This window comes from Lissotriton helveticus, chromosome 9, assembly GCF_964261635.1.
Source record: "Lissotriton helveticus chromosome 9, aLisHel1.1, whole genome shotgun sequence".
In the NCBI taxonomy this organism is placed as follows: Eukaryota; Metazoa; Chordata; class Amphibia; order Caudata; family Salamandridae; genus Lissotriton; species Lissotriton helveticus.
Window position 1 is genome coordinate 638,497,946 of NC_136070.1, and position 72,089 is coordinate 638,570,034.

The window sequence follows — 72,089 nt, forward strand, 5'->3', positions numbered from 1 at the left end:
CACTACTCTGCACTCACTACTCTGCACTCTGCACTCACTACTCTGCACTCACTACTCTGCACTCTGCACTCCTCACTACTCAGTACTCACTACTCACTACCCTGCACTCACTACTCTGCACTCACTACTCTGCACTCTGCACTCACTACTCTGCACTCACTACTCTGCACTCACTACTCTGCACTCTGCACTCACTACTCTGCACTCTGCACTCACTACTCTGCACTCACTACTCTGCACTCACTACTCTGCACTCACTACTCTGCACTCTGCACTCACTGCTCTGCACTCACTGCTCTGCACTCACTGCTCTGCACTCACTACTCTGCACTATGCACTCACTACTCTGCACTCTGCACTCACTAGTCTGCACTCTGCACTCACTACTCTGCACTCACTACTTTGCACTCTGCACTCCTCACTACTCACTACTCTGCACTCACTACTCTGCACTCTGCACTCACTACTCTGCACTCACTTCTCTGCACTCACTACTCTGCACTATGCACTCACTACTCTGCACTCTGCACTCACTACTCTGCACTCTGCACTCACTACTCTGCACTCACTACTCTGCACTCTGCACTCCTTACTACTCACTACTCTGCACTCACTACTCTGCACTCTGCACTCACTACTCTGCACTCACTACTCTGCACTCACTACTCTGCACTCTGCACTCACTACTCTGCACTCACTACTCACTACCCTGCACTCACTACTCTGCACTCACTACTCTACACTCACTACTCTGCACTCTGCACTCACTACTCTGCACTCACTACTCTGCACTCACTACTCTGCACTCTGCACTCACTACTCTGCACTCTGCACTCACTACTCTGCACTCACTACTCTGCACTCACTACTCTGCACTCACTACTCTGCACTCACTGCTCTGCACTCACTGCTCTGCACTCACTGCTCTGCACTCACTACTCTGCACTATGCACTCACTACTCTGCACTCTGCACTCACTACTCTGCACTCTGCACTCACTACTCTGCACTCACTACTCTGCACTCTGCAATCCTCACTACTCACTACTCTGCACTCACTACTCTGCACTCTGCACTCACTACTCTGGACTCACTACTCTGCACTCACTACTCTGCACTCTGCACTCACTACTCTGCACTCACTACTCTGCAGTCACTACTCTGCACTCTGCACTCACTACTCTGCACTCACTGCTCTGCACTCACTGCTCTGCACTCACTGCTCTGCACTCACTACTCTGCACTATGCACTCACTACTCTGCACTCTGCACTCACTAGTCTGCACTCTGCACTCACTACTCTGCACTCACTACTCTGCACTCTGCACTCCTCACTACTCACTACTCTGCACTCACTACTCTGCACTCTGCACTCACTACTCTGCACTCACTTCTCTGCACTCACTACTCTGCACTCTGCACTCACTACTCTGCACTCACTACTCTGCACTCACTACTCTGCACTCTGCACTCACTACTCTGCACTCTGCACTCACTACTCTGCACTCTGCACTCACTACTCTGTACTCTGCACTCACTACTCTGCACTCACTACTCTGCACTCACTACTCTGCACTCACTACTCTGCACTCTGCACTCACTACTCTGCACTCACTACTCTGCACTCTGCACTCCTCACTACTCACTACTCTGCACTCACTACTCTGAACTCACTACTCTGCACTCACTACTCTGCACTCACTACTCTGCACTCTGCACTCGCTACTCTGCACTCGCTACTCTGCACTCTGCACTCTGCACTCACTACTCTGCACTCACTACTCTGCACTCACTACTCTGCACTCACTACTCTGCACTCTGCACTCACTACTCTGCACTCTGCACTCACTACTCTGCACTCTGCACTCACTACTCTGCACTCTGCACTCACTACTCTGCACTCACTACTCTGCACTCACTACTCTGCACTCTGCACTCACTACTCTACACTCACTACTCTGCACTCACTACTCTGCACTCCCTACTCTACACTCTGCACTCACTACTCTACACTCACTACTCTGCACTCTGCACTCACTACTCTGTACTCACTACTCTGCACTCACTACTCTGCACTCTGCACTCACTACTCTGCACTCACTACTCTGCACTCACTACTCTGCACTCTGCACTCACTACTCTGCACTCTGCACTCACTACTCTGCACTCACTACTCTGCACTCACTACTCTGCACTCACTACTCTGCACTCTGCACTCACTGCTCTGCACTCACTGCTCTGCACTCACTGCTCTGCACTCACTACTCTGCACTATGCAATCACTACTCTGCACTCTGCACTCACTACTCTGCACTCTGCACTCACTACTCTGCACTCACTACTCTGCACTCTGCACTCCTCACTACTCTGCACTCACTACTCTGCACTCTGCACTCACTACTCTGCACTCACTACTCTGCACTCACTACTCTGCACTCTGCACTCACTACTCTGCACTCACTACTCACTACTCACTACCCTGCACTCACTACTCTGCACTCACTACTCTACACTCACTACTCTGCACTCTGCACTCACTACTCTGCACTCACTACTCTGCACTCACTACTTTGCACTCTGCACTCACTACTCTGCACTCTGCACTCACTACTCTACACTCACTACTCTGCACTCTGCACTCACTACTCTGCACTCACTACTCTGCACTCACTACTCTGCACTCTGCACTCACTACTCTGCACTCACTACTCTGCACTCTGCACTCACTACTCTGCACTCACTACTCTGCACTCACTACTCTGCACTCTGCACTCACTACTCTGCACTCACTGCTCTGCACTCACTGCTCTGCACTCACTGCTCTGCACTCACTGCTCTGCACTCACTACTCTGCACTATGCACTCACTACTCTGCACTCTGCACTCACTACTCTGCACTCACTACTCACTACTCTGCACTCACTACTCTGCACTCACTACTCTGCACTCACTACTCTGCACTCTGCACTCACTACTCTGCACTCACTACTCTGCACTCACTACTCTGCACTCACTACTCTGCACTCACTACTCTGCACTCACTACTCTGCACCCTGCACTCCTCACTACTCAGTACTCTGCACTCACTACTCTGCACTCACCACTCTGCACTCTGCACTCACTACTCTGCACTCACTACTCTGCACTCTGCACTCACTACTCTGCACTCACTACTCTGCACTCTGCACTCCTCACTACTCAGTACTCACTACTCACTACCCTGCACTCACTACTCTGCACTCACTATTCTGCACTCTGCACTCACTACTCTGCACTCACTACTCTGCACTCACTACTCTGCACTCTGCACTCACTACTCTGCACTCTGCACTCACTACTCTGCACTCACTACTCTGCACTCACTACTCTGCACTCACTACTCTGCACTCTGCACTCACTGCTCTGCACTCACTGCTCTGCACTCACTGCTCTGCACTCACTGCTCTGCACTCACTACTCTGCACTATGCACTCACTACTCTGCACTCTGCACTCACTACTCTGCACTCTGCACTCCTCACTACTCACTACTCTGCACTCACTACTCTGCACTCTGCACTCACTACTCTGCACTCACTACTCTGCACTCACTACTCTGCACTCTGCACTCACTACTCTGCACTCACTACTCACTACCCTGCACTCACTACTCTGCACTCACTACTCTACACTCACTACTCTGCACTCTGCACTCACTACTCTGCACTCACTACTCTGCACTCACTACTCTGCACTCTGCACTCACTACTCTGCACTCTGCACTCACTACTCTGCACTCACTACTCTGCACTCACTACTCTGCACTCACTACTCTGCACTCTGCACTCACTACTCTGCACTCACTGCTCTGCACTCACTGCTCTGCACTCACTGCTCTGCACTCACTGCTCTGCACTCACTACTCTGCACTATGCACTCACTACTCTGCACTCTGCACTCACTACTCTGCACTCTGCACTCACTACTCTGCACTCACTACTCTGCACTCTGCACTCCTCACTACTCACTACTCTGCACTCACTACTCTGCACTCTGCACTCACTACTCCGGACTCACTACTCTGCACTCACTACTCTGCACTCTGCACTCACTACTCTGCACTCACTACTCTGCACTCTGCACTCACTACTCTGCACTCACTGCTCTGCACTCACTGCTCTGCACTCACTGCTCTGCACTCACTGCTCTGCACTATGCACTCACTACTCTGCACTATGCACTCACTACTCTGCACTCTGCACTCACTACTCTGCACTCACTACTCTGCACTCTGCACTCCTCACTACTCACTACTCTGCACTCACTACTCTGCACTCTGCACTCACTACTCTGCACTCACTACTCTGCACTCACTACTCTGCACTCTGCACTCACTACTCTGCACTCACTACTCTGCACTCACTACTCTGCACTCTGCACTCACTACTCTGCACTCTGCACTCACTACTCTGCACTCTGCACTCACTACTCTGCACTCTGCACTCACTACTCTGCACTCACTACTCTGCACTCACTACTCTGCACTCTGCACTCACTACTCTGCACTCACTACTCTGCACTCTGCACTCCTCACTACTCACTACTCTGCACTCACTACTCTGCACTCACTACTCTGCACTCACTACTCTGCACTCACTACTCTGCACTCTGCACTCGCTACTCTGCACTCGCTACTCTGCACTCTGCACTCTGCACTCACTACTCTGCACTCACTACTCTGCACTCACTACTCTGCACTCACTACTCTGCACTCTGCACTCACTACTCTGCACTCTGCACTCACTACTCTGCACTCTGCACTCACTACTCTGCACTCTGCACTCACTACTCTGCACTCACTACTCTGCACTCACTACTCTGCACTCTGCACTCACTACTCTGCACTCTGCACTCACTACTCTGCACTCACTACTCTGCACTCACTACTCTGCACTTACTACTCTGCACTCACTACTCTGCACTCACTACTCTGCACTCTGCACTCACTACTCTACACTCACTACTCTGCACTCACTACTCTGCACTCACTACTCTACACTCTGCACTCACTACTCTACACTCACTACTCTGCACTCTGCACTCATTACTCTGTACTCACTACTCTGCACTCACTACTCTGCACTCTGCACTCACTACTCTGCACTCACTACTCTGCACTCTGCACTCACTACTCTGCACTCACTACTCTGCACTCACTACTCTGCACTCACTGCTCTGCACTCACTGCTCTGCACTCACTGCTCTGCACTCACTACTCTGCACTATGCACTCACTACTCTGCACTCTGCACTCACTACTCACTACTCTGCACTCACTACTCTGCACTCACTACTCTGCACTCACTACTCTGCACTCTGCACTCACTACTCTGCACTCTGCACTCACTACTCTGCACTCACTACTCTGCACTCACTACTCTGCACTCACTACTCTGCACTCTGCACTCACTACTCTGCACTCACTACTCTGCACTCACTACTCTGCACTCTGCACTCCTCACTACTCAGTACTCTGCACTCAGTACTCTGCACTCACTACTCTGCACTCACTACTCTGCACTCTGCACTCGCTACTCTGCACTCTGCACTCGCTACTCTGCACTCACTACTCTGCACTCACTACTCTGCACTCTGCACTCACTACTCTGCACTCTGCACTCACTACTCTGCACTCTGCACTCACTACTCTGCACTCACTACTCTGCACTCACTACTCTGCACTCACTACTCTGCACTCTGCACTCACTACTCTGCACTCACTACTCTGCACTCACTACTCTGCACCCTGCACTCCTCACTACTCAGTACTCTGCACTCAGTACTCTGCACTCACTACTCTGCACTCACCACTCTGCACTCTGCACTCACTACTCTGCACTCACTACTCTGCACTCTGCACTCACTACTCTGCACTCACTACTCTGCACTCTGCACTCCTCACTACTCAGTACTCACTACTCACTACCTTGCACTCACTACTCTGCACTCACTACTCTGCACTCTGCACTCACTACTCTGCACTCACTACTCTGCACTCACTACTCTGCACTCTGCACTCACTACTCTGCACTCTGCACTCACTACTCTGCACTCACTACTCTGCACTCACTACTCTGCACTCACTACTCTGCACTCTGCACTCACTGCTCTGCACTCACTGCTCTGCACTCACTGCTCTGCACTCACTGCTCTGCACTCACTACTCTGCACTATGCACTCACTACTCTGCACTCTGCACTCACTACTCTGCACTCTGCACTCACTACTCTGCACTCACTACTCTGCACTCTGCACTCCTTACTACTCACTACTCTGCACTCACTACTCTGCACTCTGCACTCACTACTCTGCACTCACTACTCTGCACTCACTACTCTGCACTCTGCACTCACTACTCTGCACTCACTACTCACTACCCTGCACTCACTACTCTGCACTCACTACTCTACACTCACTACTCTGCACTCTGCACTCACTACTCTGCACTCACTACTCTGCACTCACTACTCTGCACTCTGCACTCACTACTCTGCACTCTGCACTCACTACTCTGCACTCACTACTCTGCACTCACTACTCTGCACTCACTACTCTGCACTCACTGCTCTGCACTCACTGCTCTGCACTCACTGCTCTGCACTCACTACTCTGCACTATGCACTCACTACTCTGCACTCTGCACTCACTACTCTGCACTCTGCACTCACTACTCTGCACTCACTACTCTGCACTCTGCAATCCTCACTACTCACTACTCTGCACTCACTACTCTGCACTCTGCACTCACTACTCTGGACTCACTACTCTGCACTCACTACTCTGCACTCTGCACTCACTACTCTGCACTCACTACTCTGCAGTCACTACTCTGCACTCTGCACTCACTACTCTGCACTCACTGCTCTGCACTCACTGCTCTGCACTCACTGCTCTGCACTCACTACTCTGCACTATGCACTCACTACTCTGCACTCTGCACTCACTAGTCTGCACTCTGCACTCACTACTCTGCACTCACTACTCTGCACTCTGCACTCCTCACTACTCACTACTCTGCACTCACTACTCTGCACTCTGCACTCACTACTCTGCACTCACTTCTCTGCACTCACTACTCTGCACTCTGCACTCACTACTCTGCACTCACTACTCTGCACTCACTACTCTGCACTCTGCACTCACTACTCTGCACTCTGCACTCACTACTCTGCACTCTGCACTCACTACTCTGTACTCTGCACTCACTACTCTGCACTCACTACTCTGCACTCACTACTCTGCACTCACTACTCTGCACTCTGCACTCACTACTCTGCACTCACTACTCTGCACTCTGCACTCCTCACTACTCACTACTCTGCACTCACTACTCTGAACTCACTACTCTGCACTCACTACTCTGCACTCACTACTCTGCACTCTGCACTCGCTACTCTGCACTCGCTACTCTGCACTCTGCACTCTGCACTCACTACTCTGCACTCACTACTCTGCACTCACTACTCTGCACTCACTACTCTGCACTCTGCACTCACTACTCTGCACTCTGCACTCACTACTCTGCACTCTGCACTCACTACTCTGCACTCTGCACTCACTACTCTGCACTCACTACTCTGCACTCACTACTCTGCACTCTGCACTCACTACTCTACACTCACTACTCTGCACTCACTACTCTGCACTCCCTACTCTACACTCTGCACTCACTACTCTACACTCACTACTCTGCACTCTGCACTCACTACTCTGTACTCACTACTCTGCACTCACTACTCTGCACTCTGCACTCACTACTCTGCACTCACTACTCTGCACTCACTACTCTGCACTCTGCACTCACTACTCTGCACTCTGCACTCACTACTCTGCACTCACTACTCTGCACTCACTACTCTGCACTCACTACTCTGCACTCTGCACTCACTGCTCTGCACTCACTGCTCTGCACTCACTGCTCTGCACTCACTACTCTGCACTATGCAATCACTACTCTGCACTCTGCACTCACTACTCTGCACTCTGCACTCACTACTCTGCACTCACTACTCTGCACTCTGCACTCCTCACTACTCTGCACTCACTACTCTGCACTCTGCACTCACTACTCTGCACTCACTACTCTGCACTCACTACTCTGCACTCTGCACTCACTACTCTGCACTCACTACTCACTACTCACTACCCTGCACTCACTACTCTGCACTCACTACTCTACACTCACTACTCTGCACTCTGCACTCACTACTCTGCACTCACTACTCTGCACTCACTACTTTGCACTCTGCACTCACTACTCTGCACTCTGCACTCACTACTCTACACTCACTACTCTGCACTCTGCACTCACTACTCTGCACTCACTACTCTGCACTCACTACTCTGCACTCTGCACTCACTACTCTGCACTCACTACTCTGCACTCTGCACTCACTACTCTGCACTCACTACTCTGCACTCACTACTCTGCACTCTGCACTCACTACTCTGCACTCACTGCTCTGCACTCACTGCTCTGCACTCACTGCTCTGCACTCACTGCTCTGCACTCACTACTCTGCACTATGCACTCACTACTCTGCACTCTGCACTCACTACTCTGCACTCACTACTCACTACTCTGCACTCACTACTCTGCACTCACTACTCTGCACTCACTACTCTGCACTCTGCACTCACTACTCTGCACTCACTACTCTGCACTCACTACTCTGCACTCACTACTCTGCACTCACTACTCTGCACTCACTACTCTGCACCCTGCACTCCTCACTACTCAGTACTCTGCACTCACTACTCTGCACTCACCACTCTGCACTCTGCACTCACTACTCTGCACTCACTACTCTGCACTCTGCACTCACTACTCTGCACTCACTACTCTGCACTCTGCACTCCTCACTACTCAGTACTCACTACTCACTACCCTGCACTCACTACTCTGCACTCACTATTCTGCACTCTGCACTCACTACTCTGCACTCACTACTCTGCACTCACTACTCTGCACTCTGCACTCACTACTCTGCACTCTGCACTCACTACTCTGCACTCACTACTCTGCACTCACTACTCTGCACTCACTACTCTGCACTCTGCACTCACTGCTCTGCACTCACTGCTCTGCACTCACTGCTCTGCACTCACTGCTCTGCACTCACTACTCTGCACTATGCACTCACTACTCTGCACTCTGCACTCACTACTCTGCACTCTGCACTCCTCACTACTCACTACTCTGCACTCACTACTCTGCACTCTGCACTCACTACTCTGCACTCACTACTCTGCACTCACTACTCTGCACTCTGCACTCACTACTCTGCACTCACTACTCACTACCCTGCACTCACTACTCTGCACTCACTACTCTACACTCACTACTCTGCACTCTGCACTCACTACTCTGCACTCACTACTCTGCACTCACTACTCTGCACTCTGCACTCACTACTCTGCACTCTGCACTCACTACTCTGCACTCACTACTCTGCACTCACTACTCTGCACTCACTACTCTGCACTCTGCACTCACTACTCTGCACTCACTGCTCTGCACTCACTGCTCTGCACTCACTGCTCTGCACTCACTGCTCTGCACTCACTACTCTGCACTATGCACTCACTACTCTGCACTCTGCACTCACTACTCTGCACTCTGCACTCACTACTCTGCACTCACTACTCTGCACTCTGCACTCCTCACTACTCACTACTCTGCACTCACTACTCTGCACTCTGCACTCACTACTCTGGACTCACTACTCTGCACTCACTACTCTGCACTCTGCACTCACTACTCTGCACTCACTACTCTGCACTCTGCACTCACTACTCTGCACTCACTGCTCTGCACTCACTGCTCTGCACTCACTGCTCTGCACTCACTGCTCTGCACTATGCACTCACTACTCTGCACTATGCACTCACTACTCTGCACTCTGCACTCACTACTCTGCACTCACTACTCTGCACTCTGCACTCCTCACTACTCACTACTCTGCACTCACTACTCTGCACTCTGCACTCACTACTCTGCACTCACTACTCTGCACTCACTACTCTGCACTCTGCACTCACTACTCTGCACTCACTACTCTGCACTCACTACTCTGCACTCTGCACTCACTACTCTGCACTCTGCACTCACTACTCTGCACTCTGCACTCACTACTCTGCACTCTGCACTCACTACTCTGCACTCACTACTCTGCACTCACTACTCTGCACTCTGCACTCACTACTCTGCACTCACTACTCTGCACTCTGCACTCCTCACTACTCACTACTCTGCACTCACTACTCTGCACTCACTACTCTGCACTCACTACTCTGCACTCACTACTCTGCACTCTGCACTCGCTACTCTGCACTCGCTACTCTGCACTCTGCACTCTGCACTCACTACTCTGCACTCACTACTCTGCACTCACTACTCTGCACTCACTACTCTGCACTCTGCACTCACTACTCTGCACTCTGCACTCACTACTCTGCACTCTGCACTCACTACTCTGCACTCTGCACTCACTACTCTGCACTCACTACTCTGCACTCACTACTCTGCACTCTGCACTCACTACTCTGCACTCTGCACTCACTACTCTGCACTCACTACTCTGCACTCACTACTCTGCACTTACTACTCTGCACTCACTACTCTGCACTCACTACTCTGCACTCTGCACTCACTACTCTACACTCACTACTCTGCACTCACTACTCTGCACTCACTACTCTACACTCTGCACTCACTACTCTACACTCACTACTCTGCACTCTGCACTCATTACTCTGTACTCACTACTCTGCACTCACTACTCTGCACTCTGCACTCACTACTCTGCACTCACTACTCTGCACTCTGCACTCACTACTCTGCACTCACTACTCTGCACTCACTACTCTGCACTCACTGCTCTGCACTCACTGCTCTGCACTCACTGCTCTGCACTCACTACTCTGCACTATGCACTCACTACTCTGCACTCTGCACTCACTACTCACTACTCTGCACTCACTACTCTGCACTCACTACTCTGCACTCACTACTCTGCACTCTGCACTCACTACTCTGCACTCTGCACTCACTACTCTGCACTCACTACTCTGCACTCACTACTCTGCACTCACTACTCTGCACTCTGCACTCACTACTCTGCACTCACTACTCTGCACTCACTACTCTGCACTCTGCACTCCTCACTACTCAGTACTCTGCACTCAGTACTCTGCACTCACTACTCTGCACTCACTACTCTGCACTCTGCACTCGCTACTCTGCACTCTGCACTCGCTACTCTGCACTCACTACTCTGCACTCACTACTCTGCACTCTGCACTCACTACTCTGCACTCTGCACTCACTACTCTGCACTCTGCACTCACTACTCTGCACTCACTACTCTGCACTCACTACTCTGCACTCACTACTCTGACCTCTGCACTCACTACTCTGCACTCTGCACTCACTACTCTGCACTCTGCACTCACTACTCTGCACTCACTACTCTGCACTCACTACTCTGCACTCTGCACTCACTACTCTACAGTCACTACTCTGCACTCACTACTCTGCACTCACTACTCTGCACTCTGCACTCACTACTCTACACTCTGCACTCACTACTCTACACTCACTACTCTGCACTCTGCACTCACTACTCTGCACTCACTACTCTGCACTCTGGACTCACTACTCTGCACTCACTACTCTGCACTCTGCACTCACTACTCTGCACTTACTACTCTGCACTCACTACTCTGCACTCACTACTCTGCACTCTGCACTCACTACTCTGCACTCACTGCTCTGCACTCACTGCTCTGCACTCACTGCTCTGCACTCACTGCTCTGCACTCACTACTCTGCACTATGCACTCACTACTCTGCACTCACTACTCTGCACTCTGCACTCACTACTCTGCACTCACTACTCTGCACTCACTACTCACTACTCTGCAATCACTACTCTGCACTCACTACTCTGCACTGACTACTCTGCACTCTGCACTCACTACTCTGCACTCTGCACTCACTACTCACTACTCACTACTCTGCACTCACTACTCTGCACTCACTACTCTGCACTCACTACTCTGCACTCTGCACTCACTACTCTGCACTCTGCACTCACTACTCTGCACTCACTACTCTGCACTCACTACTCTGCACTCACTACTCTGCATTTACTACTCTGCACTCTGCACTCACTACTCTGCACTCACTACTCTGCACTCACTACTCTGCACTCTGCACTCCTCACTACTCAGTACTCTGCACTCACTACTCTGCACTCACTACTCTGCACTCACTACTCTGCACTCGCTACTCTGCACTCACTACTCTGCACTCTGCACTCACTACTCTGCACTCACTACTCTGCACTCACTACTCTGCACTCTGCACTCACTACTCTGCACTCTGCACTCACTACTCTGCACTCACTACTCTGCACTCTGCACTCACTACTCTACACTCACTACTCTGCACTCACTACTCTGCACTCACTACTCTGCACTCTGCACTCACTACTCTACACTCTGCACTCACTACTCTACACTCACTACTCTGCACTCTGCACTCACTACTCTGCACTCACTACTCTGCACTCTGCACTCACTACTCTGCACTCACTACTCTGCACTCTGCACTCACTACTCTGCACTTACTACTCTGCACTCACTACTCTGCACTCACTACTCGGCACTCTGCACTAACTGCTCTGCACTCACTGCTCTGCACTCACTGCTCTGCACTCACTACTCTGCACTATGCACTCACTACTCTGCACTCACTACTCTGCACTCTGCACTCACTACTCTGCACTCACTACTCTGCACTCACTACTCACTACTCTGCACTCACTACTCTGCACTCACTACTCTGCACTCACTACTCTGCACTCACTACTCTGCACTCTGCACTCACTACTCTGCACTCACTACTCTGCACTCACTACTCTGCACTCACTACTCTGCACTCTGCACTCACTACTCTGCACTCTGCACTCACTACTCTGCACTCACTACTCTGCACTCTGCACTCACTACTCTGCACTCACTGCTCTGCACTCACTGCTCTGCACTCACTGCTCTGCACTCACTGCTCTGCACTATGCACTCACTACTCTGCACTATGCACTCACTACTCTGCACTCTGCACTCACTACTCTGCACTCACTACTCTGCACTCTGCACTCCTCACTACTCACTACTCTGCACTCACTACTCTGCACTCTGCACTCACTACTCTGCACTCACTACTCTGCACTCACTACTCTGCACTCTGCACTCACTACTCTGCACTCACTACTCTGCACTCACTACTCTGCACTCTGCACTCACTACTCTGCACTCTGCACTCACTACTCTGCACTCTGCACTCACTACTCTGCACTCACTACTCTGCACTCACTACTCTGCACTCACTACTCTGCACTCTGCACTCACTACTCTGCACTCACTACTCTGCACTCTGCACTCCTCACTACTCACTACTCTGCACTCACTACTCTGCACTCACTACTCTGCACTCACTACTCTGCACTCACTACTCTGCACTCTGCACTCGCTACTCTGCACTCGCTACTCTGCACTCTGCACTCTGCACTCACTACTCTGCACTCACTACTCTGCACTCACTACTCTGCACTCACTACTCTGCACTCTGCACTCACTACTCTGCACTCTGCACTCACTACTCTGCACTCTGCACTCACTACTCTGCACTCTGCACTCACTACTCTGCACTCACTACTCTGCACTCACTACTCTGCACTCTGCACTCACTACTCTGCACTCTGCACTCACTACTCTGCACTCACTACTCTGCACTCACTACTCTGCACTTACTACTCTGCACTCACTACTCTGCACTCACTACTCTGCACTCTGCACTCACTACTCTACACTCACTACTCTGCACTCACTACTCTGCACTCACTACTCTACACTCTGCACTCACTACTCTACACTCACTACTCTGCACTCTGCACTCACTACTCTGTACTCACTACTCTGCACTCACTACTCTGCACTCTGCACTCACTACTCTGCACTCACTACTCTGCACTCTGCACTCACTACTCTGCACTCACTACTCTGCACTCACTACTCTGCACTCACTGCTCTGCACTCACTGCTCTGCACTCACTGCTCTGCACTCACTACTCTGCACTATGCACTCACTACTCTGCACTCTGCACTCACTACTCACTACTCTGCACTCACTACTCTGCACTCACTACTCTGCACTCTGCACTCACTACTCTGCACTCTGCACTCACTACTCTGCACTCACTACTCTGCACTCACTACTCTGCACTCTGCACTCACTACTCTGCACTCACTACTCTGCACTCACTACTCTGCACTCTGCACTCCTCACTACTCAGTACTCTGCACTCACTACTCTGCACTCACTACTCTGCACTCACTACTCTGCACTCTGCACTCGCTACTCTGCACTCTGCACTCGCTACTCTGCACTCACTACTCTGCACTCACTACTCTGCACTCTGCACTCACTACTCTGCACTCTGCACTCACTACTCTGCACTCTGCACTCTGCACTCACTACTCTGCACTCACTACTCTGCACTCACTACTCTGCACTCACTAGTCTGACCTCTGCACTCACTACTCTGCACTCTGCACTCACTACTCTGCACTCTGCACTCACTACTCTGCACTCACTACTCTGCACTCACTACTCTGCACTCTGCACTCACTACTCTACAGTCACTACTCTGCACTCACTACTCTGCACTCACTACTCTGCACTCTGCACTCACTACTCTACACTCTGCACTCACTACTCTACACTCACTACTCTGCACTCTGCACTCACTACTCTGCACTCACTACTCTGCACTCTGCACTCACTACTCTGCACTCACTACTCTGCACTCTGCACTCACTACTCTGCACTTACTACTCTGCACTCACTACTCTGCACTCACTACTCTGCACTCTGCACTCACTACTCTGCACTCACTGCTCTGCACTCACTGCTCTGCACTCACTGCTCTGCACTCACTGCTCTGCACTCACTACTCTGCACTATGCACTCACTACTCTGCACTCACTACTCTGCACTCTGCACTCACTACTCTGCACTCACTACTCTGCACTCACTACTCACTACTCTGCAATCACTACTCTGCACTCACTACTCTGCACTGACTACTCTGCACTCTGCACTCACTACTCTGCACTCTGCACTCACTACTCACTACTCTGCACTCACTACTCTGCACTCACTACTCTGCACTCACTACTCTGCACTCTGCACTCACTACTCTGCACTCTGCACTCACTACTCTGCACTCTGCACTCACTACTCTGCACTCACTACTCTGCACTCACTACTCTGCATTTACTACTCTGCACTCTGCACTCACTACTCTGCACTCACTACTCTGCACTCACTACTCTGCACTCTGCACTCCTCACTACTCAGTACTCTGCACTCACTACTCTGCACTCACTACTCTGCACTCACTACTCTGCACTCGCTACTCTGCACTCACTACTCTGCACTCACTACTCTGCACTCACTACTCTGCACTCACTACTCTGCACCCTGCACTCCTCACTACTCAGTACTCTGCACTCACTACTCTGCACTCACCACTCTGCACTCTGCACTCACTACTCTGCACTCACTACTCTGCACTCTGCACTCACTACTCTGCACTCACTACTCTGCACTCTGCACTCCTCACTACTCAGTACTCACTACTCACTACCCTGCACTCACTACTCTGCACTCACTATTCTGCACTCTGCACTCACTACTCTGCACTCACTACTCTGCACTCACTACTCTGCACTCTGCACTCACTACTCTGCACTCTGCACTCACTACTCTGCACTCACTACTCTGCACTCACTACTCTGCACTCACTACTCTGCACTCTGCACTCACTGCTCTGCACTCACTGCTCTGCACTCACTGCTCTGCACTCACTGCTCTGCACTCACTACTCTGCACTATGCACTCACTACTCTGCACTCTGCACTCACTACTCTGCACTCTGCACTCACTACTCTGCACTCTGCACTCCTCACTACTCACTACTCTGCACTCACTACTCTGCACTCTGCACTCACTACTCTGCACTCACTACTCTGCACTCACTACTCTGCACTCTGCACTCACTACTCTGCACTCACTACTCACTACCCTGCACTCACTACTCTGCACTCACTACTCTACACTCACTACTCTGCACTCTGCACTCACTACTCTGCACTCACTACTCTGCACTCACTACTCTGCACTCTGCACTCACTACTCTGCACTCTGCACTCACTACTCTGCACTCACTACTCTGCACTCACTACTCTGCACTCACTACTCTGCACTCTGCACTCACTACTCTGCACTCACTGCTCTGCACTCACTGCTCTGCACTCACTGCTCTGCACTCACTGCTCTGCACTCACTACTCTGCACTATGCACTCACTACTCTGCACTCTGCACTCACTACTCTGCACTCTGCACTCACTACTCTGCACTCACTACTCTGCACTCTGCACTCCTCACTACTCACTACTCTGCACTCACTACTCTGCACTCTGCACTCACTACTCTGGACTCACTACTCTGCACTCACTACTCTGCACTCTGCACTCACTACTCTGCACTCACTACTCTGCACTCTGCACTCACTACTCTGCACTCACTGCTCTGCACTCACTGCTCTGCACTCACTGCTCTGCACTCACTGCTCTGCACTATGCACTCACTACTCTGCACTATGCACTCACTACTCTGCACTCTGCACTCACTACTCTGCACTCACTACTCTGCACTCTGCACTCCTCACTACTCACTACTCTGCACTCACTACTCTGCACTCTGCACTCACTACTCTGCACTCACTACTCTGCACTCACTACTCTGCACTCTGCACTCACTACTCTGCACTCACTACTCTGCACTCACTACTCTGCACTCTGCACTCACTACTCTGCACTCTGCACTCACTACTCTGCACTCTGCACTCACTACTCTGCACTCTGCACTCACTACTCTGCACTCACTACTCTGCACTCACTACTCTGCACTCACTACTCTGCACTCTGCACTCACTACTCTGCACTCACTACTCTGCACTCTGCACTCCTCACTACTCACTACTCTGCACTCACTACTCTGCACTCACTACTCTGCACTCACTACTCTGCACTCACTACTCTGCACTCTGCACTCGCTACTCTGCACTCGCTACTCTGCACTCTGCACTCTGCACTCACTACTCTGCACTCACTACTCTGCACTCACTACTCTGCACTCACTACTCTGCACTCTGCACTCACTACTCTGCACTCTGCACTCACTACTCTGCACTCTGCACTCACTACTCTGCACTCTGCACTCACTACTCTGCACTCACTACTCTGCACTCACTACTCTGCACTCTGCACTCACTACTCTGCACTCTGCACTCACTACTCTGCACTCACTACTCTGCACTCACTACTCTGCACTTACTACTCTGCACTCACTACTCTGCACTCACTACTCTGCACTCTGCACTCACTACTCTACACTCACTACTCTGCACTCACTACTCTGCACTCACTACTCTACACTCTGCACTCACTACTCTACACTCACTACTCTGCACTCTGCACTCACTACTCTGTACTCACTACTCTGCACTCACTACTCTGCACTCTGCACTCACTACTCTGCACTCACTACTCTGCACTCTGCACTCACTACTCTGCACTCACTACTCTGCACTCACTACTCTGCACTCACTGCTCTGCACTCACTGCTCTGCACTCACTGCTCTGCACTCACTACTCTGCACTATGCACTCACTACTCTGCACTCTGCACTCACTACTCACTACTCTGCACTCACTACTCTGCACTCACTACTCTGCACTCACTACTCTGCACTCTGCACTCACTACTCTGCACTCTGCACTCACTACTCTGCACTCACTACTCTGCACTCACTACTCTGCACTCACTACTCTGCACTCTGCACTCACTACTCTGCACTCACTACTCTGCACTCACTACTCTGCACTCTGCACTCCTCACTACTCAGTACTCTGCACTCACTACTCTGCACTCACTACTCTGCACTCACTACTCTGCACTCTGCACTCGCTACTCTGCACTCTGCACTCGCTACTCTGCACTCACTACTCTGCACTCACTACTCTGCACTCTGCACTCACTACTCTGCACTCTGCACTCACTACTCTGCACTCTGCACTCACTACTCTGCACTCACTACTCTGCACTCACTACTCTGCACTCACTACTCTGACCTCTGCACTCACTACTCTGCACTCTGCACTCACTACTCTGCACTCTGCACTCACTACTCTGCACTCACTACTCTGCACTCAGTACTCTGCACTCTGCACTCACTACTCTACAGTCACTACTCTGCACTCACTACTCTGCACTCACTACTCTGCACTCTGCACTCACTACTCTACACTCTGCACTCACTACTCTACACTCACTACTCTGCACTCTGCACTCACTACTCTGCACTCACTACTCTGCACTCTGGACTCACTACTCTGCACTCACTACTCTGCACTCTGCACTCACTACTCTGCACTTACTACTCTGCACTCACTACTCTGCACTCACTACTCTGCACTCTGCACTCACTACTCTGCACTCACTGCTCTGCACTCACTGCTCTGCACTCACTGCTCTGCACTCACTGCTCTGCACTCACTACTCTGCACTATGCACTCACTACTCTGCACTCACTACTCTGCACTCTGCACTCACTACTCTGCACTCACTACTCTGCACTCACTACTCACTACTCTGCAATCACTACTCTGCACTCACTACTCTGCACTGACTACTCTGCACTCTGCACTCACTACTCTGCACTCTGCACTCACTACTCACTACTCACTACTCTGCACTCACTACTCTGCACTCACTACTCTGCACTCACTACTCTGCACTCTGCACTCACTACTCTGCACTCTGCACTCACTACTCTGCACTCTGCACTCACTACTCTGCACTCACTACTCTGCACTCACTACTCTGCATTTACTACTCTGCACTCTGCACTCACTACTCTGCACTCACTACTCTGCACTCACTACTCTGCACTCTGCACTCCTCACTACTCAGTACTCTGCACTCACTACTCTGCACTCACTACTCTGCACTCACTACTCTGCACTCGCTACTCTGCACTCTGCACTCACTACTCTGCACTCTGCACTCACTACTCTGCACTCACTACTCTGCACTCACTACTCTGCACTCTGCACTCACTACTCTGCACTCTGCACTCACTACTCTGCACTCACTACTCTGCACTCTGCACTCACTACTCTACACTCACTACTCTGCACTCACTACTCTGCACTCACTACTCTGCACTCTGCACTCACTACTCTACACTCTGCACTCACTACTCTACACTCACTACTCTGCACTCTGCACTCACTACTCTGCACTCACTACTCTGCACTCTGCACTCACTACTCTGCACTCACTACTCTGCACTCTGCACTCACTACTCTGCACTTACTACTCTGCACTCACTACTCTGCACTCACTACTCGGCACTCTGCACTAACTGCTCTGCACTAACTGCTCTGCACTCACTGCTCTGCACTCACTACTCTGCACTATGCACTCACTACTCTGCACTCACTACTCTGCACTCTGCACTCACTACTCTGCACTCACTACTCTGCACTCACTACTCACTACTCTGCACTCACTACTCTGCACTCACTACTCTGCACTCACTACTCTGCACTCACTACTCTGCACTCTGCACTCACTACTCTGCACTCACTACTCTGCACTCACTACTCTGCACTCACTACTCTGCACTCTGCACTCACTACTCTGCACTCTGCACTCACTACTCTGCACTCACTACTCTGCACTCTGCACTCACTACTCTGCACTCACTGCTCTGCACTCACTGCTCTGCACTCACTGCTCTGCACTCACTGCTCTGCACTATGCACTCACTACTCTGCACTATGCACTCACTACTCTGCACTCTGCACTCACTACTCTGCACTCACTACTCTGCACTCTGCACTCCTCACTACTCACTACTCTGCACTCACTACTCTGCACTCTGCACTCACTACTCTGCACTCACTACTCTGCACTCTGCACTCACTACTCTGCACTCACTACTCTGCACTCACTACTCTGCACTCTGCACTCACTACTCTGCACTCTGCACTCACTACTCTGCACTCTGCACTCACTACTCTGCACTCTGCACTCACTACTCTGCACTCACTACTCTGCACTCACTACTCTGCACTCACTACTCTGCACTCACTACTCTGCACTCACTACTCTGCACTCTGCACTCCTCACTACTCACTACTCTGCACTCACTACTCTGCACTCACTACTCTGCACTCACTACTCTGCACTCACTACTCTGCACTCTGCACTCGCTACTCTGCACTCGCTACTCTGCACTCTGCACTCTGCACTCACTACTCTGCACTCACTACTCTGCACTCACTACTCTGCACTCACTACTCTGCACTCTGCACTCACTACTCTGCACTCTGCACTCACTACTCTGCACTCTGCACTCACTACTCTGCACTCACTACTCTGCACTCACTACTCTGCACTCTGCACTCACTACTCTGCACTCTGCACTCACTACTCTGCACTCACTACTCTGCACTCACTACTCTGCACTTACTACTCTGCACTCACTACTCTGCACTCACTACTCTGCACTCTGCACTCACTACTCTACACTCACTACTCTGCACTCACTACTCTGCACTCACTACTCTACACTCTGCACTCACTACTCTACACTCACTACTCTGCACTCTGCACTCACTACTCTGTACTCACTACTCTGCACTCACTACTCTGCACTCTGCACTCACTACTCTGCACTCACTACTCTGCACTCTGCACTCACTACTCTGCACTCACTACTCTGCACTCACTGCTCTGCACTCACTGCTCTGCACTCACTGCTCTGCACTCACTACTCTGCACTATGCACTCACTACTCTGCACTCTGCACTCACTACTCACTACTCTGCACTCACTACTCTGCACTCACTACTCTGCACTCTGCACTCACTACTCTGCACTCTGCACTCACTACTCTGCACTCACTACTCTGCACTCACTACTCTGCACTCTGCACTCACTACTCTGCACTCACTACTCTGCACTCACTACTCTGCACTCTGCACTCCTCACTACTCAGTACTCTGCACTCACTACTCTGCACTCACTACTCTGCACTCACTACTCTGCACTCTGCACTCGCTACTCTGCACTCTGCACTCGCTACTCTGCACTCACTACTCTGCACTCACTACTCTGCACTCTGCACTCACTACTCTGCACTCTGCACTCACTACTCTGCACTCTGCACTCACTACTCTGCACTCACTACTCTGCACTCACTACTCTGCACTCACTACTCTGACCTCTGCACTCACTACTCTGCACTCTGCACTCACTACTCTGCACTCTGCACTCACTACTCTGCACTCACTACTCTGCACTCACTACTCTGCACTCTGCACTCACTACTCTACAGTCACTACTCTGCACTCACTACTCTGCACTCACTACTCTGCACTCTGCACTCACTACTCTACACTCTGCACTCACTACTCTACACTCACTACTCTGCACTCTGCACTCACTACTCTGCACTCACTACTCTGCACTCTGCACTCACTACTCTGCACTCACTACTCTGCACTCTGCACTCACTACTCTGCACTTACTACTCTGCACTCACTACTCTGCACTCACTACTCTGCACTCTGCACTCACTACTCTGCACTCACTGCTCTGCACTCACTGCTCTGCACTCACTGCTCTGCACTCACTGCTCTGCACTCACTACTCTGCACTATGCACTCACTACTCTGCACTCACTACTCTGCACTCTGCACTCACTACTCTGCACTCACTACTCTGCACTCACTACTCACTACTCTGCAATCACTACTCTGCACTCACTACTCTGCACTGACTACTCTGCACTCTGCACTCACTACTCTGCACTCTGCACTCACTACTCACTACTCACTACTCTGCACTCACTACTCTGCACTCACTACTCTGCACTCACTACTCTGCACTCTGCACTCACTACTCTGCACTCTGCACTCACTACTCTGCACTCTGCACTCACTACTCTGCACTCACTACTCTGCACTCACTACTCTGCATTTACTACTCTGCACTCTGCACTCACTACTCTGCACTCACTACTCTGCACTCACTACTCTGCACTCTGCACTCCTCACTACTCAGTACTCTGCACTCACTACTCTGCACTCACTACTCTGCACTCACTACTCTGCACTCGCTACTCTGCACTCTGCACTCACTACTCTGCACTCTGCACTCACTACTCTGCACTCACTACTCTGCACTCACTACTCTGCACTCTGCACTCACTACTCTGCACTCTGCACTCACTACTCTGCACTCACTACTCTGCACTCTGCACTCACTACTCTACACTCACTACTCTGCACTCACTACTCTGCACTCACTACTCTGCACTCTGCACTCACTACTCTACACTCTGCACTCACTACTCTACACTCACTACTCTGCACTCTGCACTCACTACTCTGCACTCACTACTCTGCACTCTGCACTCACTACTCTGCACTCACTACTCTGCACTCTGCACTCACTACTCTGCACTTACTACTGTTGGACAGGCCACATGAAGGGCCGCTCTCCCCCGGCCCAACCAGGCCCGAACCAGCCACGCAAGTACCACACACCACCGTTGCACGTCCACCGTCCCCGCAGGGACCCCTACACTCGAACCTGTTGACCGCGTAGGCCGACCCACTACCGGCCTGCGCGCCCATCCTGGGCGCCATCTTGGACACTCCACCACGAGGCCGCCTGGCCCCCGATCGACCTCAACCCTGGGCCTGGCCAGGCCTCAGACATTCCGGCACCAACATCCACCCAGGAGGTGAGCGGGCTACTTGGTCAGTCAATGGGAGCAGGAGGTGTCGATGGCTCTCCCCCGCCAAGTGCCGCTCGCCCATCGCCTCCCCGGGCGCTGGCTCCACCCCCCTGCTGGGTGTCTGAACCCCCTCATCCCGGACCTCCCGACCTCCAAGTGCGAGGGTCCGGACATCAAAGCACACCAGCCCTATAACTGGGGCAGCTCCAGAGCAGGAGGGCAGTTGTATCTTGGAGTCGAGAGACGCAAAGAAGAACTCATCCTTGACGGACTACTGGCGCTGCCGTAGCTCTGCCTTGTGCACCCTCGTCTTGCCTGCTGGCGCTGCCGCGGCTTTGGGAACCACCCTATCCTTCATCATCGTCGGGACCTGCTGGCGTGGCCGCGGACCGTTTGTAACCACCACCTTCATCGGGACCTGCTGGCTCAGCCGCGGACCGTCGTCCTCCTTCATCCATCTCGGGACCTGCTGGCTCCGCCGCGGCCCGTTCATCTACACCACCGAGCTCGAGGATTGAGAGCTATTTTCCATCTTTTTGGTAACAAGACTGTCCCGCTACCCTTTTCCCAAACAGAGACCAGAATAGAGGGGACCCCTGAGTCCAGACCTCCTTGTACCATTCTACCGTACGTGAAGAATTGTCTATAAAGTATCGTTGAACTTTATCATTGTGTGGTGTCCGTCTGTGGGGGGGAAGTTGCTTGTCTGTACGATTTACTGGAGACGGCTCTCCCCGGAGACCTCTCCCCGTATCCTCGGCCGACCCTCCCGGTCCGTCTAACATTGGTGGCCAGCGACGGGATCCGAATCACCGCATAAACCGTACAGAGAGTAGCTCACCCCACGGCGAATCACGATGTCAACTAAAGACAGCGGATCAACGGAGAAATTCCAGATGGAGAAATTGGGCGAGTACAGCCATCGTGAACTTAAACAGTTCTGTATCGAATTAGGTATCGCTACCACCGGACTAAATACCAAAGATGACTTTAAGCAGGCCCTGGAATCTTGGGCAGAAACCAGGGCTGCCGGAACCCCCGATCAAGACATCGCAGCACAACCCCCCATGGCCCCTGAAGAACGAAGAACGGGTCTCTCGCCAGACGAGATCCAGGAACGAGAAAGAACCCGACTACACGAGCTGGAAATGGCCCGGCTCAAAATGGACATTGAACTAAAGTTGGCCGAACAGAAAATCAACTTAGAGCACCTGCGTCTCCGAGAAGAAAGAGAGGAGAAACAGAGACAAAGGGAGCTCGAGGAAAAGAAACTGGCATATGAACATGAGCGGAAATTAGCTGAAATCGACCTACGCAAACAGAATAAAGAAACAGGGGTGCCCGAGCAACCCCACACTCCAGGGGCAACAGAGAAGAAGGTACACATCCCCAAGGATGTCGTTCGAGAATACTTCCGAGAGGACGACATCCAGCAATGGTTTAAGGCCTATGAAATCGCTATGACTGCACACCGGATCGATAGAAGCGATTGGGGGGCCGGTCTGTGGGGGAGATTCTTCAATGAGGGCCGCGACGCCCTGCTGCAACTCCCGGACCAGCAGATGACCTCCTATGACCATATGAAAGCTGCACTCCTCACCCGCTATGGCCTCACACCCGAGATGTACCGTCAGAGGTTCCGAGACTGCACCCGCATCCCAGGTACAACTTGGGTGGACTATGTCAATTACTTTAGCCGAGCCTTCGAGGGCTGGATCAAAGGAAGCAAGGTCACAACCTACGAACAACTGTTCAATCTTATGGTATGGGAGCATCTGTCGAACAATTGCTTCATTGAACTTCGCCAGCACCTCCTCGACAGCAAGTTAACGGATCCCCGGCAGCTCGCAGCCGAAGCAGACCGGTGGGAGATCACCAGAGTGAGTCGAAATGGGTCCTCCGAACAGAACCGGAACAACAATGGTCAGCACCGTCCCCGAGGAGGTGGAGGCCAAGGACGCGGAAGAAGCAACGCTCCGGTCACCCCCACTACCAGCCCCACCCCCCCGGCCAACCGGGGCAGCACCCCAGCGCGACCGGGACATCGAGCCAATGTTACCTGCCATCGTTGTCAACGAGTCGGACACTATGCAAACGACCCAAACTGCCCCCAGTATCAGAGCCCAAGACCCCGCCAAGTAGCCGCTGCTGCTCTGGGGGAGGAACGGATCTCAGAGGAACAAGAAGAATATGAACAGGAACACCAAGAATGGGAGCCAGCCGCCATGGCTCTCGCCTGCCTAGGGGGGAGAGACATGGTCCCGCGGGTCCCCCTACCCGCTAATACCCAGAAGTACAGCCAATGGGTGGGCATCAATGGACGCCGGGCTGAAGCCCTTCGTGACACTGGGGCCAGTGTAACAGCCGTCCGCTGTCACCTGGTGACCCCCGAACAATACTTACCAAACATTCTCTGCCCTGTACGTTCAGCCGATAACTCAGAAAGTCTGTGCCGGATGGCCTGCGTCCCCTTCGAATGGGGAGGGGTCTCCGGCATGTTGAAGGTGACGGTCCGAGATGATGCCCCCGTAGACTGCCTCCTGGGTAATGACCTGGAAAGCTCTCCATGGGCAGCAGTCGAACGAAAAGAGCACCTGGGGATGCTGGGCGTCCCGGACTGGGCGTGCGTCACCACCCGGTCCATGACCGCCCGTGCCAACACCCGCCCAGAGGAACTCGAATGGCCGGCGCCACCGCCTCCGGTCGCCCCCGCCGAAACCACCGACCGTGACGTCCCCCCCGAACCAGCTCAACCTCCAGACCTCGCTAACCTCGACCAGTGGCCTCAAGAGGGGGGGCCCACGCAAGAGCAATTTCGCCAAGAACAAAAGACCTGTCCCTCCCTCGAGGGACTCCGCCAGCAAGCGCTAGCCCAAAGCGCAGGGGATACCTCCGGAACTCACTGGGTCTACTGGGACAATGATCTGCTGTACAGTGAGCAAAGAATCGCGGAGCTGGGGGCCAGCCGAGTCCTAGTGGTACCCCTCCGTTTTAGAGACTTTCTGCTAAACCTGGCCCACGATGTCCCCCTGGCAGGACACTTGGGTCAAGACAAAACCTATAGCCGCCTGGTGACCCACTTCTTCTGGCCCAAAATGAGGGACAATGTACACCAGCATTGCCGATCTTGCCCCACGTGCCAAGCCAGTGGGAAGAGCGGCCGCAAACTGAAAGCCCCCCTGCAACCTTTTCCCGTGGTCACCACCCCGTTCGAGAGGGTCGGAATCGATATCGTGGGGCCCCTGGACCCGCGCACAAAACAAGGCCATCGATTCATCCTGGTGCTAGTGGACCACGCCACCCGCTACCCGGAGGCTGTTCCCCTGCGGACTGTGACAGCCCCGGTAGTCGGCCGGGCTCTGATGGGGATCTTCTCCCGGGTGGGCTTCCCCCGGGAGGTCGTCAGTGACAGAGGCACGAACTTTATTTCGAAATATATGAAATCTCTCTGGCAACAGTGCGGGGTTACCTACCGGTTCACGACCCCCTATCACCCTCAAGGAAACGGACTCGTTGAGCGGTTCAACCGCACGCTCAAAGGGATGATCGGGGGGTTGGAAGAGCCCCTCCGTCGCCAGTGGGATGTACTGTTGCCGTGCCTTCTCTTCGCATATCGAGAGGTTCCCCAGAAGTCCCTGGGCTTCAGCCCATTTGAACTGCTATATGGACACCCCGTGCGCGGGCCGCTCAGCCTAGTTAAGGAAGGCTGGGAGATGCCCCCTCTAAAGAACCCACCAGATGTTTTCCGCTACCTCCTAACACTCCGCAACCAGACCCGGCGATTCCGAGAACTAGCAAAAGCCAACCTAGAGGCCAGTCAGGAGGACATGAAAAGGTGGTATGACCGGAATGCCTCCTCCATCGAATTTGAACCTGGGCAACAGGTATGGGTGATGTCCCCCACTGAACCCTGCGCCCTACAAGACAAGTGGACAGGGCCCTTCAAAGTGGTCGAGCGCAAGGGTCCGGCTACCTATCTCATCGACTTGGAATCTTCCCGGAACCCCCTCCGGGTCCTCCACGCTAACAGACTGAAACCGCACTTTGTACGGACAGAACTCAGCCTCCTGATGGCCACAGACAATGGGGCTGAAGAGGACTCCGAGCCCCTCCCGGACCTCCTACGAACGCGGGAGAAAGACGGTTCCGTAGATGGGGTCCGACTCTCAGAGGCCCTCACCCGAGAGCAACACCAGGAGTGCCAAGTTCTCCTGTCACAATTCGCCAGCCTGTTCTCCCTCACCCCAGGTGTCACTTCCTGGTGTACGCACGATGTGGACACGGGGGACAGCCCCCCTATCCGCCACCGGGCCTACCGCGTGCCAGATCGGGTACGGGCCTGCATCCAGGAGGAAGTAGCCAAAATGCTCACGCTCGGGGTCATCGAGCCCTCAGACAGCCCCTGGGCCAGCCCTGTAGTACTGGTCCCCAAAGCAGCTGCCCCCGGCACCACACCAGAACTCCGGTTCTGCGTCGACTACCGGGGCTTGAATGCGGTCACCAGGACAGACGCACATCCCATCCCCCGGGCAGATGAACTAATCGACCGCATGGGAGCTGCCCGCTACCTCAGTATCTTCGACCTGACGGCGGGCTACTGGCAAATCGGCCTCACACCCCGGGCACAAGAACGTTCTGCCTTTTCCACGCCCGATGGCCATTACCATTTCACAGTCATGCCCTTCGGCATGAAGAATGCCCCAGCAACGTTCCAACGGCTCGTCAATCAGGTCCTGGCGGGGCTCGAAGGATTCAGCGCCGCCTACTTAGACGACATCGCTGTATACAGCAACCAGTGGTCCGAGCACCTCCACCACCTCCGAGCAGTACTGCACGCCCTTCAGCAAGCTGGCCTCACGATCAAGGCCAGCAAATGTCAAATTGGGCAAGGGTCTGTAACCTACCTCGGGCACCAGGTGGGAAGCGGCCTGGTGGCCCCTCTGCAGCTAAAAATTGCCGCCATCCAGTCCTGGCAGCCCCCCACTACCCAGACCGAGGTACGAGCCTTCCTGGGCCTCACGGGCTATTACCGAAGGTTCGTGAAAGACTATGGTACTATCGTGAGGCCCCTCACAGAGCTCACGTCAAAAAATCAGCCCCAGAAAGTCAACTGGACCCCAGAGTGTCAAGCTGCATTTGAACAATTGAAAGCCGCCATGTGCTCCGCCCCTGTGCTCCAGGCCCCCGACTACAGCCGGGAGTTCATCGTCCAGACGGATGCCTCCGACCATGGCATTGGGGCAGTCCTGTCCCAAGTGAACACCGAAGGCCATGACCAGCCGGTGGCCTTCATCAGCCGGCGACTCCTACCACGGGAACAACGCTGGAGCACCATAGAGAGGGAGGCCTTCGCGGTGGTATGGGCCCTCAAGAAGCTCCGGCCCTACCTTTTTGGCACACCCTTTCGGGTACAGACCGACCACCGACCCCTGCAGTGGCTGATGCAGATGCGGGGGGAAAACCCGAAGTTGCTACGCTGGTCCATCTCCCTACAAGGGATGGACTTCACAGTTGAACATCGGCCTGGGCCCGATCACGCCAACGCAGATGGCCTGTCCCGGTTCTTCCGCCTCGACGAGAAGAGTCCCCAAGAGAATGGGTAACTCTCCCCGCCTTCAGCTGGGGGGGACGCATGTTGGACAGGCCACATGAAGGGCCGCTCTCCCCCGGCCCAACCAGGCCCGAACCAGCCACGCAAGTACCACACACCACCGTTGCACGTCCACCGTCCCCGCAGGGACCCCTACACTCGAACCTGTTGACCGCGTAGGCCGACCCACTACCGGCCTGCGCGCCCATCCTGGGCGCCATCTTGGACACTCCACCACGAGGCCGCCTGGCCCCCGATCGACCTCAACCCTGGGCCTGGCCAGGCCTCAGACATTCCGGCACCAACATCCACCCAGGAGGTGAGCGGGCTACTTGGTCAGTCAATGGGAGCAGGAGGTGTCGATGGCTCTCCCCCGCCAAGTGCCGCTCGCCCATCGCCTCCCCGGGCGCTGGCTCCACCCCCCTGCTGGGTGTCTGAACCCCCTCATCCCGGACCTCCCGACCTCCAAGTGCGAGGGTCCGGACATCAAAGCACAGCAGCCCTATAACTGGGGCAGCTCCAGAGCAGGAGGGCAGTTGTATCTTGGAGTCGAGAGACGCAAAGAAGAACTCATCCTTGACGGACTACTGGCGCTGCCGTAGCTCTGCCTTGTGCACCCTCGTCTTGCCTGCTGGCGCTGCCGCGGCTTTGGGAACCACCCTATCCTTCATCATCGTCGGGACCTGCTGGCGTGGCCGCGGACCGTTTGTAACCACCACCTTCATCGGGACCTGCTGGCTCAGCCGCGGACCGTCGTCCTCCTTCATCCATCTCGGGACCTGCTGGCTCCGCCGCGGCCCGTTCATCTACACCACCGAGCTCGAGGATTGAGAGCTATTTTCCATCTTTTTGGTAACAAGACTGTCCCGCTACCCTTTTCCCAAACAGAGACCAGAATAGAGGGGACCCCTGAGTCCAGACCTCCTTGTACCATTCTACCGTACGTGAAGAATTGTCTATAAAGTATCGTTGAACTTTATCATTGTGTGGTGTCCGTCTGTGGGGGGGAAGTTGCTTGTCTGTACGATTTACTGGAGACGGCTCTCCCCGGAGACCTCTCCCCGTATCCTCGGCCGACCCTCCCGGTCCGTCTAACAACTACTCTGCACTCACTACTCTGCACTCACTACTCGGCACTCTGCACTAACTGCTCTGCACTCACTGCTCTGCACTCACTGCTCTGCACTCACTACTCTGCACTATGCACTCACTACTCTGCACTCACTACTCTGCACTCTGCACTCACTACTCTGCACTCACTACTCTGCACTCACTACTCACTACTCTGCACTCACTACTCTGCACTCACTACTCTGCACTCACTACTCTGCACTCTGCACTCACTACTCTGCACTCACTACTCTGCACTCACTACTCTGCACTCACTACTCTGCACTCTGCACTCACTACTCTGCACTCTGCACTCACTACTCTGCACTCACTACTCTGCACTCACTACTCTGCACTCACTACTCTGCACTCTGCACTCACTACTCTGCACTCTGCACTCACTACTCTGCACTCTGCAATCACTACTCTGCACTCTGCACTCACTACTCTGCACTCACTACTCTGCACTCTGCACTCACTACTCTGCACTCTGCACTCACTACTCTGCACTCACTACTCTGCACTCACTACTCATGCACTCACTACTCTGCACTCACTACTCGTGCACTCTGCACTCACTACTCTGCACTCTGCACTCACTACTCTGCACTCACTACTCTGCACTCTGCACTCACTACTCTGCACTCTGCACTCACTACTCTGCACTCACTACTCTGCACTCACTACTCTGCACTCACTACTCTGCACTCTGCACTCACTACTCTGCACTCTGCACTCACTACTCTGCACTCACTACTCTGCACTCACTACTCTGCACTCACTACTCTGCACTCACTACTCTGCACTCTGCACTCACTACTCTGCACTCTGCACTCACTACTCTGCACTCTGCAATCACTACTCTGCACTCTGCACTCACTACTCTGCACTCACTACTCTGCACTCTGCACTCACTACTCTGCACTCTGCACTCACTACTCTGCACTCACTACTCTGCACTCACTACTCATGCACTCACTACTCTGCACTCACTACTCGTGCACTCTGCACTCACTACTCTGCACTCTGCACTCACTACTCTGCACTCACTACTCTGCACTCTGCACTCACTACTCTGCACTTACTACTCTGCACTCTGCACTCACTACTCTGCACTCACTACTCTGCACTCACCACTCTGCACTCACTACTCTGCACTCTGCACTCACTACTCTGCACTCACTACTCTGCACTCACACTTGCACTCACTACTCTGCACTCAGACTTGCACTCACTACTCTGCACTCAGACTTGCACTCTACTCTGCACTCATACTCTGCACTCACTACTCTGCACTCATGTTGGACAGGCCGCATGGTCGGGCTGCCCCCTCCCCGCAATGGGACCTGGACCCTGGCTCCACCTGCATCCCCCAGCCAGAGTCCCCGACGACCACCCGAAGTACACTGCAATTCCTCACCCACAAGACACCAGCTCCGAACCCAGCTGGCCCGGGTCACCATCCACACCACGGCCTCGGCCCAGCCGCCATCTTGGACCACTACAGCACGAGGCCGCGTGGCCTCAACTCGACCCTCACCCCGGGCCCGGCCGGGCCCGACATCGAGGCACCAACCTTCCCCCGGGAGGCAGAGTGACCACTTGGCGAGTCAATGGGAGAAAGGAATCGTCAACGGCTCTCCTCCGCCAGGTGTCGATCACCCCCGGCCGCCTGGGCGCTGGCTCCACCCCCATGCTGGGTGTCTGGACTCCCTCATCCCGGACCTCCCGGCCCCCCAGGCGCGAGGGTCCGGACATCAAAGGGGACCAGACCTATAACTGGGGCAGGACCAGACCAGGAAGGCAGTTGTATCCTGGAGTCGAGAGACCCGAGAAGAACTCATCCGTGACTTGGCCTGCTGGCGCTGCCGCGGCCCTCTGCCTCGTGAAACCATCGTCTTGGCCTGCTGGCGCTGCCGCGGCCCTCTGCCTCGTGAAACCATCGTCTTGGCCTGCTGGCGCTGCCGCGGCCCTCTGCCTCGTGAAACCATCGTCTTGGCCTGCTGGCGCTGCCGCGGCCCTCTGCCTCGTGAAACCATCGTCTTGGCCTGCTGGCGCTGCCGCGGCCCCTGCCTCGTGAAACCATCGTCTTGGCCTGCTGGCGCTGCCGCGGCCCCTGCCTCGTGAAACCATCGTCTTGGCCTGCTGGCGCTGCCGCGGCCCGCTGCTTTAAGAGACTATCACCTTGGCCTGCTGGCGCTGCCGCGGCCCGATCCACAGACACTCCAGCTCGAGGATTGTGAGCTCGCCTGTTACCACTACCTGTACCGATCCGGTACCAAGACTGTCCCGCTACCCCCTTTCCCTACAGAGACTAGAAGTGAGAGGACCCCCGGGTCCAAGATCTCCTGTATCGCTGATATCCTTGCCTTAAGAACCCTATATAAAGCCTTGAACTCGACTTGGTGTGGTGCCTGTTTGTGGGGAGGGAGGTAACTTGTCTGTACGATCGCCGGAGACGGTCCCCCTCGGGGATCTCTCCCTCGGTATCCGGCCGACCCTCAGGGTCCCCGTCTAACATTGGTGGCCAGCGACGGGATCCGAACCTACGCATAATCGTACAGAAAGTCACTCGCCCCACCACACACAACAACCATGTCAATAGAGAGCGGAACAACGGAGAAATTTCAGATGGAAAAATTGGAAGACTACAACCACCGGGAACTGAAGCAATATTGCATAGAACTTGGACTTCCAACCACAGGTCTTAGCACAAAGGAAGACTTCAAACGAGCCCTAGAAGCTTGGGCGGAAACGGGTACGGCCGTACCCCGAACACAATCAACCGAGACGAGCCCCGCACCAACTAAAGAAAGAGCGGATCTCTCCCTGGAAGAGATCCGAGAAAGAGAAAAAACCAGACTCCACGAATTAGAACTTGCCCGACTTCGCTTGGATGAGGAACTCAAGCTGGCAGAACAAAAAATAACCCTGGAACACTTACGGCTCAGGGAAGAGCGGGAAGACAAGCAAAGACAGAGGGAGCTAGAGGAAAAGAGACTAGAGTACGAACATGAGCGCAATCTCAAAGCATTGGAGGTCCAGAAACAGAATAAAGACCTCGGGCTCCCCGAACGACCGACCCCGTCTGCCTCGACCGAACCCAAGGTTCACATCCCCAAAGATGTCATCCGGGAATACCACAAGAACGATGATATACAGCAGTGGTTTAAAGCCTACGAGGTGGCAATGACCTCCCACCGGATTCCCCGAAGCGATTGGGGGGCCGGTTTATGGGGGAGGTTTGTCAACGAAGGGCGGGACGCCCTGCTACAACTCCCGGACCAGCTGATGACCTCCTACGACCACATGAAGGCCGCCCTCCTCACTCGATACGGGCTCACACCGGAGATGTACCGCCAACGGTTCCGCGACTGCAAACGGATTCCGGGTACAACTTGGGTGGAGTACGTGAACTTTTTTAGCCGAGCCTTCGAGGGGTGGATCAAGGGCAACAAAGTAACCACCTTCGAACAACTCTTTGACCTTATCGTATGGGAGCACCTGTCGAACAACTGCTTCGTGGAGCTCCGGCAACACCTCCTGGACAGTAAGCTAACCGACCCTCGACAACTAGCCGTCGAAGCCAACCGGTGGGAAAGCACCCGAGTTGGCAGGAACGCACCCAGCGAATTATCCAGACCGTATCGCCCCCGAGGGGGAGGAGGAAGTCAGGGTCGGGGGAGAGACCCCGGCCCCTCGTCACCCCCCAGAAACCCCTCGACCCCGGTTGGCCGAGGAAGCCCTGCCGTCCGGGCCGGTTTCCGGGCCAACATTACGTGCCACAGGTGCCAGCGACCCGGCCACTACGCCAGTGATCCCAATTGCCCAAAGAACCCGAACACTACCCCCCGCCAAGTTGCAGCGGCGGCCCTAGGGGAAGAACTAATCCCGGAAGACCAGGAAGAGTACGAGACCGATCCCTCTGAATGGGCACCCGCCGCCATGGCACTGGTCTGCTTAGGGGAGAGAGACATGATTCCGCGGGCCCCCCTTCCCGCCAACACCCAGAAGTACGGTCAATGGGTCAACATTAATGGCCGCCGGGCGGAAGCCCTCCGCGACACCGGGGCCAGTGTAACGGCGGTCCGACGCCACCTCGTCACTCCAGACCAAATCTTGCCGAACATTCTTTGCCCTGTCCGATCAGCCGACAATTCCGAAAGCCTATGCCACATGGCCTGCGTCCCCTTCGAGTGGGGGGGAGTAACAGGGATGTTAAAAGTAACTGTCCGCGATGATGCCCCCGTGGACTGCCTCCTAGGAAACGACCTTGAAAGCTCTCCCTGGGCAGCTGTCGAACGGAGGGAGCACCTGGGGATGCTTGGCCTCCCCGAATGGGTCTGCGTCACGACCCGGTCCATGACCGCCCGCGCGGTCCCCAGCCCAGAAGAGCCCGAGTGGCCAGAACCTCCTCCCGCGCTCATCCCCGAGGAGGCCGCCCCAGAAGCCAGTCCATTGACCCAAACCGAAGAAGGATCCGACCAGCTTCGGGACGTCCCTGACCTGGCACAATGGCGGCAGGAGGGAGGCCCCACGCAGGAACAATTCCGGGCCGAACAGAAAACCTGTCCCTCTCTCGAAGGACTCCGGCAGCAAGCCCTGGCCCAGAGCGCCGGGGATACCTCGGGGGCCCACTGGATCTACTGGGACCAAGACCTGCTCTACAGCGAGCAGAAAGTTGCAGAACTAGGGGCCAGTCGGGTGCTGGTGGTGCCCCTTCGCTTCCGAGACTTCCTCCTGAACTTAGCCCACGATGTCCCCCTTGCCGGACACCTGGGGCAGGATAAAACCTACGACCGCCTGGTGACCCATTTTTTCTGGCCCCACATGCGGAAGGATGTCACCAACCACTGCAAGGCCTGCCCCACCTGCCAGGCCAGCGGAAAAAGTGGCCGAAAAATCAAAGCACCATTACAACCCTTTCCTGTCGTCACCACCCCGTTTGAACGAGTAGGAATAGACATTGTGGGGCCCCTCGACCCTCGAACAGCCCAAGGACACCGGTTCATCCTGGTCCTGGTAGACCACGCCACCCGCTATCCCGAAGCCATCCCCCTTCGGACTGTGACGGCCCCCGTGGTGGGCCGGGCCCTGATGGGGATCTTCTCCCGGGTGGGGTTCCCCCGGGAGGTCGTCAGTGACAGGGGCACGAACTTTATCTCCAGATATATGAAGTCCCTCTGGCAGCAATGCGGGGTCACCTACAAATTCACGACCCCCTATCACCCGCAAGGAAACGGACTGGTCGAGAGATTCAACCGCACCCTCAAGGGGATGATTATGGGTCTAGAAGAACCCCTTCGACGCCAGTGGGACGTACTGCTTCCATGCCTCCTGTTTGCCTATCGGGAGGTCCCGCAGAAGTCCCTCGGCTTCAGCCCCTTTGAACTACTGTACGGGCACCCCGTCCGGGGCCCCCTCAGCCTAGTCAAGGAAGGTTGGGAGCAGCCTCCCCAGAAAACTCCCCCGGACATCTACCGATATCTCCTGGCTCTCCGCAACCAGACCCGGCGGTTCCGAGACACCGCCAAAGCCAACCTCGAGGCCAGTCAGGAGGACATGAAGAGGTGGTACGATCAGCACACGTCCTCCATTGAGTTCGAACCGGGACAACAGGTCTGGGTGATGTCCCCGGTTGAGCCCTGTGCCCTCCAAGACAGATGGTCCGGGCCCTTCAAGGTAATCGAACGCAAGGGGCCCGTCACCTATTTAATCGACATGGAGACTGCCCGGAACCCCCTACGGGTCCTCCATGCCAACAGGCTCAAACCCCATTTTGTGCGATCCGAACTCAGCCTCCTGATGGCTACCGATACTGGGACAGAAGAAGACTCCGAACCCCTTCCAGACTTACTGAGGGCCCATCGAGCAGGATGGCTCGGTGGAAGGGGTCCAGCTCTCCGAGGCCCTGTCCCCGGAGCAACGCCAAGACTGCCAAACGCTCCTGAGGCAGTTCGCCTCCCTGTTCTCCCTCACCCCCGGAGTCACCCCCTGGTGCCTCCACGATGTGGACACCGGGGACAGCCCTCCTATTCGACACCGGGCATACCGCGTACCAGACCGGGTACGAGCCTGCATCCAGACCGAGGTGTCCAAGATGCTGACCCTAGGAGTGATCGAACCCTCAGACAGTCCCTGGGCGAGCCCAGTCGTCCTGGTTCCCAAGGCAGCTGCCCCGGGCGTTGCCCCTGAGCTCCGGTTCTGCGTGGACTATCGAGGGCTGAATGCAGTTACCCGGACCGACGCTCATCCCATCCCCCGGGCAGACGAGCTAATTGACCGGATGGGGGCCGCCCGCTACCTGAGCCTCTTCGACCTAACAGCGGGCTACTGGCAGATCGGCCTCACCCCTAGGGCCCAAGAACGATCCGCCTTCTCTACCCCAGACGGGCACTACCACTTTAAAGTCATGCCCTTCGGCATGAAAAACGCCCCGGCAACGTTCCAACGGCTGGTAAACCAGGTACTGGCGGGCCTGGAAGACTTCAGCGCCGCCTACCTGGACGACATTGCTGTGTACAGCCACCAGTGGACCGACCACCTCCGCCACCTGCGGGAGGTTCTACACGCCCTCCAGCAAGCAGGGCTCACCATCAAGGCCAGCAAGTGCCAAGTTGGCCAAGGGTCCGTGACCTACCTGGGACACCAAGTGGGAAGCGGGCTGGTGGCCCCTCTCCAACTCAAGATTGCTGCCATCCAGGCCTGGCAACCCCCGACGAGCCAAACGGAGGTCCGGGCCTTCCTGGGGCTCACCGGATACTACCGGCGGTTCGTGAAGGACTATGGCAGCATCGTGGGGCCCCTCACAGAGCTCACCTCCAAAAAGAGCCCCAAAACCGTCAACTGGACCCCGGACTGCCAATCAGCCTTCGAGAAGCTAAAGACCGCCATGTGCACGGCCCCCGTGCTCCAGGCTCCCGACTACAGCCGGGAATTCCTTGTGCAAACGGACGCCTCCGATCATGGTGTGGGGGCCGTCCTCTCCCAACTCAACGCCGAAGGGGTCGACCATCCGGTGGTCTTCATCAGCAGACGCCTCTTGCCCCGAGAACAGCGCTGGAGCACCATTGAGAGGGAGGCCTTCGCCGTAGTCTGGGCACTCAAGAAGCTCCGGCCATACCTCTTCGGCACCCACTTCCGGGTGCAAACAGACCACCGACCCCTGCAATGGCTGATGCAAATGCGGGGGGAGAACCCAAAGCTGTTGCGCTGGTCCATCTCCCTGCAGGGGATGGACTTCACGGTGGAACATCGTCCAGGCCAGGACCACGCCAACGCCGACGGCCTGTCACGCTTTTTCCGCCTCAGCGAGGAGAGTCCCCAGGAAGATGGCTGACTCTCCCCGCCTTCAGCTGGGGGGGACGCATGTTGGACAGGCCGCATGGTCGGGCTGCCCCCTCCCCGCAATGGGACCTGGACCCTGGCTCCACCTGCATCCCCCAGCCAGAGTCCCCGACGACCACCCGAAGTACACTGCAATTCCTCACCCACAAGACACCAGCTCCGAACCCAGCTGGCCCGGGTCACCATCCACACCACGGCCTCGGCCCAGCCGCCATCTTGGACCACTACAGCACGAGGCCACGTGGCGTCAACTCGACCCTCACCCCGGGCCCGGCCGGGCCCGACATCGAGGCACCAACCTTCCCCCGGGAGGCAGAGTGACCACTTGGCGAGTCAATGGGAGAAAGGAATCGTCAACGGCTCTCCTCCGCCAGGTGTCGATCACCCCCGGCCGCCTGGGCGCTGGCTCCACCCCCATGCTGGGTGTCTGGACTCCCTCATCCCGGACCTCCCGGCCCCCCAGGCGCGAGGGTCCGGACATCAAAGGGGACCAGACCTATAACTGGGGCAGGACCAGACCAGGAAGGCAGTTGTATCCTGGAGTCGAGAGACCCGAGAAGAACTCATCCGTGACTTGGCCTGCTGGCGCTGCCGCGGCCCTCTGCCTCGTGAAACCATCGTCTTGGCCTGCTGGCGCTGCCGCGGCCCTCTGCCTCGTGAAACCATCGTCTTGGCCTGCTGGCGCTGCCGCGGCCCTCTGCCTCGTGAAACCATCGTCTTGGCCTGCTGGCGCTGCCGCGGCCCTCTGCCTCGTGAAACCATCGTCTTGGCCTGCTGGCGCTGCCGCGGCCCCTGCCTCGTGAAACCATCGTCTTGGCCTGCTGGCGCTGCCGCGGCCCCTGCCTCGTGAAACCATCGTCTTGGCCTGCTGGCGCTGCCGCGGCCCGCTGCTTTAAGAGACTATCACCTTGGCCTGCTGGCGCTGCTGCGGCCCGATCCACAGACACTCCAGCTCGAGGATTGTGAGCTCGCCTGTTACCACTACCTGTACCGATCCGGTACCAAGACTGTCCCGCTACCCCCTTTCCCTACAGAGACTAGAAGTGAGAGGACCCCCGGGTCCAAGATCTCCTGTATCGCTGATATCCTTGCCTTAAGAACCCTATATAAAGCCTTGAACTCGACTTGGTGTGGTGCCTGTTTGTGGGGAGGGAGGTAACTTGTCTGTACGATCGCCGGAGACGGTCCCCCTCGGGGATCTCTCCCTCGGTATCCGGCCGACCCTCAGGGTCCCTGTCTAACAACTCACTACTCTGCACTCACTACTCTGCACTCACTACTCACTACTCTGCACTCTGCACTCACTACTCTGCACTCACTACTCTGCACTCTGCACTCACTACTCTGCACTCACTACTCTGCACTCACTACTCTGCACTCACTACTCTGCACTCACACTCTGCACTCACTACTCTGCACTCACTACTCACTACTCTGCACTCTGCACTCACTACTTTGCACTCACTACTCACTACTCTGCACTCTGCACTCACTACTCTGCACTCACTACTTCACACTCTGCGCTCTGCACTCACTACTCTGCACTCTGCACTCACTACTCTGCACTCACTACTCTGCACTCACTACTCTGCACTCACTACTCTGCACTCTGCACTCACTACTCTGCACTCTGCACTCACTACTCTGCACTCACTACTCTGCACTCACTACTCTGCACTCACTACTCTGCACCCTGCACTCCTCACTACTCAGTACTCTGCACTCACTACTCTGCACTCACTACTCTGCACTCTGCACTCCTCACTACTCAGTACTCTGCACTCACTACTCTGCACTCACTACTCTGCACTCACTACTCTGCACTCGCTACTCTGCACTCTGCACTCACTACTCTGCACTCTGCACTCACTACTCTGCACTCACTACTCTGCACTCACTACTCTGCACTCACTACTCTGCACTCACTACTCTGCACTCTGCACTCGCTACTCTGCACTCGCTACTCTGCACTCTGCACTCACTACTCTGCACTCACTACTCTGCACTCACTACTCTGCACTCACTACTCTGCACTCTGCACTCACTACTCTGCACCCTGCACTCACTACTCTGCACTCTGCACTCACTACTCTGCACTCACTACTCTGCACTCACTACTCTGCACTCTGCACTCACTACTCTGCACTCTGCACTCACTACTCTGCACTCTGCACTCACTACTCTGCACTCACTACTCTGCACTCACTACTCTGCACTCACTACTCTGCACTCTGCACTCACTACTCTACACTCACTACTCTGCACTCACTACTCTGCACTCACTACTCTGCACTCTGCACTCACTACTCTACACTCTGCACTCACTACTCCACACTCACTACTCTGCACTCTGCACTCACTACTCTGCACTCACTACTCTGCACTCACTACTCTGCACTCTGCACTCACTACTCTGCACTCACTACTCTGCACTCACACTTGCACTCACTACTCTGCACTCAGACTTGCACTCACTACTCTGCACTCAGACTTGCACTCTACTCTGCACTCATACTCTGCACTCACTACTCTGCACTCACTACTCTGCACTCACTACTCTGCACTCACTACTCACTACTCTGCACTCTGCACTCACTACTCTGCACTCACTACTCTGCACTCTGCACTCACTACTCTGCACTCACTACTCTGCACTCACTACTCTGCACTCACTACTCTGCACTCACACTCTGCACTCACTACTCTGCACTCACTACTCACTACTCTGCACTCTGCACTCACTACTTTGCACTCACTACTCACTACTCTGCACTCTGCACTCACTACTCTGCACTCACTACTTCACACTCTGCGCTCTGCACTCACTACTCTGCACTCTGCACTCATTACTCTGCACTCACTACTCTGCACTCACTACTCTGCACTCACTACTCTGCACTCTGCACTCACTACTCTGCACTCTGCACTCACTACTCTGCACTCACTACTCTGCACTCACTACTCTGCACTCACTACTCTGCACTCTGCACTCCTCACTACTCACTACTCTGCACTCACTACTCTGCACTCACTACTCTGCACTCACTACTCTGCACTCACTACTCTGCACTCTGCACTCGCTACTCTGCACTCGCTACTCTGCACTCACTACTCTGCACTCACTACTCTGCACTCACTACTCTGCACTCACTACTCTGCACTCACTACTCTGCACTCTGCACTCACTACTCTGCACCCTGCACTCACTACTCTGCACTCTGCACTCACTACTCTGCACTCACTACTCTGCACTCACTACTCTGCACTCTGCACTCACTACTCTGCACTCTGCACTCACTACTCTGCACTCACTACTCTGCACTCACTACTCTGCACTCACTACTCTGCACTCTGCACTCACTACTCTACACTCACTACTCTGCACTCACTACTCTGCACTCACTACTCTGCACTCTGCACTCACTACTCTACACTCTGCACTCACTACTCCACACTCACTACTCTGCACTCTGCACTCACTACTCTGCACTCACTACTCTGCACTCACTACTCTGCACTCTGCACTCACTACTCTGCACTCACTACTCTGCACTCTGCACTCACTACTCTGCACTCACTACTCTGCACTCACTACTCTGCACTCACTACTCTGCACTCTGCACTCACTACTCTGCACTCACTGCTCACTACTCTGCACTCACTACTCACTACTCTGCACTCATTACTCACTACTCACTACTCTGCACTCACTACTCTGCACTCACTACTCACTACTCTGCACTCACTGCTCACTACTCTGCACTCACTACTCTGCACTCACTACTCACTACTCTGCACTCACTACTCACTACTCTGCACTCACTACTCTGCACTCACTACTCACTATTCTGCACTCACTACTCACTACTCTGCACTCACTACTCTGCACTCACTACTCACTACTCTGCACTCACTACTCACTACTCTGCACTCACTACTCTGCACTCACTACTCTGCACTCACTACTCACTACTCTGCACTCACTACTCGGCACTCACTACTCACTACTCTGCACTTACTACTCACTACTCTGCACTCACTACTCACTACTCACTACTCTGCACTCACTACTCTGCACTCACTACTCACTACTCTGCACTCACTGCTCACTACTCTGCACTCACTACTCACTACTCTGCACTCACTACTCACTACTCTGCACTCACTACTCACTACTCTGCACTCACTACTCACTACTCACTACTCTGCACTCACTACTCTGCACTCACTACTCAATACTCTGCACTCACTACTCACTACTCTGCACTCACTACTCACTACTCTGCACTCAGTACTCTGCACTCACTACTCTGCACTCACTACTCTGCACTCTGCACTCACTACTCTGCACTCTGCACTCAATACTCTGCACTCTGCACTCACTACTCACTACTCTACACTCACTACTCACTACTCTGCACTCACTACTCACTACGTATTACTCTGCACTCACTACTCACTACTCTGCACTCACTACTCTGCACTCACTACTCTGCACTCACTACTCTGCACCATGCACTCACTACTCTGCACTCTGCACTCACTACTCTGCACTCTGCACTCACTACTCTGCACTCTGCACTCCTCACTACTCACTACTCTGCACTCACTACTCTGCACTCTGCACTCACTACTCTGCACTCACTACTCTGCACTCTGCACTCACTACTCTGCACTCACTACTCACTACTCACTACCCTGCACTCACTACTCTACACTCACTACTCTGCACTCTGCACTCACTACTCTGCACTCACTACTCTGCACTCTGCACTCACTACTCTGCACTCTGCACTCACTACTCTGCACTCACTACTCTGCACTCACTACTCTGCACTCTGCACTCACTGCTCTGCACTCACTGCTCTGCACTCACTGCTCTGCACTCACTACTCTGCACTATGCACTCACTACTCTGCACTCAGCACTCACTACTCTGCACTCTGCACTCACTACTCTGCACTCACTACTCTGCACTCTGCACTCCTCACTACTCACTACTCTGCACTCACTACTCTGCACTCTGCACTCACTACTCTGCACTCACTACTCTGCACTCACTACTCTGCACTCACTACTCACTACTCTGCACTCACTACTCTGCACTCACTACTCTGCACTCACTACTCTGCACTCTGCACTCACTACTCTGCACTCTGCACTCACTACTCTGCACTCACTACTCTGCACTCACTACTCTGCACTCACTACTCTGCACTCTGCACTCACTACTCTGCACTCACTACTCTGCACTCTGCACTCCTCACTACTCACTACTCTGCACTCACTACTCTGCACTCACTACTCTGCACTCACTACTCTGCACTCACTACTCTGCACTCTGCACTCGCTACTCTGCACTCGCTACTCTGCACTCTGCACTCACTACTCTGCACTCACTACTCTGCACTCACTACTCTGCACTCACTACTCTGCACTCACTACTCTGCACTCTGCACTCACTACTCTGCACTCTGCACTCACTACTCTGCACTCTGCACTCACTACTCTGCACTCACTACTCTGCACTCTGCACTCACTACTCTGCACTCTGCACTCACTACTCTGCACTCTGCACTCACTACTCTGCACTCACTACTCTGCACTCACTACTCTGCACTCACTACTCTGCACTCACTACTCTGCACTCTGCACTCACTACTCTACACTCACTACTCTGCACTCACTACTCTGCACTCACTACTCTGCACTCTGCACTCACTACTCTACACTCTGCACTCACTACTCTACACTCACTACTCTGCACTCACTACTCTGCACTCACTACTCTGCACTCTGCACTCACTACTCTGCACTCACTACTCTGCACTCTGCACTCACTACTCTGCACTCACTACTCTGCACTCACTACTCTGCACTCTGCACTCACTACTCTGCACTCACTGCTCTGCACTCACTGCTCTGCACTCACTGCTCTGCACTCACTGCTCTGCACTCACTACTCTGCACTATGCACTCACTACTCTGCACTCTGCACTCACTACTCTGCACTCACTACTCACTACTCACTACTCTGCACTCACTACTCTGCACTCACTACTCTGCACTCACTACTCTGCACTCACTACTCTGCACTCTGAACTCACTACTCTGCACTCACTACTCTGCACTCACTACTCTGCACTCTGCACTCACTACTCTGCACTCACTACTCTGCACTCACTACTCTGCACCCTGCACTCCTCACTACTCAGTACTCTGCACTCACTACTCTGCACTCACTACTCTGCACTCACCACTCTGCACTCTGCACTCACTACTCTGCACTCACTACTCTGCACTCTGCACTCACTACTCTGCACTCACTACTCTGCACTCTGCACTCCTCACTACTCAGTACTCACTACTCACTACCCTGCACTCACTACTCTGCACTCACTACTCTGCACTCCGCACTCACTACTCTGCACTCACTACTCTGCACTCACTACTCTGCACTCTGCACTCACTACTCTGCACTCTGCACTCACTACTCTGCACTCACTACTCTGCACTCACTACTCTGCACTCACTACTCTGCACTCTGCACTCACTGCTCTGCACTCACTGCTCTGCACTCACTGCTCTGCACTCACTTCTCTGCACTCACTACTCTGCACTATGCACTCACTACTCTGCACTCTGCACTCACTACTCTGCACTCTGCACTCACTACTCTGCACTCACTACTCTGCACTCTGCACTCCTCACTACTCACTACTCTGCACTCACTACTCTGCACTCTGCACTCACTACTCTGCACTCACTACTCTGCACTCACTACTCTGCACTCTGCACTCACTACTCTGCACTCACTACTCACTACTCACTACCCTGCACTCACTACTCTGCACTCACTACTCTACACTCACTACTCTGCACTCTGCACTCACTACTCTGCACTCACTACTCTGCACTCACTACTCTGCACTCTGCACTCACTACTCTGCACTCTGCACTCACTACTCTACACTCACTACTCTGCACTCTGCACTCACTACTCTGCACTCACTACTCTGCACTCTGCACTCACTACTCTGCACTCACTACTCTGCACTCTGCACTCACTACTCTGCACTCACTACTCTGCACTCACTACTCTGCACTCACTTCTCTGCACTCTGCACTCACTACTCTGCACTCACTGCTCTGCACTCACTGCTCTGCACTCACTGCTCTGCACTCACTGCTCTGCACTCACTACTCTGCACTATGCACTCACTACTCTGCACTCTGCACTCACTACTCTGCACTCACTACTCACTACTCTGCACTCACTACTCTGCACTCTGCACTCACTACTCTGCACTCTGCACTCACTACTCTGCACTCACTACTCTGCACTCACTACTCTGCACTCACTACTCTGCACTCTGCACTCACTACTCTGCACTCACTACTCTGCACTCACTACTCTGCACCCTGCACTCCTCACTACTCAGTACTCTGCACTCACTACTCTGCACTCACTACTCTGCACTCACCACTCTGCACTCTGCACTCACTACTCTGCACTCACTACTCTGCACTCTGCACTCACTACTCTGCACTCACTACTCTGCACTCTGCACTCCTCACTACTCAGTACTCACTACTCACTACCCTGCACTCACTACTCTGCACTCACTACTCTGCACTCTGCACTCACTACTCTGCACTCACTACTCTGCACTCACTACTCTGCACTCTGCACTCTGCACTCACTACTCTGCACTCTGCACTCACTACTCTGCACTCACTACTCTGCACTCACTACTCTGCACTCTGCACTCACTGCTCTGCACTCACTGCTCTGCACTCACTGCTCTGCACTCACTACTCTGCACTATGCACTCACTACTCTGCACTCTGCACTCACTACTCTGCACTCTGCACTCACTACTCTGCACTCACTACTCTGCACTCTGCACTCCTTACTACTCACTACTCTGCACTCACTACTCTGCACTCTGCACTCACTACTCTGCACTCACTACTCTGCACTCACTACTCTGCACTCTGCACTCACTACTCTGCACTCACTACAAACTACCCTGCACTCACTACTCTGCACTCACTACTCTACACTCACTACTCTGCACTCTGCACTCACTACTCTGCACTCACTACTCTGCACTCACTACTCTGCACTCTGCACTCACTACTCTGCACTCTGCACTCACTACTCTGCACTCACTACTCTGCACTCACTACTCTGCACTCACTACTCTGCACTCTGCACTCACTACTCTGCACTCACTGCTCTGCACTCACTGCTCTGCACTCACTGCTCTGCACTCACTGCTCTGCACTCACTACTCTGCACTATGCACTCACTACTCTGCACTCTGCACTCACTACTCTGCACTCACTACTCTGCAATCTGCAATCCTCACTACTCACTACTCTGCACTCACTACTCTGCACTCTGCACTCACTACTCTGGACTCACTACTCTGCACTCACTACTCTGCACTCTGCACTCACTACTCTGCACTCACTACTCTGCAGTCACTACTCTGCACTCTGCACTCACTACTCTGCACTCACTGCTCTGCACTCACTGCTCTGCACTCACTGCTCTGCACTCACTACTCTGCACTATGCACTCACTACTCTGCACTCTGCACTCACTAGTCTGCACTCTGCACTCACTACTCTGCACTCACTACTCTGCACTCTGCACTCCTCACTACTCACTACTCTGCACTCACTACTCTGCACTCTGCACTCACTACTCTGCACTCACTTCTCTGCACTCACTACTCTGCACTCTGCACTCACTACTCTGCACTCACTACTCTGCACTCACTACTCTGCACTCTGCACTCACTACTCTACACTCTGCACTCACTACTCTGCACTCTGCACTCACTACTCTGCACTCTGCACTCACTACTCTGCACTCACTACTCTGCACTCACTACTCTGCACTCACTACTCTGCACTCTGCACTCACTACTCTGCACTCACTACTCTGCACTCTGCACTCCTCACTACTCACTACTCTGCACTCACTACTCTGCACTCACTACTCTGCACTCACTACTCTGCACTCACTACTCTGCACTCTGCACTCGCTACTCTGCACTCGCTACTCTGCACTCACTTCTCTGCACTCACTACTCTGCACTCTGCACTCACTACTCTGCACTCACTACTCTGCACTCACTACTCTGCACTCTGCACTCACTACTCTACACTCTGCACTCACTACTCCACACTCACTACTCTGCACTCTGCACTCACTACTCTGCACTCACTACTCTGCACTCACTACTCTGCACTCTGCACTCACTACTCTGCACTCACTACTCTGCACTCTGCACTCACTACTCTACACTCTGCACTCACTACTCCACACTCACTACTCTGCACTCTGCACTCACTACTCTGCACTCACTACTCTGCACTCACTACTCTGCACTCTGCACTCACTACTCTGCACTCACTACTCTGCACTCTGCACTCACTACTCTGCACTCACTACTCTGCACTCACTACTCTGCACTCACTACTCTGCACTCTGCACTCACTACTCTGCACTCACTGCTCACTACTCTGCACTCACTACTCACTACTCTGCACTCATTACTCACTACTCACTACTCTGCACTCACTACTCTGCACTCACTACTCACTACTCTGCACTCACTGCTCACTACTCTGCACTCACTACTCTGCACTCACTACTCACTACTCTGCACTCACTACTCACTACTCTGCACTCACTACTCTGCACTCACTACTCACTATTCTGCACTCACTACTCACTACTCTGCACTCACTACTCTGCACTCACTACTCACTACTCTGCACTCACTACTCACTACTCTGCACTCACTACTCTGCACTCACTACTCTGCACTCACTACTCACTACTCTGCACTCACTACTCGGCACTCACTACTCACTACTCTGCACTTACTACTCACTACTCTGCACTCACTACTCACTACTCTGCACTCACTACTCTGCACTCACTACTCACTACTCTGCACTCACTGCTCACTACTCTGCACTCACTACTCACTACTCTGCACTCACTACTCACTACTCTGCACTCACTACTCACTACTCTGCACTCACTACTCACTACTCACTACTCTGCACTCACTACTCTGCACTCACTACTCAATACTCTGCACTCACTACTCACTACTCTGCACTCACTACTCACTACTCTGCACTCACTACTCTGCACTCACTACTCTGCACTCACTACTCTGCACTCTGCACTCACTACTCTGCACTCTGCACTCAATACTCTGCACTCTGCACTCACTACTCACTACTCTACACTCACTACTCACTACTCTGCACTCACTACTCACTACTTATTACTCTGCACTCACTACTCACTACTCTGCACTCACTACTCTGCACTCACTACTCTGCACTCACTACTCTGCACCATGCACTCACTACTCTGCACTCTGCACTCACTACTCTGCACTCTGCACTCACTACTCTGCACTCTGCACTCCTCACTACTCACTACTCTGCACTCACTACTCTGCACTCTGCACTCACTACTCTGCACTCACTACTCTGCACTCTGCACTCACTACTCTGCACTCACTACTCACTACTCACTACCCTGCACTCACTACTCTACACTCACTACTCTGCACTCTGCACTCACTACTCTGCACTCACTACTCTGCACTCTGCACTCACTACTCTGCACTCTGCACTCACTACTCTGCACTCACTACTCTGCACTCACTACTCTGCACTCACTACTCTGCACTCTGCACTCACTGCTCTGCACTCACTGCTCTGCACTCACTACTCTGCACTATGCACTCACTACTCTGCACTCTGCACTCACTACTCTGCACTCTGCACTCACTACTCTGCACTCACTACTCTGCACTCTGCACTCCTCACTACTCACTACTCTGCACTCACTACTCTGCACTCACTACTCTGCACTCACTACTCTGCACTCACTACTCACTACTCTGCACTCACTACTCTGCACTCACTACTCTGCACTCACTACTCTGCACTCTGCACTCACTACTCTGCACTCTGCACTCACTACTCTGCACTCACTACTCTGCACTCACTACTCTGCACTCACTACTCTGCACTCTGCACTCACTACTCTGCACTCACTACTCTGCACTCTGCACTCCTCACTACTCACTACTCTGCACTCACTACTCTGCACTCACTACTCTGCACTCACTACTCTGCACTCACTACTCTGCACTCTGCACTCGCTACTCTGCACTCGCTACTCTGCACTCTGCACTCACTACTCTGCACTCACTACTCTGCACTCACTACTCTGCACTCACTACTCTGCACTCTGCACTCACTACTCTGCACTCTGCACTCACTACTCTGCACTCTGCACTCACTACTCTGCACTCACTACTCTGCACTCTGCACTCACTACTCTGCACTCTGCACTCACTACTCTGCACTCTGCACTCACTACTCTGCACTCACTACTCTGCACTCACTACTCTGCACTCACTACTCTGCACTCTGCACTCACTACTCTACACTCACTAATCTGCACTCACTACTCTGCACTCACTACTCTGCACTCTGCACTCACTACTCTACACTCTGCACTCACTACTCTACACTCACTACTCTGCACTCACTACTCTGCACTCACTACTCTGCACTCACTACTCTGCACTCTGCACTCACTACTCTGCACTCAATACTCTGCACTCTGCACTCACTACTCTGCACTCACTACTCTGCACTCACTACTCTGCACTCACTACTCTGCACTCTGCACTCACTACTCTGCACTCACTGCTCTGCACTCACTGCTCTGCACTCACTGCTCTGCACTCACTGCTCTGCACTCACTACTCTGCACTATGCACTCACTACTCTGCACTCTGCACTCACTACTCTGCACTCACTACTCACTACTCACTACTCTGCACTCACTACTCTGCACTCACTACTCTGCACTCACTACTCTGCACTCACTACTCTGCACTCTGCACTCACTACTCTGCACTCACTACTCTGCACTCACTACTCTGCACTCTGCACTCACTACTCTGCACTCACTACTCTGCACTCACTACTCTGCACCCTGCACTCCTCACTACTCAGTACTCTGCACTCACTACTCTGCACTCACTACTCTGCACTCACCACTCTGCACTCTGCACTCACTACTCTGCACTCACTACTCTGCACTCTGCACTCACTACTCTGCACTCACTACTCTGCACTCACCACTCTGCACTCTGCACTCACTACTCTGCACTCACTACTCTGCACTCTGCACTCACTACTCTGCACTCACTACTCTGCACTCTGCACTCCTCACTACTCAGTACTCACTACTCACTACCCTGCACTCACTACTCTGCACTCACTACTCTGCACTCTGCACTCACTACTCTGCACTCACTACTCTGCACTCACTACTCTGCACTCTGCACTCACTGCTCTGCACTCACTGCTCTGCACTCACTGCTCTGCACTCACTGCTCTGCACTCACTACTCTGCACTATGCACTCACTACTCTGCACTCTGCACTCACTACTCTGCACTCTGCACTCACTACTCTGCACTCACTACTCTGCACTCTGCACTCCTCACTACTCACTACTCTGCACTCACTACTCTGCACTCTGCACTCACTACTCTGCACTCACTACTCTGCACTCACTACTCTGCACTCTGCACTCACTACTCTGCACTCACTACTCACTACTCACTACCCTGCACTCACTACTCTGCACTCACTACTCTACACTCACTACTCTGCACTCTGCACTCACTACTCTGCACTCACTACTCTGCACTCACTACTCTGCACTCTGCACTCACTACTCTGCACTCTGCACTCACTACTCTACACTCACTACTCTGCACTCTGCACTCACTACTCTGCACTCACTACTCTGCACTCACTACTCTGCACTCTGCACTCACTACTCTGCACTCACTACTCTGCACTCTGCACTCACTACTCTGCACTCACTACTCTGCACTCACTACTCTGCACTCACTACTCTGCACTCTGCACTCACTACTCTGCACTCACTGCTCTGCACTCACTGCTCTGCACTCACTGCTCTGCACTCACTGCTCTGCACTCACTACTCTGCACTATGCACTCACTACTCTGCACTCTGCACTCACTACTCTGCACTCACTACTCACTACTCTGCACTCACTACTCTGCACTCTGCACTCACTACTCTGCACTCTGCACTCACTACTCTGCACTCACTACTCTGCACTCACTACTCTGCACTCTGCACTCACTACTCTGCACTCACTACTCTGCACTCACTACTCTGAACCCTGCACTCCTCACTACTCAGTACTCTGCACTCACTACTCTGCACTCACTACTCTGCACTCACCACTCTGCACTCTGCACTCACTACTCTGCAATCACTACTCTGCACTCTGCACTCACTACTCTGCACTCACTACTCTGCACTCTGCACTCCTCACTACTCAGTACTCACTACTCACTACCCTGCACTCACTACTCTGCACTCACTACTCTGCACTCTGCACTCACTACTCTGCACTCACTACTCTGCACTCACTACTCTGCACTCTGCACTCACTACTCTGCACTCTGCACTCACTACTCTGCACTCACTACTCTGCACTCACTACTCTGCACTCACTACTCTGCACTCTGCACTCACTGCTCTGCACTCACTGCTCTGCACTCACTGCTCTGCACTCACTGCTCTGCACTCACTACTCTGCACTATGCACTCACTACTCTGCACTCTGCACTCACTACTCTGCACTCTGCACTCACTACTCTGCACTCACTACTCTGCACTCTGCACTCCTTACTACTCACTACTCTGCACTCACTACTCTGCACTCTGCACTCACTACTCTGCACTCACTACTCTGCACTCACTACTCTGCACTCTGCACTCACTACTCTGCACTCACTACTCACTACCCTGCACTCACTACTCTGCACTCACTACTCTACACTCACTACTCTGCACTCTGCACTCACTACTCTGCACTCACTACTCTGCACTCACTACTCTGCACTCTGCACTCACTACTCTGCACTCTGCACTCACTACTCTGCACTCACTACTCTGCACTCACTACTCTGCACTCACTACTCTGCACTCTGCACTCACTACTCTGCACTCACTGCTCTGCACTCACTGCTCTGCACTCACTGCTCTGCACTCACTGCTCTGCACTCACTACTCTGCACTATGCACTCACTACTCTGCACTCTGCACTCACTACTCTGCACTCTGCACTCACTACTCTGCACTCACTACTCTGCACTCTGCAATCCTCACTACTCACTACTCTGCACTCACTACTCTGCACTCTGCACTCACTACTCTGCACTCACTACTCTGCACTCACTACTCTGCACTCACTACTCTGCACTCTGCACTCACTACTCTGCACTCACTACTCTGCACTCTGCACTCACTACTCTGCACTCACTACTCTGCACTCACTACTCTGCACTCACTACTCTGCACTCTGCACTCACTACTCTGCACTCACTGCTCTGCACTCACTGCTCTGCACTCACTGCTCTGCACTCACTGCTCTGCACTCACTACTCTGCACTATGCACTCACTACTCTGCACTCTGCACTCACTACTCTGCACTCACTACTCACTACTCTGCACTCACTACTCTGCACTCTGCACTCACTACTCTGCACTCTGCACTCACTACTCTGCACTCACTACTCTGCACTCACTACTCTGCACTCACTACTCTGCACTCTGCACTCACTACTCTGCACTCACTACTCTGCACTCACTACTCTGCACCCTGCACTCCTCACTACTCAGTACTCTGCACTCACTACTCTGCACTCACTACTCTGCACTCACCACTCTGCACTCTGCACTCACTACTCTGCACTCACTACTCTGCACTCTGCACTCACTACTCTGCACTCACTACTCTGCACTCTGCACTCCTCACTACTCAGTACTCACTACTCACTACCCTGCACTCACTACTCTGCACTCACTACTCTGCACTCTGCACTCACTACTCTGCACTCACTACTCTGCACTCACTACTCTGCACTCTGCACTCACTACTCTGCACTCTGCACTCACTACTCTGCACTCACTACTCTGCACTCACTACTCTGCACTCACTACTCTGCACTCTGCACTCACTGCTCTGCACTCACTGCTCTGCACTCACTGCTCTGCACTCACTACTCTGCACTATGCACTCACTACTCTGCACTCTGCACTCACTACTCTGCACTCTGCACTCACTACTCTGCACTCACTACTCTGCACTCTGCACTCCTTACTACTCACTACTCTGCACTCACTACTCTGCACTCTGCACTCACTACTCTGCACTCACTACTCTGCACTCACTACTCTGCACTCTGCACTCACTACTCTGCACTCACTACTCACTACCCTGCACTCACTACTCTGCACTCACTACTCTACACTCACTACTCTGCACTCTGCACTCACTACTCTGCACTCACTACTCTGCACTCACTACTCTGCACTCTGCACTCACTACTCTGCACTCTGCACTCACTACTCTGCACTCACTACTCTGCACTCACTACTCTGCACTCTGCACTCACTACTCTGCACTCACTGCTCTGCACTCACTGCTCTGCACTCACTGCTCTGCACTCACTGCTCTGCACTCACTACTCTGCACTATGCACTCACTACTCTGCACTCTGCACTCACTACTCTGCACTCTGCACTCACTACTCTGCACTCACTACTCTGCACTCTGCAATCCTCACTACTCACTACTCTGCACTCACTACTCTGCACTCTGCACTCACTACTCTGGACTCACTACTCTGCACTCACTACTCTGCACTCTGCACTCACTACTCTGCACTCACTACTCTGCAGTCACTACTCTGCACTCTGCACTCACTACTCTGCACTCACTGCTCTGCACTCACTGCTCTGCACTCACTACTCTGCACTATGCACTCACTACTCTGCACTCTGCACTCACTAGTCTGCACTCTGCACTCACTACTCTGCACTCACTACTCTGCACTCTGCACTCCTCACTACTCACTACTCTGCACTCACTACTCTGCACTCTGCACTCACTACTCTGCACTCACTTCTCTGCACTCACTACTCTGCACTCTGCACTCACTACTCTGCACTCACTACTCTGCACTCACTACTCTGCACTCTGCACTCACTACTCTGCACTCTGCACTCACTACTCTGCACTCTGCACTCACTACTCTGCACTCTGCACTCACTACTCTGCACTCACTACTCTGCACTCACTACTCTGCACTCACTACTCTGCACTCTGCACTCACTACTCTGCACTCACTACTCTGCACTCTGCACTCCTCACTACTCACTACTCTGCACTCACTACTCTGCACTCACTACTCTGCACTCACTACTCTGCACTCACTACTCTGCACTCTGCACTCGCTACTCTGCACTCGCTACTCTGCACTCTGCACTCTGCACTCACTACTCTGCACTCACTACTCTGCACTCACTACTCTGCACTCACTACTCTGCACTCTGCACTCACTACTCTGCACTCTGCACTCACTACTCTGCACTCTGCACTCACTACTCTGCACTCTGCACTCACTACTCTGCACTCACTACTCTGCACTCACTACTCTGCACTCTGCACTCACTACTCTACACTCACTACTCTGCACTCACTACTCTGCACTCCCTACTCTACACTCTGCACTCACTACTCTGCACTCACTACTCTGCACTCACTACTCTGCACTCTGCACTCACTACTCTGCACTCACTGCTCTGCACTCACTGCTCTGCACTCACTGCTCTGCACTCACTGCTCTGCACTCACTACTCTGCACTATGCACTCACTACTCTGCACTCTGCACTCACTACTCTGCACTCACTACTCACTACTCTGCACTCACTACTCTGCACTCTGCACTCACTACTCTGCACTCTGCACTCACTACTCTGCACTCACTACTCTGCACTCACTACTCTGCACTCTGCACTCACTACTCTGCACTCACTACTCTGCACTCACTACTCTGCACCCTGCACTCCTCACTACTCAGTACTCTGCACTCACTACTCTGCACTCACTACTCTGCACTCACCACTCTGCACTCTGCACTCACTACTCTGCAATCACTACTCTGCACTCTGCACTCACTACTCTGCACTCACTACTCTGCACTCTGCACTCCTCACTACTCAGTACTCACTACTCACTACCCTGCACTCACTACTCTGCACTCACTACTCTGCACTCTGCACTCACTACTCTGCACTCACTACTCTGCACTCACTACTCTGCACTCTGCACTCACTACTCTGCACTCTGCACTCACTACTCTGCACTCACTACTCTGCACTCACTACTCTGCACTCACTACTCTGCACTCTGCACTCACTGCTCTGCACTCACTGCTCTGCACTCACTGCTCTGCACTCACTGCTCTGCACTCACTACTCTGCACTATGCACTCACTACTCTGCACTCTGCACTCACTACTCTGCACTCTGCACTCACTACTCTGCACTCACTACTCTGCACTCCTTACTACTCACTACTCTGCACTCACTACTCTGCACTCTGCACTCACTACTCTGCACTCACTACTCTGCACTCACTACTCTGCACTCTGCACTCACTACTCTGCACTCACTACTCACTACCCTGCACTCACTACTCTGCACTCACTACTCTACACTCACTACTCTGCACTCTGCACTCACTACTCTGCACTCACTACTCTGCACTCACTACTCTGCACTCTGCACTCACTACTCTGCACTCTGCACTCACTACTCTGCACTCACTACTCTGCACTCACTACTCTGCACTCTGCACTCACTACTCTGCACTCACTGCTCTGCACTCACTGCTCTGCACTCACTGCTCTGCACTCACTGCTCTGCACTATGCACTCACTACTCTGCACTCTGCACTCACTACTCTGCACTCTGCACTCACTACTCTGCACTCACTACTCTGCACTCTGCAATCCTCACTACTCACTACTCTGCACTCACTACTCTGCACTCTGCACTCACTACTCTGCACTCACTACTCTGCACTCACTACTCTGCACTCACTACTCTGCACTCTGCACTCACTACTCTGCACTCACTACTCTGCACTCTGCACTCACTACTCTGCACTCACTACTCTGCACTCACTACTCTGCACTCACTACTCTGCACTCTGCACTCACTACTCTGCACTCACTGCTCTGCACTCACTGCTCTGCACTCACTGCTCTGCACTCACTACTCTGCACTCTGCACTCACTACTCTGCACTCTGCACTCACTACTCTGCACTCACTACTCACTACTCTGCACTCACTACTCTGCACTCTGCACTCACTACTCTGCACTCTGCACTCACTACTCTGCACTCACTACTCTGCACTCACTACTCTGCACTCACTACTCTGCACTCTGCACTCACTACTCTGCACTCACTACTCTGCACTCACTACTCTGCACCCTGCACTCCTCACTACTCAGTACTCTGCACTCACTACTCTGCACTCACTACTCTGCACTCACCACTCTGCACTCTGCACTCACTACTCTGCACTCACTACTCTGCACTCTGCACTCACTACTCTGCACTCACTACTCTGCACTCTGCACTCCTCACTACTCAGTACTCACTACTCACTACCCTGCACTCACTACTCTGCACTCACTACTCTGCACTCTGCACTCACTACTCTGCACTCACTACTCTGCACTCACTACTCTGCACTCTGCACTCACTACTCTGCACTCTGCACTCACTACTCTGCACTCACTACTCTGCACTCACTACTCTGCACTCACTACTCTGCACTCTGCACTCACTGCTCTGCACTCACTGCTCTGCACTCACTGCTCTGCACTCACTGCTCTGCACTCACTACTCTGCACTATGCACTCACTACTCTGCACTCTGCACTCACTACTCTGCACTCTGCACTCACTACTCTGCACTCACTACTCTGCACTCTGCACTCCTTACTACTCACTACTCTGCACTCACTACTCTGCACTCTGCACTCACTACTCTGCACTCACTACTCTGCACTCACTACTCTGCACTCTGCACTCACTACTCTGCACTCACTACTCACTACCCTGCACTCACTACTCTGCACTCACTACTCTACACTCACTACTCTGCACTCTGCACTCACTACTCTGCACTCACTACTCTGCACTCACTACTCTGCACTCTGCACTCACTACTCTGCACTCTGCACTCACTACTCTGCACTCACTACTCTGCACTCACTACTCTGCACTCTGCACTCACTACTCTGCACTCACTGCTCTGCACTCACTGCTCTGCACTCACTGCTCTGCACTCACTGCTCTGCACTCACTACTCTGCACTATGCACTCACTACTCTGCACTCTGCACTCACTACTCTGCACTCTGCACTCACTACTCTGCACTCACTACTCTGCACTCTGCAATCCTCACTACTCACTACTCTGCACTCACTACTCTGCACTCTGCACTCACTACTCTGGACTCACTACTCTGCACTCACTACTCTGCACTCTGCACTCACTACTCTGCACTCACTACTCTGCAGTCACTACTCTGCACTCTGCACTCACTACTCTGCACTCACTGCTCTGCACTCACTGCTCTGCACTCACTGCTCTGCACTCACTACTCTGCACTATGCACTCACTACTCTGCACTCTGCACTCACTAGTCTGCACTCTGCACTCACTACTCTGCACTCACTACTCTGCACTCTGCACTCCTCACTACTCACTACTCTGCACTCACTACTCTGCACTCTGCACTCACTACTCTGCACTCACTTCTCTGCACTCACTACTCTGCACTCTGCACTCACTACTCTGCACTCACTACTCTGCACTCACTACTCTGCGCTCTGCACTCACTACTCTGCACTCTGCACTCACTACTCTGCACTCTGCACTCACTACTCTGCACTCTGCACTCACTACTCTGCACTCACTACTCTGCACTCACTACTCTGCACTCACTACTCTGCACTCTGCACTCACTACTCTGCACTCACTACTCTGCACTCTGCACTCCTCACTACTCACTACTCTGCACTCACTACTCTGCACTCACTACTCTGCACTCACTACTCTGCACTCTGCACTCGCTACTCTGCACTCGCTACTCTGCACTCTGCACTCTGCACTCACTACTCTGCACTCACTACTCTGCACTCACTACTCTGCACTCACTACTCTGCACTCTGCACTCACTACTCTGCACTCTGCACTCACTACTCTGCACTCTGCACTCACTACTCTGCACTCTGCACTCACTACTCTGCACTCACTACTCTGCATTTACTACTCTGCACTCTGCACTCACTACTCTACACTCACTACTCTGCACTCACTACTCTGCACTCCCTACTCTACACTCTGCACTCACTACTCTACACTCACTACTCTGCACTCTGCACTCACTACTCTGTACTCACTACTCTGCACTCACTACTCTGCACTCTGCACTCACTACTCTGCACTCACTACTCTGCACTCACTACTCTGCACTCTGCACTCACTACTCTGCACTCTGCACTCACTACTCTGCACTCACTACTCTGCACTCACTACTCTGCACTCACTACTCTGCACTCTGCACTCACTGCTCTGCACTCACTGCTCTGCACTCACTGCTCTGCACTCACTACTCTGCACTATGCAATCACTACTCTGCACTCTGCACTCACTACTCTGCACTCTGCACTCACTACTCTGCACTCACTACTCTGCACTCTGCACTCCTCACTACTCACTACTCTGCACTCACTACTCTGCACTCACTACTCTGCACTCACTACTCTGCACTCTGCACTCACTACTCTGCACTCACTACTCACTACTCACTACCCTGCACTCACTACTCTGCACTCACTACTCTACACTCACTACTCTGCACTCTGCACTCACTACTCTGCACTCACTACTCTGCACTCACTACTCTGCACTCTGCACTCACTACTCTGCACTCTGCACTCACTACTCTACACTCACTACTCTGCACTCTGCACTCACTACTCTGCACTCACTACTCTGCACTCACTACTCTGCACTCACTACTCTGCACTCACTACTCTGCACTCTGCACTCACTACTCTGCACTCACTACTCTGCACTCACTACTCTGCACTCACTACTCTGCACTCTGCACTCACTACTCTGCACTCACTGCTCTGCACTCACTGCTCTGCACTCACTGCTCTGCACTCACTGCTCTGCACTCACTACTCTGCACTATGCACTCACTACTCTGCACTCTGCACTCACTACTCTGCACTCACTACTCACTACTCTGCACTCACTACTCTGCACTCACTACTCTGCACTCACTACTCTGCACTCTGCACTCACTACTCTGCACTCACTACTCTGCACTCACTACTCTGCACTCACTACTCTGCACTCTGCACTCACTACTCTGCACTCACTACTCTGCACTCACTACTCTGCACCCTGCACTCCTCACTACTCAGTACTCTGCACTCACTACTCTGCACTCACCACTCTGCACTCTGCACTCACTACTCTGCACTCACTACTCTGCACTCTGCACTCACTACTCTGCACTCACTACTCTGCACTCTGCACTCCTCACTACTCAGTACTCACTACTCACTACCCTGCACTCACTACTCTGCACTCACTATTCTGCACTCTGCACTCACTACTCTGCACTCACTACTCTGCACTCACTACTCTGCACTCTGCACTCACTACTCTGCACTCTGCACTAACTACTCTGCACTCACTACTCTGTACTCACTACTCTGCACTCACTACTCTGCACTCTGCACTCACTGCTCTGCACTCACTGCTCTGCACTCACTGCTCTGCACTCACTGCTCTGCACTCACTACTCTGCACTATGCACTCACTACTCTGCACTCTGCACTCACTACTCTGCACTCTGCACTCACTACTCTGCACTCACTACTCTGCACTCACTACTCTGCGCTCTGCACTCACTACTCTGCACTCTGCACTCACTACTCTGCACTCTGCACTCACTACTCTGCACTCCTCACTACTCACTACTCTGCACTCACTACTCTGCACTCTGCACTCACTACTCTGCACTCACTTCTCTGCACTCACTACTCTGCACTCTGCACTCACTACTCTGCACTCACTACTCTGCACTCACTACTCTGCGCTCTGCACTCACTACTCTGCACTCTGCACTCACTACTCTGCACTCTGCACTCACTACTCTGCACTCTGCACTCACTACTCTGCACTCACTACTCTGCACTCACTACTCTGCACTCACTACTCTGCACTCTGCACTCACTACTCTGCACTCACTACTCTGCACTCTGCACTCCTCACTACTCACTACTCTGCACTCACTACTCTGCACTCACTACTCTGCACTCACTACTCTGCACTCTGCACTCGCTACTCTGCACTCGCTACTCTGCACTCTGCACTCTGCACTCACTACTCTGCACTCACTACTCTGCACTCACTACTCTGCACTCACTACTCTGCACTCTGCACTCACTACTCTGCACTCTGCACTCACTACTCTGCACTCTGCACTCACTACTCTGCACTCTGCACTCACTACTCTGCACTCACTACTCTGCATTTACTACTCTGCACTCTGCACTCACTACTCTACACTCACTACTCTGCACTCACTACTCTGCACTCCCTACTCTACACTCTGCACTCACTACTCTACACTCACTACTCTGCACTCTGCACTCACTACTCTGTACTCACTACTCTGCACTCACTACTCTGCACTCTGCACTCACTACTCTGCACTCACTACTCTGCACTCACTACTCTGCACTCTGCACTCACTACTCTGCACTCTGCACTCACTACTCTGCACTCACTACTCTGCACTCACTACTCTGCACTCACTACTCTGCACTCTGCACTCACTGCTCTGCACTCACTGCTCTGCACTCACTGCTCTGCACTCACTACTCTGCACTATGCAATCACTACTCTGCACTCTGCACTCACTACTCTGCACTCTGCACTCACTACTCTGCACTCACTACTCTGCACTCTGCACTCCTCACTACTCACTACTCTGCACTCACTACTCTGCACTCACTACTCTGCACTCACTACTCTGCACTCTGCACTCACTACTCTGCACTCACTACTCACTACTCACTACCCTGCACTCACTACTCTGCACTCACTACTCTACACTCACTACTCTGCACTCTGCACTCACTACTCTGCACTCACTACTCTGCACTCACTACTCTGCACTCTGCACTCACTACTCTGCACTCTGCACTCACTACTCTACACTCACTACTCTGCACTCTGCACTCACTACTCTGCACTCACTACTCTGCACTCACTACTCTGCACTCACTACTCTGCACTCACTACTCTGCACTCTGCACTCACTACTCTGCACTCACTACTCTGCACTCACTACTCTGCACTCACTACTCTGCACTCTGCACTCACTACTCTGCACTCACTGCTCTGCACTCACTGCTCTGCACTCACTGCTCTGCACTCACTGCTCTGCACTCACTACTCTGCACTATGCACTCACTACTCTGCACTCTGCACTCACTACTCTGCACTCACTACTCACTACTCTGCACTCACTACTCTGCACTCACTACTCTGCACTCACTACTCTGCACTCTGCACTCACTACTCTGCACTCACTACTCTGCACTCACTACTCTGCACTCACTACTCTGCACTCTGCACTCACTACTCTGCACTCACTACTCTGCACTCACTACTCTGCACCCTGCACTCCTCACTACTCAGTACTCTGCACTCACTACTCTGCACTCACCACTCTGCACTCTGCACTCACTACTCTGCACTCACTACTCTGCACTCTGCACTCACTACTCTGCACTCACTACTCTGCACTCTGCACTCCTCACTACTCAGTACTCACTACTCACTACCCTGCACTCACTACTCTGCACTCACTATTCTGCACTCTGCACTCACTACTCTGCACTCACTACTCTGCACTCACTACTCTGCACTCTGCACTCACTACTCTGCACTCTGCACTAACTACTCTGCACTCACTACTCTGTACTCACTACTCTGCACTCACTACTCTGCACTCTGCACTCACTGCTCTGCACTCACTGCTCTGCACTCACTGCTCTGCACTCACTGCTCTGCACTCACTACTCTGCACTATGCACTCACTACTCTGCACTCTGCACTCACTACTCTGCACTCTGCACTCACTACTCTGCACTCACTACTCTGCACTCTGCACTCCTCACTACTCACTACTCTGCACTCACTACTCTGCACTCTGCACTCACTACTCTGCACTCACTACTCTGCACTCACTACTCTGCACTCTGCACTCACTACTCTGCACTCACTACTCACTACCCTGCACTCACTACTCTGCACTCACTACTCTACACTCACTACTCTGCACTCTGCACTCACTACTCTGCACTCACTACTCTGCACTCACTACTCTGCACTCTGCACTCACTACTCTGCACTCTGCACTCACTACTCTGCACTCACTACTCTGCACTCACTACTCTGCACTCACTACTCTGCACTCTGCACTCACTACTCTGCACTCACTGCTCTGCACTCACTGCTCTGCACTCACTGCTCTGCACTCACTGCTCTGCACTCACTACTCTGCACTATGCACTCACTACTCTGCACTCTGCACTCACTACTCTGCACTCTGCACTCACTACTCTGCACTCACTACTCTGCACTCTGCACTCCTCACTACTCACTACTCTGCACTCACTACTCTGCACTCTGCACTCACTACTCTGGACTCACTACTCTGCACTCACTACTCTGCACTCTGCACTCACTACTCTGCACTCACTACTCTGCACTCACTACTCTGCACTCTGCACTCACTACTCTGCACTCACTGCTCTGCACTCACTGCTCTGCACTCACTGCTCTGCACTCACTGCTCTGCACTCACTACTCTGCACTATGCACTCACTACTCTGCACTATGCACTCACTACTCTGCACTCTGCACTCACTACTCTGCACTCACTACTCTGCACTCTGCACTCCTCACTACTCACTACTCTGCACTCACTACTCTACACTCTGCACTCACTACTCTGCACTCACTACTCTGCACTCACTACTCTGCACTCTGCACTCACTACTCTGCACTCACTACTCTGCACTCACTACTCTGCACTCTGCACTCACTACTCTGCACTCTGCACTCACTACTCTGCACTCTGCACTCACTACTCTGCACTCTGCACTCACTACTCTGCACTCACTACTCTGCACTCACTACTCTGCACTCACTACTCTGCACTCTGCACTCACTACTCTGCACTCACTACTCTGCACTCTGCACTCCTCACTACTCACTACTCTGCACTCACTACTCTGCACTCACTACTCTGCACTCACTACTCTGCACTCTGCACTCGCTACTCTGCACTCGCTACTCTGCACTCTGCACTCTGCACTCACTACTCTGCACTCACTACTCTGCACTCACTACTCTGCACTCACTACTCTGCACTCTGCACTCACTACTCTGCACTCTGCACTCACTACTCTGCACTCTGCACTCACTACTCTGCACTCTGCACTCACTACTCTGCACTCACTACTCTGCACTCACTACTCTGCACTCTGCACTCACTACTCTGCACTCTGCACTCACTACTCTGCACTCACTACTCTGCACTCACTACTCTGCACTTACTACTCTGCACTCACTACTCTGCACTCACTACTCTGCACTCTGCACTCACTACTCTACACTCACTACTCTGCACTCACTACTCTGCACTCACTACTCTACACTCTGCACTCACTACTCTACACTCACTACTCTGCACTCTGCACTCACTACTCTGTACTCACTACTCTGCACTCACTACTCTGCACTCTGCACTCACTACTCTGCACTCACTACTCTGCACTCTGCACTCACTACTCTGCACTCACTACTCTGCACTCACTGCTCTGCACTCACTGCTCTGCACTCACTGCTCTGCACTCACTACTCTGCACTATGCACTCACTACTCTGCACTCTGCACTCACTACTCTGCACTCACTACTCACTACTCACTACTCTGCACTCACTACTCTGCACTCACTACTCTGCACTCACTACTCTGCACTCTGCACTCACTACTCTGCACTCTGCACTCACTACTCTGCACTCTGCACTCACTACTCTGCACTCACTACTCTGCACTCACTACTCTGCACTCACTACTCTGCACTCTGCACTCACTACTCTGCACTCACTACTCTGCACTCACTACTCTGCACTCTGCACTCCTCACTACTCAGTACTCTGCACTCACTACTCTGCACTCACTACTCTGCACTCACTACTCTGCACTCTGCACTCGCTACTCTGCACTCTGCACTCGCTACTCTGCACTCTGCACTCACTACTCTGCACTCACTACTCTGCACTCACTACTCTGCACTCACTACTCTGCACTCTGCACTCACTACTCTGCACTCTGCACTCAGTACTCTGCACTCACTACTCTGCACTCAAAAATCTGCACTCACTACTCTGACCTCTGCACTCACTACTCTGCACTCTGCACTCACTACTCTGCACTCTGCACTCACTACTCTGCACTCACTACTCTGCACTCACTACTCTGCACTCTGCACTCACTACTCTACAGTCACTACTCTGCACTCACTACTCTGCACTCACTACTCTGCACTCTGCACTCACTACTCTACACTCTGCACTCACTACTTTACACTCACTACTCTGCACTCTGCACTCACTACTCTGCACTCACTACTCTGCACTCTGCACTCACTACTCTGCACTCACTACTCTGCACTCTGCACTCACTACTCTGCACTTACTACTCTGCACTCACTACTCTGCACTCACTACTCTGCACTCTGCACTCACTACTCTGCACTCACTGCTCTGCACTCACTGCTCTGCACTCACTGCTCTGCACTCACTACTCTGCACTATGCACTCACTACTCTGCACTCACTACTCTGCACTCTGCACTCACTACTCTGCACTCACTACTCTGCACTCACTACTCACTACTCTGCAATCACTACTCTGCACTCACTACTCTGCACTGACTACTCTGCACTCTGCACTCACTACTCTGCACTCTGCACTCACTACTCACTACTCACTACTCTGCACTCACTACTCTGCACTCACTACTCTGCACTCACTACTCTGCACTCTGCACTCACTACTCTGCACTCTGCACTCACTACTCTGCACTCTGCACTCACTACTCTGCACTCACTACTCTACACTCACTACTCTGCATTTACTACTCTGCACTCTGCACTCACTACTCTGCACTCACTACTCTGCACTCACTACTCTGCACTCTGCACTCCTCACTACTCAGTACTCTGCACTCACTACTCTGCACTCACTACTCTGCACTCACTACTCAGCACTCGCTACTCTGCACTCTGCACTCAATACTCTGCACTCTGCACTCACTACTCTGCACTCACTACTCTGCACTCTGCACTCACTACTCTGCACTCTGCACTCACTACTCTGCACTCACTACTCTGCACTCTGCACTCACTACTCTAAACTCACTACTCTGCACTCACTACTCTGCACTCACTACTCTGCACTCTGCACTCACTACTCTACACTCTGCACTCACTACTCTACACTCACTACTCTGCACTCTGCACTCACTACTCTGCACTCACTACTCTGCACTCTGCACTCACTACTCTGCACTCACTACTCTGCACTCTGCACTCACTACTCTGCACTTACTACTCTGCACTCACTACTCTGCACTCACTACTCGGCACTCACTACTCTGCACTCACTACTCTGCACTCACTACTCTGCACTCTGCACTCACTACTCTGCACTCACTACTCTGCACTCTGCACTCCTCACTACTCACTACTCTGCACTCACTACTCTGCACTCACTACTCTGCACTCACTACTCTGCACTCTGCACTCGCTACTCTGCACTCGCTACTCTGCACTCTGCACTCTGCACTCACTACTCTGCACTCACTACTCTGCACTCACTACTCTGCACTCACTACTCTGCACTCTGCACTCACTACTCTGCACTCTGCACTCACTACTCTGCACTCTGCACTCACTACTCTGCACTCTGCACTCACTACTCTGCACTCACTACTCTGCACTCACTACTCTGCACTCTGCACTCACTACTCTGCACTCTGCACTCACTACTCTGCACTCACTACTCTGCACTCACTACTCTGCACTTACTACTCTGCACTCACTACTCTGCACTCACTACTCTGCACTCTGCACTCACTACTCTACACTCACTACTCTGCACTCACTACTCTGCACTCACTACTCTACACTCTGCACTCACTACTCTACACTCACTACTCTGCACTCTGCACTCACTACTCTGTACTCACTACTCTGCACTCACTACTCTGCACTCTGCACTCACTACTCTGCACTCACTACTCTGCACTCTGCACTCACTACTCTGCACTCACTACTCTGCACTCACTACTCTGCACTCACTGCTCTGCACTCACTGCTCTGCACTCACTGCTCTGCACTCACTACTCTGCACTATGCACTCACTACTCTGCACTCTGCACTCACTACTCTGCACTCACTACTCACTACTCACTACTCTGCACTCACTACTCTGCACTCACTACTCTGCACTCACTACTCTGCACTCTGCACTCACTACTCTGCACTCTGCACTCACTACTCTGCACTCTGCACTCACTACTCTGCACTCACTACTCTGCACTCACTACTCTGCACTCACTACTCTGCACTCTGCACTCACTACTCTGCACTCACTACTCTGCACTCACTACTCTGCACTCTGCACTCCTCACTACTCAGTACTCTGCACTCACTACTCTGCACTCACTACTCTGCACTCACTACTCTGCACTCTGCACTCGCTACTCTGCACTCTGCACTCGCTACTCTGCACTCTGCACTCACTACTCTGCACTCACTACTCTGCACTCACTACTCTGCACTCACTACTCTGCACTCTGCACTCACTACTCTGCACTCTGCACTCACTACTCTGCACTCTGCACTCACTACTCTGCACTCACTACTCTGCACTCACTACTCTGCACTCACTACTCTGACCTCTGCACTCACTACTCTGCACTCTGCACTCACTACTCTGCACTCTGCACTCACTACTCTGCACTCACTACTCTGCACTCACTACTCTGCACTCTGCACTCACTACTCTACAGTCACTACTCTGCACTCACTACTCTGCACTCACTACTCTGCACTCTGCACTCACTACTCTACACTCTGCACTCACTACTCTACACTCACTACTCTGCACTCTGCACTCACTACTCTGCACTCACTACTCTGCACTCTGCACTCACTACTCTGCACTCACTACTCTGCACTCTGCACTCACTACTCTGCACTTACTACTCTGCACTCACTACTCTGCACTCACTACTCTGCACTCTGCACTCACTACTCTGCACTCACTGCTCTGCACTCACTGCTCTGCACTCACTGCTCTGCACTCACTACTCTGCACTATGCACTCACTACTCTGCACTCACTACTCTGCACTCTGCACTCACTACTCTGCACTCACTACTCTGCACTCACTACTCACTACTCTGCAATCACTACTCTGCACTCACTACTCTGCACTCACTACTCTGCACTCTGCACTCACTACTCTGCACTCTGCACTCACTACTCACTACTCACTACTCTGCACTCACTACTCTGCACTCACTACTCTGCACTCACTACTCTGCACTCTGCACTCACTACTCTGCACTCTGCACTCACTACTCTGCACTCTGCACTCACTACTCTGCACTCACTACTCTGCACTCACTACTCTGCATTTACTACTCTGCACTCTGCACTCACTACTCTGCACTCACTACTCTGCACTCACTACTCTGCACTCTGCACTCCTCACTACTCAGTACTCTGCACTCACTACTCTGCACTCACTACTCTGCACTCACTACTCTGCACTCGCTACTCTGCACTCTGCACTCACTACTCTGCACTCTGCACTCACTACTCTGCACTCACTACTCTGCACTCACTACTCTGCACTCTGCACTCACTACTCTGCACTCTGCACTCACTACTCTGCACTCACTACTCTGCACTCTGCACTCACTACTCTAAACTCACTACTCTGCACTCACTACTCTGCACTCACTACTCTGCACTCTGCACTCACTACTCTACACTCTGCACTCACTACTCTACACTCACTACTCTGCACTCTGCACTCACTACTCTGCACTCACTACTCTGCACTCACTACTCTGCACTCTGCACTCACTACTCTGCACTCACTACTCTGCACTCTGCACTCACTACTCTGCACTTACTACTCTGCACTCACTACTCTGCACTCACTACTCGGCACTCTGCACTAACTGCTCTGCACTCACTGCTCTTCACTCACTGCTCTGCACTCACTACTCTGCACTATGCACTCACTACTCTGCACTCACTACTCTGCACTCTGCACTCACTACTCTGCACTCACTACTCTGCACTCACTACTCACTACTCTGCACTCACTACTCTGCACTCACTACTCTGCACTCACTACTCTGCACTCACTACTCTGCACTCTGCACTCACTACTCTGCACTCACTACTCTGCACTCACTACTCTGCACTCTGCACTCACTACTCTGCACTCTGCACTCACTACTCTGCACTCTGCAATCACTACTCTGCACTCTGCACTCACTACTCTGCACTCACTACTCTACACTCTGCACTCACTACTCTGCACTCTGCACTCACTACTCTGCACTCACTACTCTGCACTCACTACTCATGCACTCACTACTCTGCACTCACTACTCGTGCACTCTGCACTCACTACTCTGCACTCTGCACTCACTACTCTGCACTCACTACTCTGCACTCTGCACTCACTACTCTGCACTTACTACTCTGCACTCTGCACTCACTACTCTGCACTCACTACTCTGCACTCACCACTCTGCACTCACTACTCTGCACTCTGCACTCACTACTCTGCACTCACTACTCTGCACTCACACTTGCACTCACTACTCTGCACTCAGACTTGCACTCACTACTCTGCACTCAGACTTGCACTCTACTCTGCACTCATACTCTGCACTCACTACTCTGCACTCACTACTCTGCACTCACTACTCTGCACTCACTACTCGCTACTCTGCACTCTGCACTCACTACTCTGCACTCACTACTCTGCACTCTGCACTCACTACTCTGCACTCACTACTCTGCACTCACTACTCTGCACTCACTACTCTGCACTCACACTCTGCACTCATTACTCTGCACTCACTACTCACTACTCTGCACTCTGCACTCACTACTTTGCACTCACTACTCACTACTCTGCACTCTGCACTCACTACTCTGCACTCACTACTTCACACTCTGCGCTCTGCACTCACTACTCTGCACTCTGCACTCGCTACTCTGCACTCACTACTCTACACTCACTACTCTGCACTCACTACTCTGCACTCCCTACTCTACACTCTGCACTCACTACTCTACACTCACTACTCTGCACTCTGCACTCACTACTCTGTACTCACTACTCTGCACTCACTACTCTGCACTCTGCACTCACTACTCTGCACTCACTACTCTGCACTCACTACTCTGCACTCTGCACTCACTACTCTGCACTCTGCACTCACTACTCTGCACTCACTACTCTGCACTCACTACTCTGCACTCACTACTCTGCACTCTGCACTCACTGCTCTGCACTCACTGCTCTGCACTCACTGCTCTGCACTCACTACTCTGCACTATGCAATCACTACTCTGCACTCTGCACTCACTACTCTGCACTCTGCACTCACTACTCTGCACTCACTACTCTGCACTCTGCACTCCTCACTACTCACTACTCTGCACTCACTACTCTGCACTCACTACTCTGCACTCACTACTCTGCACTCTGCACTCACTACTCTGCACTCACTACTCACTACTCACTACCCTGCACTCACTACTCTGCACTCACTACTCTACACTCACTACTCTGCACTCTGCACTCACTACTCTGCACTCACTACTCTGCACTCACTACTCTGCACTCTGCACTCACTACTCTGCACTCTGCACTCACTACTCTACACTCACTACTCTGCACTCTGCACTCACTACTCTGCACTCACTACTCTGCACTCACTACTCTGCACTCACTACTCTGCACTCACTACTCTGCACTCTGCACTCACTACTCTGCACTCACTACTCTGCACTCACTACTCTGCACTCACTACTCTGCACTCTGCACTCACTACTCTGCACTCACTGCTCTGCACTCACTGCTCTGCACTCACTGCTCTGCACTCACTGCTCTGCACTCACTACTCTGCACTATGCACTCACTACTCTGCACTCTGCACTCACTACTCTGCACTCACTACTCACTACTCTGCACTCACTACTCTGCACTCACTACTCTGCACTCACTACTCTGCACTCTGCACTCACTACTCTGCACTCACTACTCTGCACTCACTACTCTGCACTCACTACTCTGCACTCTGCACTCACTACTCTGCACTCACTACTCTGCACCCTGCACTCCTCACTACTCAGTACTCTGCACTCACTACTCTGCACTCACCACTCTGCACTCTGCACTCACTACTCTGCACTCACTACTCTGCACTCTGCACTCACTACTCTGCACTCACTACTCTGCACTCTGCACTCCTCACTACTCAGTACTCACTACTCACTACCCTGCACTCACTACTCTGCACTCACTATTCTGCACTCTGCACTCACTACTCTGCACTCACTACTCTGCACTCACTACTCTGCACTCTGCACTCACTACTCTGCACTCTGCACTAACTACTCTGCACTCACTACTCTGTACTCACTACTCTGCACTCACTACTCTGCACTCTGCACTCACTGCTCTGCACTCACTGCTCTGCACTCACTGCTCTGCACTCACTGCTCTGCACTCACTACTCTGCACTATGCACTCACTACTCTGCACTCTGCACTCACTACTCTGCACTCTGCACTCACTACTCTGCACTCACTACTCTGCACTCTGCACTCCTCACTACTCACTACTCTGCACTCTGCACTCACTACTCTGCACTCACTACTCTGCACTCACTACTCTGCACTCACTACTCTGCACTCTGCACTCACTACTCTGCACTCACTACTCACTACCCTGCACTCACTACTCTGCACTCACTACTCTACACTCACTACTCTGCACTCTGCACTCACTACTCTGCACTCACTACTCTGCACTCACTACTCTGCACTCTGCACTCACTACTCTGCACTCTGCACTCACTACTCTGCACTCACTACTCTGCACTCACTACTCTGCACTCACTACTCTGCACTCTGCACTCACTACTCTGCACTCACTGCTCTGCACTCACTGCTCTGCACTCACTGCTCTGCACTCACTGCTCTGCACTCACTACTCTGCACTATGCACTCACTACTCTGCACTCTGCACTCACTACTCTGCACTCTGCACTCACTACTCTGCACTCACTACTCTGCACTCTGCACTCCTCACTACTCACTACTCTGCACTCACTACTCTGCACTCTGCACTCACTACTCTGGACTCACTACTCTGCACTCACTATTCTGCACTCTGCACTCACTACTCTGCACTCACTACTCTGCACTCACTACTCTGCACTCTGCACTCACTACTCTGCACTCACTGCTCTGCACTCACTGCTCTGCACTCACTGCTCTGCACTCACTGCTCTGCACTCACTACTCTGCACTATGCACTCACTACTCTGCACTATGCACTCACTACTCTGCACTCTGCACTCACTACTCTGCACTCACTACTCTGCACTCTGCACTCCTCACTACTCACTACTCTGCACTCACTACTCTACACTCTGCACTCACTACTCTGCACTCACTACTCTGCACTCACTACTCTGCACTCTGCACTCACTACTCTGCACTCACTACTCTGCACTCACTACTCTGCACTCTGCACTCACTACTCTGCACTCTGCACTCACTACTCTGCACTCTGCACTCACTACTCTGCACTCTGCACTCACTACTCTGCACTCACTACTCTGCACTCACTACTCTGCACTCACTACTCTGCACTCTGCACTCACTACTCTGCACTCACTACTCTGCACTCTGCACTCCTCACTACTCACTACTCTGCACTCACTACTCTGCACTCACTACTCTGCACTCACTACTCTGCACTCTGCACTCGCTACTCTGCACTCGCTACTCTGCACTCTGCACTCTGCACTCACTACTCTGCACTCACTACTCTGCACTCACTACTCTGCACTCACTACTCTGCACTCTGCACTCACTACTCTGCACTCTGCACTCACTACTCTGCACTCTGCACTCACTACTCTGCACTCTGCACTCACTACTCTGCACTCACTACTCTGCACTCACTACTCTGCACTCTGCACTCACTACTCTGCACTCTGCACTCACTACTCTGCACTCACTACTCTGCACTCACTACTCTGCACTTACTACTCTGCACTCACTACTCTGCACTCACTACTCTGCACTCTGCACTCACTACTCTACACTCACTACTCTGCACTCACTACTCTGCACTCACTACTCTACACTCTGCACTCACTACTCTACACTCACTACTCTGCACTCTGCACTCACTACTCTGTACTCACTACTCTGCACTCACTACTCTGCACTCTGCACTCACTACTCTGCACTCACTACTCTGCACTCTGCACTCACTACTCTGCACTCACTACTCTGCACTCACTACTCTGCACTCACTGCTCTGCACTCACTGCTCTGCACTCACTGCTCTGCACTCACTACTCTGCACTATGCACTCACTACTCTGCACTCTGCACTCACTACTCTGCACTCACTACTCACTACTCACTACTCTGCACTCACTACTCTGCACTCACTACTCTGCACTCACTACTCTGCACTCTGCACTCACTACTCTGCACTCTGCACTCACTACTCTGCACTCTGCACTCACTACTCTGCACTCACTACTCTGCACTCACTACTCTGCACTCACTACTCTGCACTCTGCAC